Source organism: Pleurodeles waltl, chromosome 2_1, assembly GCF_031143425.1.
Source record: "Pleurodeles waltl isolate 20211129_DDA chromosome 2_1, aPleWal1.hap1.20221129, whole genome shotgun sequence".
NCBI lineage: Eukaryota > Metazoa > Chordata > Amphibia > Caudata > Salamandridae > Pleurodeles > Pleurodeles waltl.
The window spans coordinates 228,468,254-228,540,342 of record NC_090438.1 but is presented as its reverse complement, the minus strand read 5'-3'; positions in this window follow the sequence as shown (position 1 = coordinate 228,540,342).

Below are 72,089 nucleotides of genomic sequence, written 5' to 3'. Positions count from 1 at the left end.
CTTACCGCCAGCCTGTTTCTGGTGGTTTTCACCGCCAGGAATAGGCTGGCGGTAACGGGTGTTGTGGGGCCCCTGGGGGCCCCTGCACTGCCCATGCCACAGGCATGGGCAGTGCAGGGGCCCCCTAACAGGGCCCCACCATGATTTTCACTGTCTGCTGAGCAGACAGTGAAAATCGCGACGGGTGCCACTGCACCCGACGCACCCCTGCAACTCCGCCGGCTCCATTCGGAGCCGGCATCCTCGTTGCAGGGGCATTTCCGCTGGGCCGGCGGGCGCTCTTTTGGAGTGCGCCCGCCGGCCCAGCGGGAAATGTGAGAATGGCCGCCGCGGTCTTTTGACCGCAGTGCGGTCATTTGTCGGCGGGACTTTGGCGGGCGGCCTCGGCCGCCCGCCAATGTCTGAATTAGGCCCTATGTACTTGGCCTAAGATCCAGAATGGCTGAGAACATGAAAAAGGCCAGGCCAGCCAAGAGCTGCAAAAGCTATGGCATGACCAGAAGGCTGTCCTGACTCAGTACCACCCAGGACAGAAGGTGTGGGTATTGGAGCCTGTGGCCTCAAAAGCAATCCAGGACAAACGGAGTGGACCCCATCTAATTGTTTAAAAAAGGGTGAGGTTACCTATTTGGTAGACCTGGGCACTGCCAGGAGTCCCCTTAGGGTGATTCATGTCAACCGCCTGAAACCCTACTATGACAGGGCTGACTTAACCCTGCTCATGGCAACAGATGAGGGACAGGAATAAGAGAGTGGCCCTCTCCCTGATCTCTTCTCCACCACTGAAACTGATGCCTTAGTGGAGGGAGTAGTCTTAGCAGATTGTCTGACTGCAGAACAGAAAGACAACTGCATCAATCTCCTGAGCCAGTTTTCAGACCTCTTTTCACTTATACCAGGTACAACATCCTGGTGTGAACATACAATTGACACTGGAGACAACCTGCCTGTCAAAAGTAAATTTTATGGGCAGCCTGACCATGTCAGGGACTGCATTAAACAAGAGGTGCAGAAAATGTTGGACTTAGGGGTGATTGAACCTTCTGAAAGCCCCGGGGCTAGCCCAGTGGTGCTTGTACCAAAACCTCACACCAAAGATGGAAAGAGGGAGATGAGGTTTTGTGTAGATTACAGAGGGCTCAATCAGGTAACCACAACTGATGCTCACCCTATGCCCAGGGTAGATGAGCTCATTGATACACTGGCTTCTGCCAAGTATCTTAGCACTTTTGATCGAACTGCAGGGTATTGGCAGATTAAACTATCAGAAGATGCTAAACCCAAGACTGCATTTTCTACCATTGGAGGGCACTACCAATTCACAGTAATGCCCTTTGGTTTGAAAAATGCACCTGACACTTTTCAGAGGTTGGTGAACACAGTCCGACATGGGTTGGAAGCTTTCAGTGCAGCATATCTAGAAGATATTGCTGTCTTTAGCTCAATCTGGGATGATCACCTGGTCCACCTATGGGAAGTTTTGGAGGCCCTGCAAAAGTCAGGCCTCACTATCAAGGCCTCAAAGTGCCAGATAGGGCAGGGGAAAGTGGTTTATCTGGGCCACCTGGTTGGTGGAGAACAGATTGCACCACTACAGGGGAAAATCCAAACTATCATAGATTGGGTTTCCCCTACAACTGAGACCCAGGTGAGAGCCTTTTTAGGCCTCACAGGGTACTATAGGAGATTCATGAAGAATTATGGCCCCATAGCAGCCCCTCTTAATGATCTCACTAGAAAGAAAATGCCTAAGAAGGTATTGTGGACAGCCAGCTGTCAGAAAGCTTTTGAGGAGCTCAAACAGGCCATGTGCTCTGCACCTGTCCTAAAAAGCCCTTGTTTCTCCAATAAATTTATTGTTCAAACTGATGCATCTAAATTAGGGGTAGAGGCTGTACTATCACAACTGAATTCTGAGGACCAGGATCAACCAGTTGCTTTTATCAGCAGAAGGTTGACCCCTAGAGAAAAGCGTTGGTCTGCCATAGAGAGGGAGGCCTTTGCTGTGGTTTGGGCACTGAAAAAGTTGAGGCCATACCTGTTTGGTACTCACTTTATTGTTCAGACAGACCACAAACCTCTACTTTGGCTAAAACAAATGAAAGGTTAAAATCCTAAATTGTAGAGGTGGTCCATATCTCTACAGGGAATAGATTATACAGTGGAACATAGACCTGGGAGTACCCACTCCAATGCAGATGGACTCTCCAGATATCTCCAGTTAGACAATGAAGACTCATCTGGACAAGGCTAGTCTTATTGTCCTTTGTTTGGGGGGGGCGGGGTTATGTAGGAAAGTACCATCTTGCCTGGCATGTTACCCCAATTTTCACTGTATGTATGTTTGTTTTTGCCCTTGTATCACTGGGATCCTGCTAGGACGGACCCCAGTGCTCATAGTGTATGCCCTGTATGTGTTCCCTGTGTGGTGCCTAACCGTATCACTGAGGCTCTGCTAACCAGAACCTCAGTGTTTATGTTCTCTCTGCTTTCTAAAATTGTCACTGCAGGCTAGTGACTAATTTTACCAATTCTCATTGGCACACTGGTACTCACATATAATTTCCTTGTGTATGGTACTTAGGTACCCAGGGTATTGGGGTTCCAGGAGATCCCTATGGGCAGCAGCATTTCTTTTGACACCCATAGGGAGCTCAGACAATTCTTACACAGGCCTGCCACTTCAGCCTGAGTGAAATAACGTCCACGTTATTTCACAGCCATTTTGCACTGCACATAAGTAACTTATAAGTCACCTATATGTCTAACTCTCACTTGGTGAAGGTTGGGTGCCAAGTTACTTAGTGTGTGGGTACCCTGGCACTAGCCAAGGTGCCCCCACATTGTTCAGGGCAATTTACCCGGACTTTGGGAGTGTGGGGACACCATTACATGCGTGCACTGCACATAGGTCACTACCTATGTGTAGCTTCACAATGGTAACTCCGAACATGGCCATGTAACATGTCTAAGATCATGGAATTGTCCCCCCAATACCATTCTGGATCCCCCGGGTCTCTTGCACAGAACCCGGGTACTGCCAAACTGCCTTTCCGGGGTTTCCACTGCAGCTGCTGCTGCTGCCAACCCCTCAGACAGGATTCTGCTCTCTTGGGGTCTGGGCAGCCCCAGCCCAGGAAGGTAGGACAGAGGATTTCCTCTGAGAGAGGGTGTTACACCCTCTCCCTATGGAAATAGGTGTGAAGGGCTGTGGAGAAGTAGCCTCCCCCAGCATCTGGAAATGCTTTGATGGGCACAGATGGTGCCCATCTCTGCATAAGTCAGTCTACACCGGTTCAGGGATCCCCCAGCCCTGCTCTGGCATGAAACTGGACAAATGAAAGGGGAGTGACCACTCCCCTGACCAGTACCTCCTAGGGGAGGTGCCCAGAGCTCCTCCAGTGTGTCCCAGACCTCTGCGATCTTGGATTCAGAGGTGTTGGGGCACACTGGACTGCTCTGAATGGCCAGTGCCAGCAGGTGATGTCAGAGACCCCCTCTGATAGGCTCTTACCTCTCTTGGTAGCCAAACCTCCTTTCTTGGTAGCCAAACCTCCTTTTCTGGCTATTTAGGGTCTCTCCTCTGGGGTTTTCTTCAGATAATGAATGCAAGAGCTCACCAGAGTTCCTCTGCACTTCCCTCTTTGACTTATGCCCAGGATCGACCGCTGACTGCTCCAGGATGCCTGCAAAACTGCAACAAAGTAGCAAGACGACTACCAGCAACATTGTAGCCCCTCATCCTATCAGCTTTCTCGACTGTTTCCTGGTGGTGCATGCTCTGAGGGCTGTCTGCCTTCACCCTGCACTGGAAGCCAAGAAGAAATCTCCAGTGGGTCGACGGAATCTTCGCCCTGCTAACGCAGGCACCAAAAGACTGCATCACCCGTCCTCTGGGTCCCCTCTCATTCTGACAAGCCTGGTCCCTGGAACACAGGAGCTAGATCCAAGTGACCAGCACAGTCCAGTGATTCTTCAGTCCAAGTTTGGTGGAGGTAAGTCCTTGCCTCCCCACACCAGACAGCAAACCTGTGCACTGTGTGATTTGCAGCTGCTCCGGCTTCTGTACACTTCTCCAAGGATTCCTTTGTGCACAGCATAGCCTGGGTCCCCAGCACTCCGTCCTGCAGTGCTCAACCCTCTGAGTTGGACTCCGACCTCATGAGACCCTCCTTTTATGACTCCAGTTCACAAATCTTCCAAGTGCCTGCTCCGGTATTCCTGTGGGTGCTGCCTGCTTCTGCGGGGGCTCTCTGAGTTGCTGAGCACCCCCTCTGTCTCCTCCTCCAAGGGCCGACATCCTGGTCCTACCTGGTCCCCAGCAGCACCCAAAAACCTCTACTGCGACCCTTGCAGCTAGCAAGGCTTGTTTGAGGCATTTCTGTGTGGAAAAGACTTCTGCAACATCCAGCACGCTGTGGGACATCTTCCATCCAGAGGAGAAGTTCCTAGCCCTTTTCGTTGTTGCAGAATCTTCGGGTTCTTCCACCCAGAGGCAGCCCGTTTGCACCTTCATCCAGGCTTTCCTGGGCTCCTGCCCCCCCGGACACTATCGCAACTCTTGGACTTGGTCCCCTTTCCTTGCAGGTCCTCACGTCCAGGAATCCGTCTTCAGTGTTTTGCTGGTGCTTGTGGTTCTTGCAGAACCCCCTATCACGACTATTGTGTCTTTCTAGGGTAGTAGGGTAACTTTACTCCTACTTGTCAGGGTCTTCGGTTGGGGTATCCTGGACACCCTGACTGTTTTCTTACAGTTCCAGCGACCCTCTACAGGCTCCCATAGGTCTGGGGTCCATACGTGATTCACATTCCACTTTTGGAGTATATGGTTTGTGTTGCCCCCAGACCTATGTTCACCTATTGCATCGTATTGTGATTCTACATTGTTTGCACTACTTTTCTTACTGTTACTTACCTGTTTTGGGTTTGTGTATATATAACTTGTGTATATTACTTACCTCCTAAGTGAGGGTATTCTCTGAGATACTTTTGGCATATTGTCATAAAAATAAAGTACCTTTATTTTTAGTAACTCTGAGTATTGTGTTTTCTTATGATATTGTGCTATACGATATAAGTGGTCATATATATGGCATGTCTCCTAGTTCAGCCTAAGCTGCTTTGCCATAGCTACCTTCTATCAGCATAAGCTACTAGAAACACCTCTATTCTACTAATAAGGGATAACTGGACCTGGCACAGGGTGTAAGTACCACATATTACCCACTATAAGCCAGGCCAGCCTCCTACAATCACTTATTGATTGATTGATTGAGAGGACCCCGCCAACCTTAAATGACATCCATGACCATCCAGCATGCTTTGCCATCTATAATTGGAAAAATTACAACCTGTCTGCATCCCTCATAGATCCATTACAAGCTTTCTAATGCAAATGTGCAAACTCAGTACAATGGAGCTTGCCATCCTCCTAACCTAACATCAATGTTTACCTTTCCACTTCACAGCTGTGCCTTCAATCAAATGCAGGATACACAATTCTGATCTTGCCCACATTGGCTTGACAGCTCATTTTTATCAGTTAAGTCGCGGGTCAGGTACAGGGAGAGTCTTCTGCATTGGAAGTCACAGTTGTCCCCTGGTGACTTTTAAGTGCAACTTTGCATTGCCCTGTGTGGGTTTATAAATCTAGAGTAACACAAGGCAGTACAAATCCTTGCCTCACATTTCTCTGCAGCAGGGAGGTGTGCCATGTGTGGAGCCAGGGTCTTCCCAGGCATTCACCCATGGATTCTGGCACATTCCCAGATTTACAAACATTGGTAGACCTGGGAATTCATCAGAATTGTACACCTCCCCACCCGAGATGCAACAATGATAAACATAATTATTTCTCCTTGTTGTTTCCTCTTTCTAAGCATGCAGAATGCAGAAAATACATTTGGTGATTGTTTTTGTGTTGGAAGGGGGACCTTCCTGCAGAAAAACAATCCTGCCTTCAACGCAGGCACCCTGGTGCCAGGGTGCCTTCATTGCCACTAGGCAGCAGTTTGTGTGCCAGCGAAAGCAGAGAGCAAAAATGTGCCTATTAAATACAGCACATTTCTGGCTTTCACGCAGCTCAGAACAGCAAGATAACTTGCTGTGTTGCATGAAATATTGATAAATATGGGCCAACATCTTTAATGAAGGCCTCACTTTTATATTTCAGGGGGATGAGCATATTAAGGCTTCTATTATGTTGTCTGGAGCAATATCACCATGGGACGGAGTGTGGGCCATAATACTGCTCATAAAACTGATTGGTCTTGTGTTTCTGGGGTCGGAAACACCAGACTAGTTTCATCAGGTCTAAAGAAATTGTGGCTTGGAGAGACCATGAACTGTGGGAAAAGGTGCCTGATTACAGGGGGAGAAGACAACTCTCCTCTTATATACAGCCCAACCACCACACCTGTCAGATGCCCTTCTCCCCTTGTCCAACACCACAAACCTGCAAATGCCACTCAACAAATATTTACCACTTTGTTGCAATTGGTCCCACCCCTAACTCAGTGTGCCCAGGTTTTTTGCTTTGTGGATCCCCTGGTTCTGGACTTTTTACTGGGGGTGAGTTTCACTACTGGTGTCTCACCCACGGTAATCACATGACAAATAGACTGTGCAAGACTTTTAAGATAAGGCCATTGTGATGCAGCAAGGGTAAAGGGCAATTGTCTTGTTACAAATGAACATGTGTACACACACAGGTGAAAACGTGTGCTGGCTGCATGTGGGAGACTACTGTCATGTACAGTTCGGTAACTGCTCACAGGTAGCCTGGCGCAATGGGGGCTCTGCAGGATTAGATATTCACCTGGGATAGGCCTTATAATGTTAGTGTACTCTAATTTGTCTATAGTGACACTCCATTATACACCTAGCAAGAGAACGGCTTAGAGTGAAGTTTCCTCTCTTTTGGCCTACAGAGGCCATTGACATCTTAAATTGGAAGTATTCTGTGTGGAAAAATCATTTATGTAACTTACAAACTGATATCTGTACATCTCATAGGTCCTCCTGTGTTTTCATATTTCTCTGGCTCATCTCAGGTGTGCAAGGTCCTGGCAGAGATGTCAGTGAAGGGCAGGGCTAAGAATCCATGAGCTGATGTGACTAGTGACTCCAGGATTACACCATTGTGGACTGTCCCAGCATGTTATGAAGGAGGGTTGGTGCAGAGGTAGAGAGGTAATGTGTCACCCTAGCACTGGACAAGGGTGCCTGACTTCTGGAAACGTCCTTCTTTAAAAACCCTTGCACAAGGGGGAGACTCTCTCTTGCCTGGGAATATTTCTACATTCCACTGCTGTATCATCGGACCGCCATGGACAACGTAATGAAGGAACCATGTGATGCCCACCAAGGAATAAGGACTCTGCCCAGTTGAAACCAGGACCAGTGGCTTTCCCTAAGGGCCAGTGAGTCTAGACCCCTTTCATCCCCTGAGGAACAGTTGAGGGAAAGTACTGGAGTTTTCTCACCCAGAAACGAAGATCAGGAGGATGGCTGATGCAGGAAGCCAGGAGAACCAACCTCTTGAGGACTGCACTACTTTGCAGGTAAGGAGGGTTACTGCACCTGGTGTAGAGAAGTCACACCAGGAGTAAATGAGCCCAGGTTTGTCCAAATCAGCCCAATAAGTCCCAGGTTATGGCATTTTAAAGCTGGGCAGTGTTTGACCTTTCTTGCCTTGGAGTGCGTGTGGCTCTGCTGCTGTCTGGTAAATTACCATGGGGTGGGACAGAGTTCGGGGGTCAATGTAAGGGGGAAGTCTTCTAATTCTGTAGGGAAGGGGTGTGAGTGTGACCCTCCTCCCCTGTTCCATCCCTTCACCCAAGGACCCCATCCCCAGGACGTGGTTCTATTTTAGCGAGCCAGGACCCCATCCTGGAGCCCCGATGCCTCCTGAAACATGGGAGAGGGGACCTCATTGTGCTCCATCATGATGGAGGGAAGGGACCTGGACCGCATCCCTGGGTCCTGATAGCATGGAGAGAGAGGGGTAGTAGAGACACAGTCCCATGCATGGCCAGCCTGTCCTGCTACCTACACCCTGTAGTGGGGTAACAGGAAGCCAGCCACAATCATCATACCGGCCTGTAGAAGAGTGTTGCTGTCTCAAGCTGTAGCACACTGAGTGCTGCCCACATCGGGAGCTGGTGGGAACAGCCGAGGATGAGCTCCCTGTGCTGTCCCCCAACATGAGACCATGTGGGGTGCCTGGGTGAGACAAAGTATCCTGAGGACAAATGGCTCGACGTGAGGCTGCACCCAAAAAAACAAAAGAAATCAAGACATCGGTCTCCCTGGCATAGCTGGAGAGCCACTAATCTAATATTCATGGCTCCCCAATGGGCACCCCATAATGCCCTGTTGGGCCTGATTGTTTTGCCCTCAATTTCAGTTCTTTCCCCCCTAGTGGTGACTCCAGAAAGTATTAGGAAGATGCATCCTTTCCCCACAGAGGACTTGAGGATTCCCCAATCTAAATTGGGTTGGCCTCAAAAACACTAACCTCCCCAGAATTCTCCTCACATTTGCAAGTACTCGCAAGGATGGAGCTTTCGCTCTACAGCTGGCAGTGTTTTGTCCTCATTTATTTTAACGCAACGTGGGTGCTAAGTAGGCCACTCTCCTGCGCCATAATTACAAAGTGGCTCAGTGCATGCATTGCTCCACTTTGCAACTCCTTGCGCCACATTATGACTGTGCAAGAAATAATGTATGGAAGGGGGTCGTTCTCACACAGGGATGCCAGAAAAAACGGCACAGTGAAAATCACAAGATTTCACTGTGCCATTTTTCTGTCATTTTCAACTCCTGTCCAAGGCAGGCCTGAATGTGACATTCCTGTATTGGCCTATGGGCCTCCCTCTGCTTTGCTGCATTAGAGCCAACATTTTTGGCGCTAGTGTAGCAAAGCGTTACAATAGCGTCATAAATTTAGCCATTGTGTTAATGATTGCCACGGTGCATCATATTGTAAATACAGCACCATGGTGTCATTAGGGGGGCACCATGGGATGTAAGAAAAGCGGCACATTGGGACCGATGTATTACTTCCTTGTAAATATGCCCCTATGTGTACGGTTAGAGTCAAAGTGGGCTGCAAGGTCTGAAGTTAGTTAACAGAAATATATGTTTTGAAGATTCCTCTAGGGGCCAAGTGTATGGTTGCAACACAATGCCATTATAATATGACGCTCTCTAGGGCCTGTTTGTATAATTGCAGTTTGATGGTTAAAAATTTATACAAAAATACCAAACACATTTTGTTCATTATAAAAGTTGAATTGTTTCCCATAGGGATGACATTGATTTCTGTTCACAGGACACATATTTTATTACTTTTAATAAGTGCATTCATTCAGGATTATTTTTTTGATAATTGCATTTAAGTACAAGATGATTATTTTGACGTGTTTTGAATCTTGTCAAACACAATAGACTCATTTGATATGTTTCTGTGACTACTTTAGGGGGTCAAAGGTGATTATACAATGTCATATATAGTATTTTCCATCTGCCAATGCACATACTTGTGAAGTATTGCATAGTATTTAGTTGTATAATAGTATGTGTGTTGCAATTGTACTTCTCCTCTTTCTAAAGTAAAGAAAAAGTACTGACTTGGTGATCATTTACTGTGTTTTGTTATTGTTTACCCATGAACGATGATTACTAGCCCACACAGCTTGCCCTGAGTAGGCCTCAGACTTCTATGCCTTGCTACCCTGAGAGAGTCAAAAGCTACAATGGGGTGATTAGTACCCAGCATGGGAATTGTAGATCTAGTACTTGTGCATACCACACAACTAATAACCCGATTTCCTACATACTTGCTTAGAGCAAGTGACAAGTATATGAATGAAATCCACTGATTCAGGAAAGAGCTGCTCAAAAGATCAGAAATCCTATGTCCAGCGGATTTCAAGCCCATACAGCACCTTCTTCTCAAATACTAACATCACAAATACTAGAGTGGATTTAAATCAAACCAAAAATGCACAATTTCTAGATAAAGGGCCAGATGTATCATACAACCGATTTGTGATTCTCAAATAGCAATTTTTAAGAAATCACAATTTCAGAAATGCAAAAAGGTATGTATGATTTTTGTGATTCGGTAATAGCGATTTCTTAAAAATCGCAAATGCTATTACCGAATCGCAAATAGAGAATCTGTCCCCATTCACACCTATGGGCCTGTTGCCCATATCTGCGAATTTTTTGCATTTCCAAAATTGCGATTTCTTAACCAGAAATCGCAATTTTGGAAATGCAAAACCCCAGGGTGCTGGGGGCCTAAGGCCCCCTCTGCTGCACCCCCTAAACATTATTGGGGACATGTAAGGTGCACACATGCCAAAAGGGCATGTGTGCTTTACATGTACATTTTTTTAATTTTGCACATGGTTACCACCAGGTTCGACCTGGTGGTAAATAGCGATTCCTAAATGCCCAAATCGCATTTAGGAATGGCTTCATACATGTGCTATGAAATCGCAAATAGGAAATCCTTATTTGCGATTTCTTATTTAGAGAGTTGCAATTTGCTACTCTCTAAACAGGGTTTTGGTGTAGGTGTAAGAACAATTTCCAAAAGGAACTAGAGTGAGAAAACACATCTGTTGTTCTTGTGAGAGCTCTTTTCTTGGTTTCTCTACCATTGGCGGGTAACACAAGATATGCCATATGTTGTGTGTGTTGATAACCATAAATTATCAATTCATTGTCAGAGTCCTCCGTATTTCATCCAGAAGTATAACTCAGTTTTGACTGTGATTTTCAGTGAATTTCCTTGTTTTTCAGTGATATACTTCATGTCAATCCCCTGCTACTCAGGTCCAAAGTAAGTGTCCAGCAGGACTTCACCACAGGGTCTGGTCGGTGGCCCATCTCTGCATCTTACCTTTCACATGGTCCCAACCCCTGACATGCGATCTTTCCCCTCATCCTGAAATTACTGCTACAAGATTATTGTTTTTCTTGTGCTAGTCATCCAGATCTCTTGGGTCTGCAATTCCAGCTCTGGAATCCCAGATCTAAAAGTGCCTTAGGAGAAAAGGTTTTCTTGTTCATACAGATTCTTTTTTTAAGTATTCACAAATCCCTAATGGCACTGATATACATAAGTATGAACCCTTTATTTTTCATGGGTCAGCTATTTAAAACACTTTTTCCATACATATTGAATGGATTTACACCAAACTTACAGGTATGCTTTCTGAGGAAAGTTCTAAATTTGTGCTAAATGAGGTGTAAGTCGATTCAGCAGTTTAGGATTATAGCACAATCAAAATATTTTAGGAAACATAAAATGGGAAACACATTTTTTCACCACCACTTTTTCCCCTGAACAAATCTATATGAAAATTGGCAAGATGGACATTTGCTGACTATACCAATGCATTTCCAGACATCTTGCAAACCTTTGCCACTGTCACTGGGGAGTTGTAATTGGGAACACGTTTCCACTAGAAATATATTGTTTGGTTTGCAAATAACTTTGGTGCCGCTTGACAAATCTTAATGAAACCTACCTAAAAAAGTCTCATCCGCCTCTTCTCCCCCTTGAAAGCTGGGATCCATCAAGTGGGGGCTGAGAAGAAATGGGAGGGTCCCAAAACATGTTTTCCCCATTTATTTCCCAATGGGAAAATTGAACAGTGATAAAAACAAGATTGACAAATTCGATTTTGCTTATCTTATCTCAGAAGTGAAGAAGGCACAGTGTGCACTTCAGTCAAAAGACAAACTGTAAAGCCATGCAATGTTCAGTACACTCACAAATCAGAACACCTAAAAACCAAGTTCGTAGAGTTCGACAAAGAATGTGAAGAAAAATTATACTTTGCAAGTCCTTTCAATTTGCAATGTTTTCAGAGACATGACAAATTCAGCATTAATGGACCATCGTGAAACAGTCCCTCACCACAAACTTGCAAGAAAAAGAGGGAAGCATCTTATTAAACATGTTGACAGCCTTCTTCATTTCATGCAGCAGCGAGGAAACCCATGACTACACAACTTCATGACCGAACAATATGTGGATAGCGATGTCTACTATTTGTCCTAGAACATGGATCAAAACTATATGCAGAACTGAAGCAGGAGAGATTTGTATTGAAAGAGAAAAAGCTGGTTGACATAATCACTAAAGCTAAACTTCAACACTTGAATAGCCATAGTAAAGAAAAGTTAGAGTTTCGTCCAACCAGCCACTGCAAAACAGGTTACATGTAGCAAAAGAAAGGGGTGAATTTATCAAGGGCATTCTGTCGCATGACGTTCTTCCAACAAACACATTATTTGATGGAGATGCTGCAACCAAATCAGTGAAGCACAAACTCTTACAAGAGCTTGAAAAAAAAATTTCACCCAAGAATTTCAATTTGAAAATGTGTCCTCATTGAAAATTGCTTTTGTTGTGGATTATATGTCACAATTGCAAATTGTCAAGATTTCATCCAAGCAAAACTTCGGCGAGGTCGTTCAGACTGTTATATAAATATCAAAGTCATTATGCCCACTGCAAGAGCTGCACATTGTCTTTGACAGTTATCTTAAACTATCTGTCAATAAATGTGAGAGAATCAGAAGAATGTCTGGAAGTGGAACAATTGACCTTTCTTACTTCAAAAAGTCAACACCTATACCAGTGCAATTTGATAAATTCTGGTCATCAACTTCGAACAAGATGAACTTGAGGATGTTACCTCCCCACAGCATTGCTGATGCTTCAGTGAACACTGAATTTCCAGTTATTGCAAGTGGAAAGTTGTCAATGAGGAACTTGTACCTGCAGAGATATGTTCAAAAGGTACAGGCCATATTGTTCAAGAACGTAACAGCAAATTGGAGGAAGTTGACCTTTGTGTTGTGTTGCGTGTTGACTGGGCTGTCCGAAATGGTTCCAAATGAGTCATTGTACTGTCAAATCGAACAGATGGTATTATTGTGCTACATAGATTTGTTGCAATGCTCATAAGTCAAGGATTGTCTGAGTTATGGATGTGTGTTGGAACAGGTGAGTAAAGGCACTTAGGCCCTCATTACAACCGTGCTGCTCGGTGATAGAGTGGCAGTAATACCGCCAACAGGCTGGCTGTAACAAAAATGGAATTATCACTGAGGCAGACACCGCTGAAACAGACAGCCACTTTAACACACCGACTGCCACAGCGGTAGCAACAACCACCACTGCGGTAACTGCCAACAGCCAGGCTGAAGACAATGTTCTGCCCACTATATTAAGACAGGCCTATCCACCACCTTTTCTAGGACGGTACAAAAACATCAAAAGCATGGCAGAAACACTGCACAGAAGGTAAACAACTCACCTCTGGAGAATCAGGGAACAACCATGACGCCATGGAGACCGAGTTGCACATATTCCCCATGCTTGTATAAATTTTTCTGCATTACGAACATCAGCGCCGGTGAAGACGACCACTTTGAGTACTGCTGCCTAGCACACAAGGAGGGGGGAAGAGAGTGACACACACATGCAACACGCAACACCCCCACCCCCAACACCACACACACAACCAGATACAGCAACATAACTTATTTGCACCATACCCCTCAGGGGTAATGCAAGGATAAAAGGAATTGATTAAAGTGAATGTAATAAGACAAAATAGTTTAAATACGTGCATCCTAATAAAAAAGTATATACATATTTACAAATGGAGGGACACTGCCCAGTCCTCAATGTCCGTGGGCCACAGGGCCACATCACATAGGCCAAGGCCCCACCTTACTCCTGCAACAACACGGAGAGAACACTGCTGGGGCATCAGGTCAAAAATACACTGGCACCTCAGGGGGACGGAGAATGGGGGGCTACCTCAGCCAGAAGATAGCATAACACCACTCGTCTTCGAGGGGGCCACATGCCCTGTGCGATGTCCTGGGGAGTGCAAGGCCAAAGTTTCTCAAGTAGGTGGTTTTCACACTGCTTGGTCCTGGGAGTGCAAGGCCACAGTCTCTCAAGTGGGTGGTTTGCCCACTGCTTTGTCCTGGGGATTGCAAGGCCACATTCTCTCTAGTGGATGGCGTCTCCACTGGTTCTGGAGGGGGCCTTGTGCCCAGTGTGTTTCATCCTGGCAAGGAGTGGGTGAGTGGATGTCTTCTTCTACTGGTTCTAGATTAGGCCTTGTGCCCAGTGATGCAGTGCAAGATCACAGTCTCTCACCTGGGTGTTATACCCACAGGATTTTCATGGTCCAGGACACACTACAGTCCATGGAGGCAGAACTGCACACTGGCCGCCGGTGGTGACAGCGGCTCAGTGGTGGCATTGGCGGGGCCGGCGTCGGGGCTGGCAGTGGCGGGGGAGGCTCCAGCCCTTCCCCCGCAGCCTTGAACGGCTGCCCACTGGGACTGGTGCTGCTGGCAGTGGTGCTGGTGGCAGTGCTGGTGGCGGTGCTGGCAGTGGTGGGGGGAGGCTCCAGCCCTTACCCCTGCAGCCTCAGACGGCTGCCCACTGGGGCTGCTGCTGCTGGCAGTGATGCTCGTGGCGGTGCTGGTAGTGGTAGGGGAGGCTCAAGCCCTTCCCCTACAGCCTCAGGCAGCTGCCCACTGGGACTGCTGCTGCTGGAAATGGTGCTGGTGGCAGTGCTGGCAGTGGTGGGGGGAGGCTCCAGCCCATCCCCTACAGCCTTGGACAGCTGCCCACTGGGGCTGCAGCTGCTGCTGGCAGTGGTGCTGGTGGCGGTGCTGACAGTGGTGGGGGGAGGCTTCAGCCCATCCCCTGCAGCCTCCGATGGCTGACCCGCCATGGTGGGTGGTAGGGGCTCTGTATAAGTCCCTTCACCAGGCCTCCTGTCCTTCCTGCCTGCTGGTGCAAGCCCCTTGCCCCTTCCTTTGGCAGCTGGTGGTGCCTTCATGCCCTTCACTCGGGCAGGTTGTGGTGCCTCCTTGCCCTTCACTCTGGCAGCTGGTGGTGCATCCTATCCCTTCACTTTGGCAGCTGATGGTGCCTCCTTGCCCTTCACTCTGGCAGCTGGTGGTGCCTCCTTGCTCTTCACTTTGGCGGCTGGTGGTGCCTCCTTGCCCTTCCTCGACACACCTGGTGGAGGAACACTTCCAGTGCTGCTGCCTGGTTTCCTGGAGCCTCTACTACCTGCAGCAGCTGTGGACACTACTGTGACCGTGAACTGTGTGGCTGAGGTGCTCGTCTGGGTTCTGACCACCATGTCCCGACGTGAAGGATGGGGGGGAGGGGTAGGGAAGAGGTCAACAGTGGAGAGGAAAAGCTTCTTAGGGACACTGGGGTGGGAGGGGGGTGAAGGTTTGGGAGTGGAGGAAGAGGAAGTGGTTGTAGGAGGTGTCTGTCTGCTGAGTTTGGGTGCAGGTGCATGGGATGGATGCTGTTGTGAGGTGGATGGCTGTTGGGTGTCTGAGTGCTTGTGTTTGGGTACTTTGGGAGGAGGTGGCACAGACACAGTGGGAGAGGACACAGGGGATGTGTGCATGGATGTGGGGGTGGTGACTGCCAGTGAGGGGTGTGTACTGATAGGCTTGCTGGTGATGACGGAAGTGGATGAGGATGTAGTGCATGCAGGTGTGAGTGGAGAAACTACTGGGAGGGAGGTGGACGATGAGGAGGAGGGGGACACAGTGGAGGCAGTGTATGTTGATATGTCTGCATCTGGATGGTGTTTTTGTGAGTGCCTGTGGGATGATGTGTGGTGCTTGTGTTTGCCATGTCCACTCTTGTGTTTTGTCCTGGATGCCTGCTCATCTGCCTGTGTGCTTGGGATAGGTTGGGGTTGAGGGCAATGGGACTGGGTAGAGGAAGTTGGAGGGGGGAGGCTAGAAACATGGACAATGGCTGCCATCAGAGAGGAGCCTAGAGCCTGGATTGATCTCTGTTGGGCCACCATGCCAGAGTGAATGCCCTCCAGGAATGCATTTGTTTGTTGCAGATGGGCTGCCAGTCCGTGGATGGCACTCACTATGGTTGACTGCCCAACAGAGATGGATCGCAGGAGGTCAAAAGCCTCCTCACTCAGGGCAGCAGGGCTTAATGGGGCAGGACCTGAGGTGTCTGGGGCAAAGGAGATGCCCACCCTCCTGGGTAAGCGGGCATGGGAAACACGTTGAGGGGCTGCTGGGAGGGCGGTGCAGGTATGGGGGGGTGGCGGCTGTACCTGTAGTTGGGGTGGCCACAGAGGTGTCCGCCACCACCATAGAGCTTCCATCGAAGGAGGAATCACTCTGAGAACTGTCCCCTCCTATCTCTGCCGTGGTGCTCCCCTCGCCTTTCGTCCCACTGGTGCTGTCACCATTGGTGGATTCGGCCTTCTGGGCCACGTGGGATGCAGCTCCCTCCGTCGCCGGTGCCTCTGCTCCTCCCCCAGATGATGCTAATGCACATAAGGACAGGGTGACAAAACAAAAAGGGGGGGAGAGACAAAGGATACACTTAGTCAATGGCGACAACAACACACACAGGAAACAGCCCACGAACTAGTCAATGAACTAACAGTTACAATGCTAGTCACCAGGGCATGGAGAGGGATACCTAATGCCAAATGCAGCATACCTGTGATCCACAGACCCCTGCCAAGTAGTGGATGCCTACTAGCTTGGTAGGAGGTGGTGTACATCAGACCCTGCCCAATATGGGACCCACACTGCAATATCTGGCCTGGCCTAAGGTACCCACAGGCCCACAACCCCCACCCAGAGACCACCCCACCATGCGCAAGTAGTATATTGTGAAACTGTACTCACCCCCTTTTGACTGCTGTGATGCCCTCAAGTGCCCATCCAGCTCCGGATAGGCCACCGCCAGTATGTGGGCTATCGGGGGGTCATCCCGAGCTGGGCCTCCGCCGTCTTCCTTGCCCAGCATCTCAGGTCCTCCCACTGTTTGCAACAGTAGATGATCTGCCTGCCGTAGACCCCAGGGTCCGCACGTCCTTGGCAATGGCACGCCATACCCTTTTTCTAATGGGCGCTGACGTTCAGAAAAATACACATAGACAAAGGTATCAGTCAGACCGTCCGACATGTTACACTCATGTCCCACCATAGCCCTCACTTCCACATTAGCAAAGACATTGTCCCCAATACATGCAGCACGCTGCCCAGGTCCCCTCTACCAACCCTCCTACTACACGAGGCCATCACACACAGCATTGCATGCATTCATGCCCCATGCATCATGTTCACAGTGTACTCACCTGTTGGTCAGGAGGCCTATACAGCATTCGTTACTGGGGTAGGACCCCATCCATTAGTCTCTCCAACTCCGCAGTGGTGAAGGCAGGGGCCCTTTCTCCATTGGTTCGAGCCATGGTCGGTTCCAGACACAGGTCAGAGCAGCACTCGCCGGGTAGGTCCTTTCTTGTTGAAGGCCAGGGAGCAATTGAGTGAACAGATAGAAAATGGTGGTCATGTCCACGGCAGTGCGTACCATCACCGCCGGCATACATCACCATTGGCAACTGTAACCCATAGGGCCCAATGACAACCAATGAGGAGTTACACGGCGGTACTCCTCCCACAACGGCGCACAACGTCAGCACAACGTCAGCGGAATTATCTCATTTCCACATGTCCATCCACACAGGACAGGCGGACGCCATTTCAAGGGGGGCAGGGGATGGCACCAAAGTTTTTACTGCTCCCACTGGGTGGGTGGGCAAAGTTGAGTTCTCTGTACCTGGGAGAGTGCGTTGGTGGTTTGATCACACTCACCAGGGCAGAGAACCACAATGTCCAAAGGGTAGGCACCCCTCAATACTGTAAAGTATTGAGCCCAAGAGATTGGGTTTCCTGTAAGAAATACCAGCATGGGAAGGAGTATGCTTTGCCCCCTCACCTTCTTGATGATATTTGGGCCTGGGGCATGGAGTCCTCAGGGCCAAACATCAGTTTAGTGAGGAGGCCCACATGCACTCTCCCCTTATTTATACAAATTAGGCCCCAGGGAATGTGGTGCTAAGAGTTGATTTTTATGCCAGGGAGGGGGATCACATGCCCCTCCCTTCTATTTAGTATTCAGCTCCAGTGGATGGAATTCCCGGAGCCCAATAGTGGCTCAGTAGGGGTCAGATACCACCCTCACATTAAATTGCCATTTGGCGTAGGGGATGAGGTCCCCAGAGCCCAAGATTGGCTTGAGGAGGGAGGGTGCACTTATGTCCCACCCCTTTTTTTTATAATGATGAACCCCGGGCCCTGTCCCACCCTGGGGGTCAAAATAATGGCATAAAAAACACAGGTCAGGGTTTTTTTTCTGTGATCCCATGAGAATGTTGCTGGAGTCAGCATCAAATAAACATGTTAAGCAAAGTCAGGACAACAGACTAAGGGCCTGATTACAACTTTGGCGGAGGGGGTTAATCCATCCCAAATGTGACGGATATCCCGCCCGCCGTATTACGAGTCCATTATATCCTATGGAACTCATAATACAGCGGACGGGATATCTGCCACATTTGGGACGGATTAACCCCTTTCGCCAAAGTTGTGATCAGGCCCTAAATCTCTAAGTCCTGACATGACTGCCAGAAAATCTTTTTTCATGTTGTGGCCAGCCAATGAGAGTGCTCACTCCTCTGGGAGTGCACACCCGCAGGAGCAAGGAGCCCAAAAAGAAATAAAGGCCCTCTAGGCCAATCACAATGCTCTTTTTATGAATTTGGGTTTGAGGGATTCTTCCAAGAGTCCCTCAAACCTCCCCGTCCAGATATACAAATATTGTTGATCCTCAATGTTTCTGAATGGATTTACACCAAATCATGAACAGCACACATTCAAGACCAAGATCTAGATTCCTACCAAATTTGGTGTCATCACATATACATATTACCTACTAGTAGGTATTTATAGTTTGGACCTAGTTTCTATTGAAAAGGTGTTTCTGACTTGCCTATATTTTTGTCACTGTTTGATAAATCGTGACAAAATTTTGCACAAAAAAACTATGCATGGAAAGTTTCACGATGATCCATTAAGCTGGGGCAAAGAAAAAGAGTGGTGGCTTTAGGGGCAAAACAAATGTGTTTCCCATGTTAATTCCCATAGACTGTGTAGAGAGCCCAAACCACTGGACGGTATTAAACCAAATTTGTAATAAAGATAACTTTTCATCTGCAGATCACTGTTTTTTTTTGGTGTAAACCCATTCAATGGTTTTGAGATATTAACTGGAAAATATATTTGTGTATCTAGGGTCACGGATCCACGGGGTCTGCTGCTGAGACCTGATTGCCTGACAGCACTGGTAGCCATTTTGGGACTCAGTTTCAGAAAAGAAAAGGGGGCAGGGTATGTTTAAGAGCCCTCACCATGTATTGCTAATTGCTCCACATATTACAGCACTCATGACATCTTTTATAACATCATTGATAATATTACTGTACCATTTGTTGTAAAATTATTCATAAAAAACTGGACATGGTGGGGGCATGAGTTATAGCTATGTTAAGACACAAGATATAGTTGCTTGAAATAACTCTATGACAGGTGAATTTCTATAGTTTTGTACGTTTAAAATGTGAAATATATATATATGTGTGTATGTGTATATATATATATATATATATATATATATGTATATATATATATATATATATATACATGATATGTATATAAGATGTATATGTTGTGACAGCATAAGCACTGCATTTGCTATTTTAGTTATGGATTGTGGTTCTAACCATACCTTCTGATTTTCAGTGGGTTTTCAGTTGCATCAATGTAACGGTGTTCATCCATGTGCAGATGCCTCTTACATTTTGCTCTCCAGAGAAGATGACCTTTTTGCATTTCCTCAAATATACAGTAAATATGGTCAGTCTTGGATTAGACTCCTTATGTGCCTGAAAAACTTCAGTTGAAACATTTTCTTCTTCTTCTTGCTTCTGACTCTGGGGTTTCATCTCTCCATGATAATACTTACCTGTAAGTTTGTGATCATACTATAGTCCCAATCAAGTATGGCCCAGCACTTGGTCACATAATGGGCACATTAGCTTTTACTTTTTTTCACTCATTAGGTGGGTGAGGAACATCCAGGCGATTAACTCTCTGGCAGGGTTTTCCAGTTTTAAGTTGAAGGAATTTAAAAACATCTTCTCTCCCAACCAAAGATGGAATTTTTGTGCTGCAATATGCTCCCTTTTTTATCTGAGTTTTGAGTTCCTTGGACATCTTCCTTCTTAAAGGAAAATATATGGATGTACTAAAATTGTCCACCAAATTGGAGTTACCTTGCAGATAGTTCAACAATATGGTGGCAAAGGATCAGGCAATATGTGTTAGACCTGGCATCCTTGGCATGGTCTCCCATAACTTTTTGCCTCTACTTCCCAGGTTGTTGCTGTATGCTGGACTCTGTTGTTGCTGTTTTTGTGACTTCGGGCACTTTACCACTGCTGATCAGTGTTAAAGTCCAAGTGCTCCCTATGTGAAATTGTATGTGTAATTGGCTTTTCCATGATTGGCATATTTGATTTACTAGTAAGTCCCTAGTAGGGTGCACTAGGGGTGACTCTGCCTGTTTGTGCATTCTTGTCTGGGTCAGACTGACAGTTGCCATGTTTGTGCATCTCCACTAGACAGTGGCACAAAGGGAGCTGGGGTATAGCCTGCATATCCTGATGGGCCATCTGGGCTAGAGTGGAGGGAGGAGTGGTCACTTCCACCCGAAAGGGCTGTGCCTGCCCTCACAACCCCCTTATGTGTGCCTGGAGCCTGGCGGGGCAAAGCAGGATCCTATAAACAACAGAGCCTTTTCTTTGAAGTTGGGCAACTTCTAAGTCAGAAAGGGGCATAAGTATTGGACCCAAAACCCCAGACTTTAGATTACTTCTGGAACCAAGAGGAACTTCTGCCAACGAGAAAAGCTGAAGTGCTGGAGGAGTCCTGACCCTTTGCCTGTGACTGTGCTTTGCTGGGTTGGCCAGTTGCTGGTTCTGCCTGAAATAGGACAACAACTGGATTTTGTGGTATATTCCTGCTTGTGAAGTGTCTCCAAGGGCTAAGAATAAGCTTGCCTCCTGTTTTGAAGTCTCAGGGCCATCAAAGATTTCCTCTGCCAGCACTTGGACTCTTTGCTGACACTCCTGCCCTGCCAAGTGGTACCCTATCCAGTCCCTGGGACCTTGAAAGGAGAAGCTGGTAGAACCAAGGTGGAAATCCATGCACAGGAGCCATGCGGGGGAAATGTTGATGCACCACCTGCAATGCGGCTGTAAAAAACAACATGCCACCTGCCTTGTGGCTGATTTTGATGCACCACCTGTATCGTGGCTGGAAAATCAACGCATCACCTGCATCACAGCTTGACAAACGACACAACACCCACTTGCAGCTGCTGAAATCAATGCAAACCCCACATAGTGCAGTTTTCCCACGCATTATCGCTATGTGTCAAAATCAAAGTGAACCTGCACGGATCCAAGGTGCCAAGTCCAGAAAATGATGCACAGCCTCACTTGTGAGTGAGAAAACAATGCATCATTGACTTTTTCGACACACACTCGCCTGTGCAGCTTTTTTTTTACGCAAACCAGGTACTTTGTGCAATATCAACATTTCCATTGTTTTCTATGGAGTAAGATTCTATTATTTGGAAAATTCATAACTGTACTTTTGTATGTTGGATTTTTGTTGTGTTGGTCTTGTTTGATTTAGATAAATATTAACTATTTTTCTAAACTGGTGTGGTGTCCATTTTGCAGTGTTTTCACTGCCTGTGTGTTTTGGTACAAATATTTTACACATTGCCTTTGGGATAAGTCCGACTGCTTGTGACAAGCTACCAAGGAGGTGAGCAGGGGTTATCCAAATATGTATAACCTTTGCCCTGACTAGAGGAAGGGTCTCTGCATGGACAGAGTGCAAACTGACTGGCAACCGGAGACCCCATTTCTAACATTGGTGATCAGTGGTGGGGATAGAATTTGTATTTGTACTTTACATACAGTGATTAAGTGTACACTACTGTTTCCAGTGCAGACCATTACGTGACCACATACTATTTGTTTTTGGTTTTTCTCTTCTTGGATTTCATCTACTTCCATTTTTTTACCCTTTGAACTTCTCATGGGGAACTCTTTGTTCTGCCTTGGAACTTCGCACCTTTGACTTGCCATAATGTCTCAATCTGGAGATGCACCAGTTGGAGCTGTTTTTTTCAATATGGAGAAGCTGGGAGTTATTCAGTTCTGTAAGGATCTTGCTTGTCCCATTATGAGCTCCACCAGGAAGGAGGAGCTGCAAAACACTCTGAGGGCCTGGGTGACAGCCAAGGAGGCTGGGGGCACACAGAGGAGGAGGTTGAGGGTGAAAAGGTGCAAAGCAATCATGGTGGTGCACTGGGGATACCTGTATTGCCTGGGGAGAGGTTCTCCAGGGCAGGTATCAGTGTGTCGTCTGAGGGTCTGACTCCTGAGGAGTTGCAGGACAGACAGGCAAAGAGGGTGCACCAATTTGAGTTTGAGAAACTTAAAAAGGAGATGGAGGAGAGGATGCTGGCCATTGAAGAGAAGAAGATGCTCCTGGCTCATAAGCTTAGTTTAGGGGGACTAGATCAGAGGGGCCAGTCCAGCATAGATGGTGGCAACAGTGCCTCAGTGCAGCCTGAGAGGAGGGTGCACATCCCTAAAGACCTGGTGAAGGATTATAAAAGGGAGCATGATATCTACTTGTGGTTTAAGGTGTATGAGTCTGCTCTCCACATGAACATAGTCCCTGGAGCACATTGGGGGGTGGGTCTGTGGCAGCACTTCTGGGTAGAGGGGAGGGACACTCTGACATTCTTAGGGGATCTTCAGGGACTGATTTACACCATTATGAAGGATGTCCTACTCACAAGATAAGGTCTCACTCCTGAGCAGTAATAGGACATGTTTAGGTCCTACAAAACGAAGGAATCCCAAACCTGGTTAGAATGTGTTGACTCTCTGTAGGTCATTGGATGGTTGGGTGAAGGGCAGTAAGGTAACAACTTATGAGGGGCTTTCCAACTTGATTGCTTGGGAGCACTAGTACAGTCTTTGTTTTCCAGAGATGCGCCAGCACCTTATTGATAGCAAGCTGACTGACCCCAGGAAGATTGCGCAGGAAGCGGACCACTGGGAGAGCACCAGGGTCCAAAAGAGGTGTGAGGAGACCACGCCAAGGATGGGCAGAGTCTCTCTCAGAAGATGTGGGGGGGTAAGCTAAACAGGGGGAGTTCTCTAAAGTACCCAACCTAGTTTCTAGGGTAAGGATTCCCAGCTTTCCAGTGAAAAGAAGCCATGTATCTCTACAGGGAAACCAGCAGAGAAGGGGCCCCGCAAATGTTATGCATGTGACCAGATAGGTCATGTGAGAGGGGATCCCAAATGTCCCAAGTGGACACCAGCATCCACTGGTGCTCAGTCACAGGGTTTGGCCAGTATAGCACTTGGGGAGGACTTGGTACCAGGTGGGTGGGAGCCAGCTGAGATGGCCCTTGTCTCACTAGGGGACAGTGAGATGGTCCGGAACACCTTTGTGCCTGAGAACACTAAGAAATATAGGCAGTGGGTGACCATCAATGAACCAAGGGTGGAGGCTTGAGAGACACAGGAGCCAGTGTGACTACTGTGAGGAGTCATCTGGTGTCTGAGGAGCAGGTAGTTTCCCATGCAATTCACCACACAGTTGCGGTACACAACTCAGAATGCCTGTGAAGTGTGGCACAGGTTCCCTTTGAAAGGGGGATCTCAGATGCCTTGAGAGTAGCTGTGAGTCCAACCGTGCCTGTGGATTGTCTGCTTGGCAATGACCTGGAGGATTCCCCATGGAAGGAGGTGGAACACAGGTCTCACTTGGAGATGTTGGGTTTGCCTGAGTGGGTGTGCGTGTCCACCTGTTCAATTGCAGCCCGTCAGGGTGATAAGGAGGCCCTGGAACCTGAAAGAGTTGCCCAGGTGCCTGCCAGAAGGAGGAATGGCAAGGTGTGCAGGAAACCCGCCCCAGAAGTTCTCACAGTTTGGGAGGAGGCAAACCTGAAGAGGATGCCCCGGAGCCTACAGGTGAACAGGTGGCAGAACTGGGTGAGGTGCCTGAGCTGACTCAGTACCAGCAGGAAGGGGGTCCCACCAGGGAAGTATTCTGTGAGGCACAGAAAATATGGCCTAATCTGGAAGGGTTTGTGGCAGCAGGCTGCAGACCAGGTGTTTTATTGGGAGGATGGCCTCCTATATAGTGAGCCTAAGGTTGCTGAGCCTGAGGCAGCCTGTGTGCTGGTGGCACCCCAGTGCTTTAGAGCCTTCCTACTGGGTGTGGCTCATGATGTGCATTTGCCTGGACATTTGGAGCAGGACAAGACCTTTGAAAGGCTTGTAACCCAGTTTTACTGCCCCAAATGCACAGGCACTCTGCCAAACTTGTCAGGCAAATGTAAGGCTCCCATCCAACCTTTTCCTGTTCGGTTGGTATTGACATTGTTGGGCCTCTGGATCCCAACACAGCCATGGACATCAGGTTCATCTTAGTCTTGGTGGACCATGCCACCCGGACCCGGAAGCCTTTCCTTTGAGATCAATTACTGCCCCTATATTGGGACATGCTTTGATGGGGCTTTTTACACGCATGAGGTTCCCGAAGGAGGTGGTATTTGATAGGGGTGCCAACTTCATATCTACTTATATAAAGTCTCTGTGGCAAGAGTGTGGGGTAACCTACACATTTACCACTCATTGCTATCCCCAAGGAAACTGTCTGGTTGAGCGATTCAACCGCACCTTGAAGGGCATGATTATGGGCCTGTCAGAGCCCTTGAGGCATAAGTGGGACATCCTCTTGCCATGCCTTCTGTTCGCCAACAGGAAGGTGCCACAAAAGGGCTTTGGATTCAGCTCTTTTGAGTTGTTGTATGGCCACCCTGTTAGGGGACCTACATGTCTGGTTAGGGAAGGTTTGGAGTAGGCCTCCAGTAAGTCCCCCCCTTGATGTATTCAGTTACATGCTGGCTTTTAGCAACCAGACTTCCTGCTTCAGGAAGCTCGCTCAAGAGAACCTGGAAGGAAGCCAGGAAGATATGAAACGGTGGTATGACCAGAATGCCACTCTGGTTAAGTTCCATCCTGGACAAAAAGTGTAGGTGATGGCCCCACTGGAGCCTCGCACTCTCCAAGGTAAGTGGATTGGGCCTTTTGAGGTGGTGAGGCACAAAAGTGATGTCACCTATCTGGTGAACTTGCGCACTCGTAGGAACCCTTTGAGTGTCCATATACCACTAAAGGTGTGGGGTGATAAGTAAGGTGAACTGGATTAGTGAACCCTAGTCTAGAGGCGCTAGCTCAGCGTGTAATTGCTGGGTAAAGGGCTGAGTATGGAATGTCTATGGTTGTGGCTGTATCTACAAGAGGGAGTTCCTTTTACGGACTAGGTGGTCTCACACACATAATAGTGTCATGCTTCATCATTTGACCACCTAGCCCCACCCAGGTAATACGGTACTACCTGGGCAGACTCAACCTCGTTGTTAAAAGAACTACAGAGGGAGTGCTGAAATGAATCTAACTGGATGTTTTACAGGGATTCAGATGGGATGTGAATAAAATTACCTTACATGTCACCTGTCACGGTTAGTAAGATACTTTAATAGAGGTGTATGTAGGTAAGGTTAAAACTTATGTTCGGGACTCAGTTGAGATTAATGACGCACAGAGGCTAAAAAACAAGGACCAACATGTTTCTGCCCTCTCTATGTGCTGGAAGGTCAGGGGCATTTGTCAGGGTCATGGATTCCCTAGGGATGAATGCTTTGTAGCATGCTTGGTGGGTGGAATAGAATAATAGGCCTACCTGAACTGTTTGTTCATATTATGGTAGGTCTGTAGAAAAAATAAAATGGTAATTATAATAAAAAAAGGTGAATAAGTGTCACTACACACAGCACGCAACACAGCACACAGGGTGATAAGATGCAGTGTAAAAAAGTAACACACACGCAAACATGCATTGCCGGGTAGGAGAACTTACCCCGAAGGATAAGGTGATTTGCCTCTGGTCTGGGAGTTGCCGGAGGGAGGGTATCCCTTGTAGTCACACTCTGTTGGGAGAGCGAACAGTAGCAATGAGGAAGCAAAAACTACAAGATGCAGTAGAGGTGGAAGGCATTTGAGGACCACCCCCCGGTAATAGTGAGGTCACTAACACAACTAAAATAGCTGGGAAGGATATGAAATGGGATCAAAAAATGGCTGTAGGGAATCAGGGGAGAGAAGAAAAGAGAGGAATAGCCTCCGTTTAAGGAATAATTATCAAAATAAAAAGGCAGTAATAATACTAAAAAAGCTTGTTTCAAACTTACCACACCAAAGGGAATACCAATGGGTGTACCTACTGTCCGTATCCCAGCCGCTCGTGTGCTGGCAGGAATGAGCGCTGGGTTTTTAAAGGTATCTGGGAAACCAATTAGGTAGGCAGAGCAGTGTAAGACAACGCCGGTGTAAAACGTAAGTAAAACGTAAAAATGCTGCCTCGACTCGTGCAGTGGTGCACTGTTGGGCGCATAAAGATGATGCGGCGCGTTGCGAAAAGCCGCAGCGTGTCACACGACACCCATGGAGGACGGGGAATGTAGTCTCCCTAGGTGAAGTTGAAAGTGGCGGCGCGGCGCGTTACATCGTAGTTGTCAGGGTCAACCCAGGGGAGACGGGAGTTGGAGTCTCCAAGGCGGTTGGTTGCTAGGTGACTGTAGTCACAAGCAAATCGGAGCACTGGCTCATAGTGAAGCCAAAAGAAACCCTTCATAGAAAAGGATATTTATGTAACACTCCGGGGGAGGGGGGAGGGGAAGTGGGGGGAAGGGGGGAGGGAAGGGGGAGGGAGGGGGGAGGGAAGGGGGAGGGAGGGGGGAAGGAGGAGTCAAGGGGAAGAAAGAGGGAGGGGAAGGGAAGGGAAGAAAAAAGGGGGGAAGGAAGAGAAGGAGGAGGGTGGAAGGGGGAAAAGAGAAGGAAGAGGGGAAGAGGAAAGGGGAGAGAGGAAGGGAGGAGAGACGAAGGGAGGGAAGGAAATGAAAAAGGGGAAAAAGAGAGGGCGGGGAAAAGGAAGAGGGAGAGTGAATGGAAGGGTGTAAAGGGGAAATAGAAGAATAAGAACACACAGAAGAAAAGAGGAGAAAAGGGAGATCCCAAAATTGGATTGGCCCACAATAGGCCAGAATCTGTCATGCCCCGTCGCCGGGGGTGGACAGTTATGGTGTGCAGTAAACACAACGCACATATTCCAAACCCATCAGGTGTTGTTCCTACCATGGGTTAGGATGTGATGTAGACCTAGAGCCCTCAAAGAGAAAGTATAAAGATTAACGATGGGTAGAGAGAGGGTGTTAGCCTAGTGTAGACCATTGAATGTTATTGTTTAGTCCACTTGTGTCAGTATTTAGCCTCCATACCCATCTCTGTTCGTAAAACAGTAGCTTCTGTTTCAAGTTTGTGGTGGGGAAATTGAGTTGATCTATGACCAACCATTCCATGTCATTGGAATAGTGGTTATTGGTGACATAATGTTCAGTCAGTCTGGTAGCATCTCTTTTGCAACGGATTGTGCTCCTGTGCTCGCAAATTCGCGTGCCTACTCTTCTAGTGGTCATCCCAATATACTTAAGACCGCATGGACATGTTATCATATAAATAACATTCTTACTATTACAATTGGTAAAATGCTTCAGCTCCCAGGGTGTCTGTAGGCCCAACTCTACCTTGAGAGTCTTCTTGGTGAACTGGCAGATGCTGCAGTTCCCGCAGGGGAAATGTTCTCTTCGCGGTGGTAGGTGCCATAGGGTTCCTTGTCTGTTTTTGATGGGGTTGCCTCGTGGTCAGGTATGGACAATCATGTCCCGGATACTCTTCGCTTTTTTAAAGGCATTCAAGGGTGGTTGGAAAGGAAGTCCTCCTGAGGTTAGAATTTTCCAGTCCTCGTTTATTATCTTTCTTATTGTGTTGGATGCAAGATTGAAGGTGGTAACACAAATCAAGGTGTCTTCCTTGTTGGTTCTGATGGTGGGTTGTAATAGTGTTTCTCTGTTGCTAAAACAAGCTCGATTTTCGGCTCTACTTCTGAGGTATGTGGGGTATCCTCTGGCCTGTAGTTTGTCGGTGAGTTTTTTGGCATGTTTCTTACAATCAGTGAGTTCTGTGCAGCTACGTCGCAGACGTAAGCACTGACCCAATGGTAGATTGTCTTTTAGGGAACATGGGTGGAAGCTACGGAATTGCAACAGATTGTTCCTGTCAGTTGGCTTATAGTATACCTCAGTTTTTAGGAAGCCATTTTTCTCTTTTATGAGAAGGTCAACAAGAAAAGAGATATCCGGGTTCCTCATAGTGGACGTGAATCTTAAAAAAGTAGTCAGAGCGTTGAGCCATGTAACAAACGTGTCTGCTTCCTCCTTTGTGCCTTTCCAGATGAGAAAGATGTCATCAATGTATATTTTTCATATCTTGATGTTATCAAAGAATGGATTATCATCTGTCAGTACTGTTTCTCTCTCAAAATGGTCCACGTATAGGCAGGCTAGACTCGGTGCAAAGGTGTTCCCCATTGAGGTACCTTGTATCTGAAGATAGAAGTTTTTGTTGAACTCAAAGAAATTTCTAGTTAGTGCTAGATGAGCAAGGCCTAAGACAAATTCTCGAGGAGTTATAGAATTCCAAACACTATAGTTCAGCAGATTGCTGATGACTTCTAGGGTTGCTTCCTGTGGAATGTTACTGTAGAGAGATTCCACGTCCAGGGTTATCAGTTGTTCGTGATCTTTATCAAACTCTAAGATGTCTAGTAGTATCAAGACATATTTACTGTCTTTAAGATATGTTGGGATCCTTCTCACGTATGGTTGAAGAAACCAATCGCAGAACTGAGAAAGGGGTTCCAGGATAGATCCGATTCCGGATACTATTGGTCTCCCTGGCGGAGGATGCTTGTTTTTATGAATCTTTGGCAAGATGTAAAAATAAGGAGTTTTGGGGTTCACTTGATTTAGGAAAGCTGCCTCATGTTTTGTTATCCAAGCATTCTCTAGGCCCTTCCTGGTTACAAAGGTTATCTCTTCTTTTATTTCTAATGTAGGGTCCTTGGACACTTTTTTGTAATGGTGGTTATTTCCTAGTAAGTGTAAGCATTCCTCCTCATACATGACCTTTGGCATTATTACTATGGCACCTCCCTTGTCGGCTGGTTTCACAACAATCGAGGAGTCATTACTCAGGTCATTGAGGGCTGCTATTTCATGCGCACTGATGTTATGGAAAATCTCACTCTGGTCTGCTCGTAAATTGTCTATTTTCCAGCTTACCGATTTCTCAAAAGCCAACACTTCTGGTGGCATTTGTTGACAGGGAGGAGTGAACCTTGATTTGGGGCGTAGACCTGTATTCCTATCCTGCCCTGTATTGGGTTCGGGATGGTTCAGGAAAAAGGTTTTTAGTCTTATCTTTCGGAAGAACTCAGCCATCTCAATTTTTTAATTTGAAGATATCAAGCTTAGGTGTACGGACAAAATGCAGGCCCTTCTCCAGTGCTTTGAGCTTATTGTCTTTTAGGGTCCTTCATCTGAACTGCTTCAAGCATCACTTTGAGAAGACAGAAGTGACTATGTTCTTGGTAACAAATGATGGGGTGGAGGAAGAGAGTGAGACTCTTCCTGACCTCCGTGATGCTTTATTTTTTACACAAAACAGGTACTTTGTGTAACAACAACATTTCCATTGTTTTCTATGGAGTAAGATTCTATTATTTTGAAAATTCATACCTTTACTTGTGTATGTTGAAATGTTTTTGTTTTTGTCTTGTTTGATTCATGTGAATATTGGCCATTTTTCTAACCTGGTGTGGGGTCCATTTTGTAGTGTTTTTACTGTGTTACTGTGTGTTTTGGTACAAATACTTTACACAAGCCCGGCCACTTGTGACAAGCTACCAGTGGGTGAGCATGGGTTATCCAAGTGTGCATCTCTTTTTCCCTGACTAGAGTGAGCGTCCCTGCTTGGACAGAGTGCAAACTGACTGCCAACCAGAGACCCCATTTCTAACAATATGGATGAAACACATCTTGACTGCCAGATATGTTTTTATCAACAAGATTGTAGACAACAGTTGAGAAGATTGTCTACAACAGTGGTGAAAATAAAGAAAACATTGAAAATGAATGGGCTTGTTCTTTGGAACTATGTAAACAACTAAAAGAGCTATAAGGAGCACACAGAATATTGATGTGCCAGGTTTTGCCCAAGGCAATCTGTTTAAAAAGATTGGACAATAAATCTGTGATAGTTCATGTGTGTTTAAGGTGTACCTCCACCCACTAATGAATAGGCTGTCAATTACATTTATTTTATTGGCTATAGGCTGGGTGTACAGATTGAAACTTTGTTTCAAAGTTTTAATTGATACAACACACAGGTTCTCTATCTTTTTCCTAAGAGAGAATGGGTTAGGTGCTTATTACAGTAGGTGTGAGGACAACTGTTTTCCACCTTTGCTAAATGTGGTATTTATACTGTGTTCTTCAGCTTTGGAAACACAATACTGCTAATAAATAAGGCCAATATAGAAAGCCTAATATAGGCCATGATATGAACTAGGAACCAGGATAGTTAATACTGGGGAAATTACTGAGATGGTGGCATCACTAATTGCAGTCTCTCCTGTAGCACTGACTTCTCTAAATGATATTTTGGGAGCTAACCCAAATACCTAGTAATGTGGGTAATAATTGTTAGAAACACTGTCTCTGTCAGTAATTCTTAAATCTATCTATGGTGGCATAAACTATGAAAGATATATCTAGTAATTGTTATAAATTGCCAGAAGATGTGGCATTTTTCAGTAACTCTTTGATACTACTGGACTTTTTCACCTCTGCACATTTACCATTCAATTCTGAATCACTGGGGATGTGTGTAACAGGATACACTCAAGTGAATAGCCTTATTTACAATGTGCCTTCCTTCAAAATACATCTTCAGTCCACTATGTTTTTACATCTCATAAGGTAAAATGTTGAAATGACATTCATTTTATATCATGAATTTTAAGAGTTAAGGTTGTTTACTTGTAGATCTCTGCTCATGCATTCTGAACATGCATTGCATAAGATACGGTGACTGTGACTCCCATTACCCTAAGACACCCCTTGCACCATGGACAGATTCAGTTATATGGCAACCAATGCACCATCATTCATCTGATTGTAAACAACCTCAAAACTCAATTTCTGAATAAAGATTGTGAATGAGGAGCCAATAAGAGCACAGCTAGCTCCTGATTGATCAGAAATCAAGATTGCTGGGAGACTACTAAACATACTATAGGGACGACCATCAAGTAGAACAGGACACCTAATCACTCCCTGACTCTATGTCAAAGAGGTGTTTCCATGGGTGTTGTGTTGATGTTCCCCTGCAACATCTGTAGAGTTTGATTCATTCCGAGATTTACAAGTTCTTGTAAACCTGGGAACGCACCAAAAATATATGTCTCCCCAGGAGAGGCGGAACGAGGTAAAATACGTTCCTTTCTCCTCAATTTTTCTTCTTTCAGTGTATGTTGCATTCTGCAACACACATAGAAAGAAGAAAACACCTCTCAGGATTGTTTTTGTGCAGAAAGGAGTCCCTTTCTGCACAAAAACAATCATGCATGCAACACAGGTACACTTGCACAGTGGTGCAAGGGTGCCTGGATTGGCGCTAGGTAGCCCGTAGTGCATTAGCACAGGGGGAAAAGTTAGAAATGTGCTTTATGCTTTATATATGGCACATTCCAAAGTGACTGGCTCCACTGCCCTGCACTACAAACACCATAAATATGGGCCTTAGTGTTTGTGTATGTGTACCTCATATACTTACCTCCAAGGACGGTCCTGCTGTTTGTGCCAATATAGCAACTGTAGGCACAGCATTCATCACAGATATGCGCGTTTTCTTTAAAGAGATAGATAGTTTTGGCTGTCAGTCAGTCAGTCATAAATGCTTTATTCGGTCTCCGAGGACCATACAAGCCAAACATACATTTTTCATTACATTTAATATAAAATCATCGCATAGTCGTTTGTATGTACAGAGCGCAGTTATAATCCCCAATTGTGTCGTCATTTAATCAATAAAAGTTTATAAAGTGCAATTTTAACCATAATTAAAACAAAGAGATCCATCTAAAAGATACTTATAAATAAATACATGTCATTTCGCATAAATATTACTTTAAAAGGAAAACTCCCCACCGTTTCTACACTGATGATGCTTGTTTATCTTTTGAATGTGCCCTGCTATAAATTGTACATTGCGGGCATATTAATCAATCACAATGAATTTAGCTACCCAAATGTTCATGTTATTTGCCAGACCAAAGACTTTCTCACAGAAATTATGGAACTTAAAAGATTTACGAGGATGCCACATATTTCGATAGAGGGTAGCAACTGAAGGTATAGGTACGCAGGACGACATTGTCATATGTGGGAAGATCTTAAAAAGGGAATTCCCTGTTTTTTATAAAATTAGCAAAAGAAAACCACATGTATTGTACTTTGTACTGATATTGAGTCACAAGAGTAAGCCCCTAGTATTGGACTCCAATCATTCATGGTAGGAAAGGTTCCCAGGTGGTGGAACATATCTATTCTTAGCTGGGTAAGAACAAAATGATCATGCATGAAGTAAGGCTATGACCCCAGCAGTTGGCGGTAGTATGGCGGTATATCCACCAGTCGTATTATGACCATGGCGCATTCGCCACGGTCATACCGCCGGTCCCGTCAGGCTTCTGCCATGCGACAGCCTGGTGGTCGTAATCCGCCAGCCTGTCCATGGCGATAAACACTGCCATGGAAAGGCTAGCGGTAAGGGTGACTCGGGGTGCCCCTGTGGGCCCCTGCACTGCCATGCACTTGGTATGGGCAGTGCAGGTGCTCCCAGGCACAGCCCCATCGCACATTTCACTGCCCGGATTCTGGGTAGTGAAATGCGCGACGTGTGCTGCTGCACATTAACATTGCTGCTGGCTCTATTACGAGCCGGCTTCAATGTTGTTCTGACTTTTCCACTCGGCCAGCTGAAAAGTCATAATAGGGCACCAATTTTACCGCCAGCACAGGTGGTATGTTGGTGCCCGCGGCTTCTGCGGTCTTTCTACTGTCCACCTCAAGCCTTCTAGATACTTCAAGGACAGAGACCTCAGATTTTTTCTACTTAATGTCTCCAGGAGTTCTGGATTTACATAATATTCTTTATGACCCATATTTTAAAAATTCCTAATATACCTCAACTATGGCACTCTTAAAAAAAATGCAGATACCATGAAATCCCGTAGGCATATTCTGCAGTCCAGATTTTCTGACATAACAATATTGGCTGTATCCTTATAAGGTCCACTAAGTAGGAGACCCCTTATTCTGTATGGCTAACAAATGATGAAGTGCCATTTGGTACCATTAATAAATGTTTCAAAAAATCATTTTTCACGGTTTGAATTGAATTACAGTTAATTTGCCCCCATACACTTGCTCCATGCGTGGCGGTCGGGATGCATTTAGCTCTATATACTTTTAACATATTCTGTGGAGTGATCGTCCTTAGCCGCTTAGAAAAATTCTTCAGAGCCGTAGTTGTCTTAGTGGTCTGTAATATCTTAATTTTTACACACCGAACCCAAGAAGCTTCTTTATCAAACGTTATTCCCAAATAGGAAAATGTTGAGGTAATGTCAATCTTTCCACCTTGCATGATAATATCACAAGTCTTATTTGATTTTCTACCACATTTCATTATAAAAGTTTTGGAGCAATTGACATTGGAGCCCAAATCTGCCAAATATGTTATACAAGTTGTTAGAAGTCTTTGAGGGGCTAGCGGGGTCCGGGCCATAAGAACAGTGTCCTCTGCATAGACTAAGGCCAGGATTGGGCGATGACCTATTTGGGGGAGATCTTTACATTTACTTGTTAGTTCTTGTTCCAGCTTGTTTATATATATTGAAAATAGAAAAGATGCTAATACGCAACCTTGGCGTACACCTCTATGTATGCCGAAAGGTCTAGTGCATTCCCCTCCTATCCCGTATTTCACCCTCGCCCTACTTCCTGAAGCCTGAACTAAGGTGTTATAATCACATGTAAATTCTTTTGAATAGGGTCACTAGTTGAAAAATCAGATAAATCTGATTTAGGGACCGGGCCGTATATCTCGGAGAAGTGACCAATCCAATCCTCCTCCGCTATTGCGATCTCCATTCTGGGGTCTTGTCTGACCCCTGGCATTGGAGAATGTATTATCTTCCAGAAAAGGATATTATCTTTCGGAAGACTAGCTTTATGAAGGGATTCCCAGGCTTTTTCTCTCAAGCTAGTTTTCCTTTTCTTGATGGCTGCCTTATATTCCTGCCTCCAGATGCGTACCTAGGTCAGACATCTTGTTGGAGTACTTAATCCCTATTTCAATCTCTTATGTGATTTAGTTCAATCTGAGCCAAACCAGCCCTTTTTGTCCCACTGCCCCAACTTTCCCCTTCTGTTAATGAGAGCTTTTTTCATGCATCGCGATATCGAGGAAAAGGCAATGATGCAATTTAGTGGATCTATGTCACCAGTGAGGAAGTCCCCAAAATCTGACGTGTGTTCGCAAATTAACTGATTCAGAAGGCTGTGTGGCTCTATTTGGGACCATCAGAATAAATACGCATTACGCGAGGCTAATTCGATATCATTTACCAACGCATTATTATCCTTCTGGGCCTGTGTAATAGATGTTAATGAAATCTGTAGGCTCTGCAGAAAATGATCACTTATTGCTATATCATGTAGTAAATATTTGGAAAGATAGTGTGCAAAATGGATTGACATTAATACATAATCAATCACTGTATCTGCTCCCCTGCCATTAAAAGTTGTCTTAAACTGCGGGTCATCAAAATAGATTTCATTTATGAAGGACAAATTAAATCTATGAGCCAGTTCATTAATAGCATCGTCTTGAAGATTATGTGTAAAATGAGCCCACGGGCTGATATCTTCCTTGTGCAATCCACATATCTTATTAGAAAGTTCCTTACAGAGATGAATAATAAAATCACAGCCCCATATAATAAGGTTTTCTCTCCTAGATGTTGTACAGACTTTCTCTAGGTCCTCTCCTAATAGTGTTAAAACAATAGAAACCTCGCCCATTGGTATATTGTTGTAAAAGTTAGTGACTACTAATTGAGTCGTCTGATCTAAATTGCTCACGATCACTTGATAATACAAGTTGGAAATATATATGTACATAGGCCGCCTCTTGGCCGTCCATGACCCAGGATACTGCTGGGGTATGGTAGGTTTTATACCCATTTATATGAATAGGATTTATAAGCCAAGTTTCCTGCAGACATAAAAAGGGGAAGTCTTTGATAAAGTTCATCTATTCATCATTAATAAGCTTATTACTGAAGCCTACCACGTTCCAAAAAAGTAAAACTATCTCTGTCTTCTGTTGAATCTGATCCTGTAAGTTGTTTATAATCGGGGGGCTTATACCACTATAGGCAATAGAGGTTGGTATCCTAGATGGCTCTTCCTGCCTTATCTGCCCCCCTTCTAAATGTTTTACTGGTGCCATCTCTTTAGATGTTTCTGTCTTCGCCCTGCTGAGTCAGTCTAAATCATCAAGGGTTGATAGAACTTGAAACCTGTTATGGGTAAGGATGGGATCATGATTAGTTAAATCTGTATAGTGAGCTAATTGGACTCTGCTAAAGTTTTGCCCCACAGACCTTTGGTAAAAGTAACCCAGAGGAAATAATGAGATACCATGATGGGTAACATGCCTTTCCACAAGTTTGTAAATAACTCTCTCTACTAATTCTGGAGATTTGAATGAAAGGACCACACAATCTCCATCCAGCGATTTCCGTATGGTACCTATCCATTTCATTCTCCTCACCATTTCTATGTCATCATAGAGGAGCCCCACCACGCCAGGATCCAAACGAGTTCCTTTCCAATTGAGGGACTTATTTCTCAAAGCTATCCATGTTTCCCGGTGCTGGTTAGCCAGAATGGGGACATTGGCCAGGATCACTACATATGGTGTTGCTTCTGGGGGAGATGTAGGAAGTGACTTGGTATATAGGAGGACTCCGATGTTATCCGTCTTGTATGCTCCTCCCCGATAGAATTTATAACAGGCCGAGTCACCCTGTCTGAAGACAACGCTCTGTTTGGAATCTTTAACTGTGAATGTCTAATGGTTACCGCTTGTGTTGGAGGTTGTGAATTACTCATAAAGTTTGGAGTTGAATTTTATGCTGTAGGAACTTCTCTATTATGAATTAGAGGTTGTAAATTACTCATAGGGTTTGAAGTTAAATCTGGTGAATAGGAGCATTTTTAGGGGGATATGATTTTCCAGGCTGTAAGGCCTTCGTAAGTGCTAAACCTGCCACAAGGTAACTCTCTACTGCTCTTAGTCGTTCTGAAAGAAAGTCCAGTAAAACCCGGTCCGATGATTTCAAAAGGTTTATTGATCCATGAATACTGGCGAGGAGGTTTAAGGTTGCTTCGGCTGATTTATTTGGGGTTTTCCTCTGGGTTACTTTTTTTAACAACTGATTTCCTCACGTAATTACTGGCTCTTTCTTCTTTAAGTTATTAATGGGGGGATTGTCCACCCTTCCTATCAAAGGTTTCTTTGGACACCCCGGTAAAGGCGGGGAGTCATCTGGGATTGATATTATATACGAAATGTTTTGAACACATCTGTTTTTATCGTTCCTACTTTCCTGGTTCCCAATTGCCTCTACACTAATGCCCCTGTCAATATTGCTGTATTCAGCTTGTATTTCAAGATTCCTTGACGGGAGTGAGATACAATTGCCGGATGTCAGCAGTTTTTCTTCAATATACTTTAATATAGATGAACTGTCTTTTACATTGAAAGGAGGATTCAACATTGAGGCGGTCATTCCAACCGCGGCGGGCGGCAGTCGCCGCCCGCCATGCGGTTACCGCCGAATGACCGCTCCGCGGTCAAAAGACCGCAGCGGCCATTCCGGCTGTCCCGCTGGGCCGGCGGGCGACCGCCAAAAGGCCGCCCGCCGGCCCAGCGGGAAAACCCCTGCAACAATGAAGCCGGCTCCGAATGGAGCCGGCGGAGTTGTAGGGGTGCGACGGGTGCAGTGGCACCCGTCGCGATTTTCACTGTCTGCATAGCAGACAGTGAAAATCTTTGTGGGGCCCTGTTAGGGGGCCCCTGCACTGCCCATGCCAGTGGCATGGGCAGTGCAGGGGCCCCCAGGGGCCCCACGGCACCCGTTCCCGCCATCCTGTTCCTGGCGTTAAACACCACCAGAAACAGGGTAGCGGGAAGGGGGTCGGAATCCTCATGGCGGCGCTGCAAGCAGCGCCGCCATGGAGGATTCCCTGGGCCAGGGGAAAACCGCCAGTTCCCCTTTTCTGACCGCGGCTTTTCCGCCGCGGTCAGAATCGCCCGGGAAGCACCGCCAGCCTGTTGGCGGTGCTTCCGCTGCCCTCCGCCCTGGCGGTCATGGACCGCCAAGGTCGGAATGACCCCCTGAATGCTTTCTTTTACCCAAGGTTATAATACCTAAGAATGATTCTTTTTTAAGGGAAAAAGATAGCGTCTGCAAATCTATACTATTTTACTTTTATACTAGCCAGCAAAATATATGGTAAATGGTTCCCCAGCTAACAAGTCCCCCACAGAAAATATTGCGCAGGGCCCATCCACCGATTTCTGCCTGGTTGCTCAAACTATAAGTATGCAGTTTTCGGTGGAAGACCATCGCTAATAGTCAACCTTATCCATATAATTAGATCATGTGAGAAAAAAGAAAAAGAAAAACACTCTCACGTTTGGATCATGAACCTCCCTTCAGAGTCCCATTATCACGTATATTTGTTGTTAGGGGGGTGGTCCTGCCCGGCCTCCTTCGGGCTACGACGGGCTTGGATGGGCCTGCCCTTTACCCAAATGCTTACTGCGTTGCGGGGGTGTCTGACGTGCTTTCTAGCACTCGCGGATCAGGCTCCGCCCCCTCATCCTTAGCGGCAGGATCCTGGTACACGGAGTCCCCAACGATACAGCAGGACAGTTCAACAAGAATTTTGCCTGTCAAAAAACTCTGTCACAACTCACATTAAGACTTGTTGCCACTCTCTCCCATAGTCCATCTTTCCTGTTTCCTACCAGTGTTGTGGTTAGGACATTGAGCTTCCAGCATCTATATTACAAGTGGGTATAATACCACATAATGTATAAGTATGAGATTAAATAGTGTAAGGAACATCAACACAGTATGCATTGCTTGTGGATACTGTTTTCACATATTTCACATTGAATGCAGATTTTAGTAAGCGTTCTGTAATTCTGTAAGATGGAAGCCAACATGGGAAGAGCTTGGTGTATTTGACCCACGCCAAGATGCCCCCCAAATTGTGAGAATAAGATTCCAAAACGCAAACAAACTTTAAGTAGAATTTGGTTGTCATCTTCGAGCTCTAGTATATCAGGGTGCTCACCCTGGAGAACCTTGAATCTCAGTGGCTGTTTTTTTCCTGCTCCAGTCTCACTCAGTTTGGATACTGAATATTGTTGCAATCTTCTGTGGAATATCCTCTTCAAGGAAATGATTCTTGTTTGAGAGACAATTTTTTCTATGCACTTGGACCTTTCGTTGAAGACAGTATCGTTTTTTGTTGGATTGTATTGAACTAAGGTTATGTTTTCCTCTGGATAGGTACAATATCCCAATTCCTTCTAAAGACTTTGAATGATGTACTTGATGCAGGTTTCCGAATGTATTATAAGCTGTTTTGGATATTAGCCAAGGAAGTTAAGAGACTAGGGGGGTCATTCCAACCCTGGCGGTCGGTGTTAAAGCGGCGGCAAAACCGCCAACAGGCTGGCGGTAAAAAAAATGCAATTCCGACCCTGGCGGAAACCGCCAACAGAGACCGCCACTTTAACACACCGCCCGCCACGGCGGGACAAACAAACAGTGCAGCGGTCACCGCCAACAGACAGGGGGGAGACAATGTACCGCCCACCCTATCACAACCCACCAATCCGCCACCTTTACCGGGGTGGTAGCCCCGCTGATAAAAACACGGCGGAAACAGACATTTCAAACGGAAAACGCTCACCTCCATACACCCCACGAGGAATCTGGACAGCATGGATCCACATCCTCCCAGCTATTGTCTTCCTGCTCCTCTACCAGGAGCACGAACGCCGACGCAGAAGACAACGGTGAGTACTGCACCTACGACACAGGGGTGGGGGGAGGCAAAAAAATTTGGGGACACACATATGCAACACACCCACCCTCTCCCTCACCCACTACAACACACACATCAATGCATAGCAACACATCACAGTTACCCCCCAGACCCCCCAGAAGAATGCAAAGACAAAAGGAAATGATTATAAACTTAGAAATATATTGTATGACTGAGTATAAAATATATCACACATCTATAACTTTATATACATAAATTGTCCAGTCCGATATGTGTATCAGCCATTGTTCGTGGGCCACTGGGCCAAAATCACATGGGCAAAGCCCACACAGGATACCTGACTCCAACGGAGAGAACACTGCAGGGGCATCAGATAGCAAAACTACAGGCACCTCAGGGGGAAGGGAAGGGGGGGCACCTCAGCCAGATGAGTCCACGACGCCAGATCCACGAGGGGCCTCCATGGCCACTGTGCCATCCTGGGGAGTGCAAAGCCACAGTCTCTCAAGTCTCTACAGTGGGTGGCTTGCCCACTGGACCATCCTGGGGAGTGCAAAGCCACAGTCTCTCAAGTCTCTACAGTGGGTGGGTTGCCCACTGTGCCATCCTGGGGAGTGCAAAGCCACAGTCTCTCAAGTCTCTACAGTGGGTGGCTTGCCCACTGTGCCATCCTGGGGAGTGCAAAGCCACAGTCTCTCAAGTCTTTACAGTGGGTGGCTTGCCCACTGTGCCATCCTGGGGAGTGCAAAGCCACAGTCTCTCAAGTCTCTACAGTGGGTGGCTTGCCCACTGTGCCATCCTGGGGAGTGCAATGCCACAGTCTCTCAAGTCTCTACAGTGGGTGGCTTGCCCACTGTGCCATCCTGGGGAGTGCAAAGCCACAGTCTCTCAAGTCTCTACAGTGGGTGGTTTGCCCACAGTTCAATCCTGGGGAGTGCAAAGCCACAGTCTCTCAAGTCAATATCAGTCTCCACTGGTACTGGAGGGGGACTAGTGCCCAGAGTGCTTCGTGCAGCCCTGCCCGACACAGATGCGGGCCTGCCCCTTCCGCCAATGGGCCAATGGTGCTTGAGATTAAGGGCCCAGCGGAGCGGTGCTTGAGATGAAGGGCCCAGTTCAGCGGTGCTTGAGACGGCGGTGCCCAGCGGAGCGGTGCTTGAGACGGCGGTGCCCAGCGGAGCAGTGCTTGAGATGAAGGGCCCAGTTCAGCGGTTCTTGAGACGGCGGTGCCCAGCAGAGCGGTGCTTGAGATGAAGGGCCCAGTTCAGCGGTGCTTGAGATGAAGGGCCCAGTTCAGCGGTTCTTGAGACGGCGGTGCCCAGCGGAGCGGTGCTTGAGACGGCGGTGCCCAGCGGAGCAGTGCTTGAGATGAAGGGCCCAGTTCAGCGGTGCTTGAGACGGCGGTGCCCAGCGGAGCGGTGCTTGAGATGAAGGGCACAGTTCAGCGGTGCTTGAGACGGCGGTGCCCAGCGGAGCGGTGCTTGAGATGAAGGGCCCAGTTCAGCGGTTCTTGAGATGGCGGTGCCCAGCGGAGCGGTGCTTGAGATGAAGGGCCCAGTTCAGCGGTGCTTGAGATGGTGGTGCCCAGCGGAGCGGTGCTTGAGACGGCGGTGCCCAGCGGAGCAGTGCTTGAGATGAAGGGCCCAGCGGAGCGGTGCTTGAGATGAAGGGCCCAGTTCAGCGGTTCTTGAGACGGCGGTGCCCAGCGGAGCGGTGCTTGAGATGAAGGGCCCAGTTCAGCGGTGCTTGAGATGAAGGGCCCAGTTCAGCGGTTCTTGAGACGGCGGTGCCCAGCGTAGCGGTGCTTGAGACGGCGGTGCCCAGCGGAGCAGTGCTTGAGATGAAGGGCCCAGTTCAGCGGTGCTTGAGACGGCGGTGCCCAGCGGAGCGGTGCTTGAGATGAAGGGCCCAGTTCAGCGGTGCTTGAGACGGCGGTGCCCAGCGGAGCGGTGCTTGAGATGAAGGGCCCAGTTCAGCGGTTCTTGAGACTGCGGTGCCCAGCGGAGCGGTGCTTGAGATGAAGGGCCCAGTTCAGCGGTGCTTGAGATGGCGGTGCCCAGCGGAGCGGTGCTTGAGACGGCGGTGCCCAGCGGAGCAGTGCTTGAGATGAAGGGCCCAGCGGAGCGGTGCTTGAGATGAAGGGCCCAGTTCAATGGTTCTTGAGACGGCGGTGCCCAGCGGAGCGGTGCTTGAGATGAAGGGCCCAGTTCAGCGGTGCTTGAGATAAAGGGCCCAGTTCAGCGGTTCTTGAGACGGCGGTGCCCAGCGGAGCGGTGCTTGAGATGAAGGGCCCAGTTCAGCGGTGCTTGAGATGAAGGGCCCAGTTCAGTGGTGCTTGAGATGGCGGTGCCCAGCGGAGCGGTGCTTGAGACGGCGGTGCCCAGCGGAGCAGTGCTTGAGATGAAGGTCCCAGTTCAGCAGTTCTTGAGACGGCGGTGCCCAGCGGAGCGGTGCTTGAGATGAAGGGCCCAGTTCAGTGGTGCTTGAAATGAAGGGCCCAGTTCAGCGGTGCTTGAGATGGCGGTGCCCAGCGGAGCGGTGCTTGAGACGGCGGTGCCCAGCGGAGCGGTGCTTGAGATGAAGGTCCCAGCGGAGCGGTGCTTCGAATGAGTGCCCAGTTCAGCGGATCAGCCCATGGCGTGGAGGTCATTCGCCACCTGACCTGTGGCTGGCTGCGCCTTCCTGCCCACCTGGGATCGGCCTGGTGGGGCCCTCCTGGGCTGCAGTCCCGGCCCTGTTGGTCTCCTCCTGCCCACCTGGGATGGGGCATGCGGGGCCCTCCTGCTCAGCTGGGCTGCTGGCGGTCTTGTCGGGCGTGCTGCCCTTCCGAGCCTTCCCTGGTCGCCTGTGGCCCTTCCCCACCTTTGGCGGTGTGCCAGGTGGCACCACACTCCCTGCCGGAGCCATGGTAGGAATTTTTGTCCCAGGTGTTTTAGGCCTCTTGCGGCGGGCACTGACAATTTTGGCATGTTTTTGCGGCGGTGGGCTGCCCATGCTTTGGCTCCCTACTGAGCTGCCTGCCCTTGATGGTGGGGGACTCCACAGTCCATGGCAGACTGTCTTCTGAGGGCCCGCTGTTGTGGTGGCTGAGGTGCTGACTGGAGTCTTTTTAGATGGACGGGGTGGGGGAGTTGTTGGGAAGAGGTCAAGTTTGGAAAGGAAAATAAGTTTAGGAAGAGAGGGATGGGTAGGTGTAGTAGGTATGGGAGTGGAGGAGGAGGTTGTGGTTGTAGGAGTTTGATGTCTGGTGTCTTTGGGTGCAGGTGCTTGTGCTGGAGTCTGTCGTGAGGTGGATGGCTGTTGGGTGGGTGGCTGCCTGCGTTTGTGTAGCTTGGAAGAGGGGGTGACAGACACACTGGGAGAGGACACAGGGGACTTGTGAATGGTAGTGGGGGTGGTGACTGCACGTGTGCGGGGGGTTCTGGTGGGTGTGCTGGTGATGGACGTAGTGGCTGAAGATGTTGTGCATGCAGGTGTGAGTGTAGACGTGACAGGGAGGGAGGAGGGAGACGAGGAGGAGGGGGACACAGGGGAGGCAGTGGGTGTTGGTATGTCTGCATGTGGATGTTCCTTGTGTGAATGCTTGTATGATGTGTGGTGCTTATGTCTGGATGAGCTTCCCTTGGGTGTTGAGGTGTGTGCAGGCTGGTCTGATGGTGTGTCTGGGATAGGCAGAGGTACAGGGGATTGGGTCTGGGTGGAGGAAGTTGGAGGGGGGAGGCTAGAGACAGGGACAATTGCTGCCATCAGTGCTGAGGCCAGAGTGTTGAACGATCGCTGATGGGCAGCCTGACCCGAATGAATGCCCTCCAGGTATGCATTACTCTGGTGCACCTCCCTTTCTACACCCTGGATGGCATTCAAAAGGGTAGACTGCCCAACAATGAGCATCCGCAGGAGGTCAATGACCTCCTCACTGAGGGCAGCAGGGGTGACTGGGGCAGGGCCTGAGGTGCCTGGGGCGAAGGAGATGCCCACCTTCCTGGGTGAGCGGGCACGGGGCAAACGCTGAGGGGCTGCTGGGAGGGCGGTGCTGGTGCGCTGGGTGGCGGATGTACCTGTTGTAGCGGGGGGCACGGATGTTGCCGCCACCACAAGGGAGCTCCCTTCAGAGGACGAGTCGCTGTCACTGACATCCGCACGAGTCCCCGCTGTGGAGCTCCCCTCGCCCTCCATCTCACTGGTGAAATCCGAGTCAGTTGCATGGCCTGCCATGGCCATGTGAGATGCAGCTCCCTCGTGCTCCGATGCCACTTCTCCTCTGCCTGATGATGCTAATGCACAAATGAACAGGAAGACAACAAAAAAGGGGGTGGGGAAAAATAAAGAAATGTTGAGTGCATGCATTGGCGACACCGTTGGTGGACAGGACAGACACAGAAGCCCCCTGCACTACGCCGCGCACTTAGGGTCGACTACGCAATCCGTGGGACATGGCCTACAAGCCTATGGGCGACCTCTGCTCACATACATGACACAGGGCAATGAATAGCTGTACTTGCTACCGTACAGAGGTGGGGGGCGGGGGCACAGGGCCATGCCTTACAGAGGGGCCTAGCCTACAGATATTGCACTGGCCTAGGGATACCCACAGCCCTCCTCCCCCACCCAGACACCTCCACTGCACGCAAAGTAACCAGGATTTGAGTGTATTCACCCCCTTATGTCTGCTGTGATGTCCTCACCCACCCATCCAACTCGGGGTAGGCCACCGCCTGGATCCGGGACATCAGGGGAGTCAAAGTACGACGTGCACTCCTCCCACGTTGGGAGGCCATCCCCAGCTGAGCCTCTGCCGTCTTCCTGCTACAGCGTCGGATGTCCTCCCATCTCTTCCTGCAGTGGGTGCCCCGTCTCTGGTGGACCCCCAGGGTCCGGACGTCCTTGGCGATGGCACGCCAAATACTGATTTTCTGGTGGGCGCTGACCTATGTGACATGTACAGGGAGAGAAGAATAATCATCACCTTCTGCATGCTCGATGTGAGTGGCCCCCCCATCCCCACCCTTGCCATGTGGCATATGCTCTCATCTGTCGTTTGATGCATGCCTCAATCGCTCCCCTTCCAACCATCTTTCATCCACCCGACTCAACACAGGCATTGCCCACAAAGCATGGTCCCAGTGTACTTACCTGTTGGTCTGGAGGACCGCAGAGTTGCGCATACTGGGGGAGGACCCCATCCACGAGTTTCTCCAACTCCTGAGCAGTGAAGGCAGGGGCCCTTTCCCCAGTCGCATGAGCCATTGACTCTTCCAGACCGTGGTCACAGCAGCACTTGCAGTGTAGGTCCTCTCCTGTGGAAGATCAGGTATCGAGTGATTAAGCTGAGAGAAAATGGCGGTCACGGCCGCGGCGGTGCGTACCGCGACTGCCGGCGCACATCGTCATTGGCTCCTGAGACCCATAGGGTTCAATGTTAACCAATGCAGCTTTGCGCCGCGGTCTTCGACCGCCTACCGCCACAGTGTCCCACGCCAGCGCATTGACCTCACATCCCATTGTCGCACTTCACAGGTCAGGCAGCCGCCATTTCAAGGGCCCACATGCCTTATTTTCTACTGCGTCACACATACCTAGGCCTTGCATCGACACTCATACAAGCCATTCAATGCATTGGGAATCGTGTTATGTGCAAGCTGTGGTTACGTACCTGTTGGTTGATTGACTCTGTGCTCGCTGTTGTCCTTCATAGGCACCGTCCACTGGGACTTGCGAGGAGATGGAGAAATCTTACTGTGTACAGACCGCTGGTGGACCTGTCGACAATGGAGGAAAAACATGTCATACTGACATACAGGCTTGACCGAGCCACTATACAGGAACTGTGTACCCAGTTGGAGCCAGACCTGATGTCACCAATCCGCCAACCCACAGGGATCCCCTCTCTAGTGCAGGTGCTGTCAGTACTCCATTTCCTTGCAAGTGGGTCTTTTCAAACAACAGTGGCCATATCATCAGGGATATCCCAGCCCATTTTTTCCAAGGTGTTGTCCAGAGTGTTGCCTGCCCTGCTGAAACACATGCAGAGCTACATTGTCTTCCCTGAGGTGGGGGATTTGGCTACAGTGAAGGCTGATTTCTATGCCCTTGGACATATCCCCAACATCATTGGTGCCATTGATGGGACACATGTTGCTTTGGTCCCCCCCAGCAGGAGTGAACAGGTGTACAGGAACAGGAAGAGTTATCATTCCATGAATGTCCAGATGGTGTGTTTGGCGGACCAGTACATCTCCCATGTTAATGCCAAGTTCCCTGGGTCAGTGCATGACGCGTACATCATGCGGAATAGCAGCATCCCTTATGTAATAGGTCAACTCCAGAGGCACCGTATGTGGCTATTAGGAGACTCTGGTTACCCCAACCTGTCATGGCTACTGACCCCAGTGAGGAATCCCAGGACAAGGGCAGAGGAACGGTACAATGAGGCCCATGGGAGAACTAGGATGGTGATCGAGCGGACCTTCGGCCTCCTGAAGGCCAGGTTCCGCTGCCTACATATGACAGGTGGATCCCTATTGTACTCACCAAAGAAGGTGTGCCAGATCATCGTGGCCTGCTGTATGCTTCACAACCTGGCTTTGCGACGCCAGGTGCCTTTTCTGCAGGAGGATGGTCCAGATGGTGGTGTTGTAGCAGCTGTGGAGCCTGTGGAGAGTGAAGAGGAGGAAGGCGAAGAGGACGACATAGAGAACAGCAACACAGTAATACAGCAGTATTATCAATGACACACAGGTAAGAATCCACACCGGCATATTACATATACTTAACCCCTACTACCTCTCTACTGTCTGTCCTTTTCCCCCAGTGTATGGTAACTGAGTTGTGACTTTCCCTTCCAATTTCAGAGATGTGGGCCCCACTGCGTGACATCTGCTTTATTTCCCCATGGACTACAGCTGTGTGACATTGGTATGTTGGCATCACAATGTCAATATGCCATTTGGCATGGTAATGTCTAATACATTTGTACATAATCACAGCCAGACTCCAGATTGTTTTATGCAATAAGTGTGTTTATTACAGTGCTCTAAATTGGTGGGTGGTTGCAAATGGTTGAGGTGTGATGGTGGAGGATTGTCCATGGCAGAGTCCAGACTATCAGTATCACAGGTGCATTGTCCAGATGCCTGTGGAAAGTGGAGCAGGGGCAGTGTAAGAATGGACAGGGTGTCAATGTGGGACATTTGGATGACAATCAGGGAGGTATCCTTTGCTGGCGGGGGTCTTGGCATATTACTCTGTCTTCTTCCTGGATCTCAGGGCCCGCTTGCGGGGTGGTTCACCTTCTGCAGGGGGTGGGGTTCTGGTGTCCTGTTGGTCTTGTGTCGGGCCTCCTGTCCACTAGCGCCAGCAGAGGTGGTAGGCAGTTCTTTGTCCATGCTAGTGTCAGGGGCCCTTTGTGGTGCAACAGTGTCCCGCAATGTGGTGACTAGCTCATTCAGAGCCACTACGATGGTGTCCATGGTGGTACTGATGTTTCTCAGTTCTTCCCTGAACCCCATATACTGTTGCTCCTGCAGAAGCTGGATCTCCTGAAACCTGGCCAGGACCGTCGCCATCGTCTCCTGGGAGTGGTGGCATGCTCCCATGATGGAGGAGAGGGCCTCGTGGAGGGTGGGTTCCCTGGGCCTGTCCCCCCCTGTCGCACAGCAGCCCTCACAGCTTCCCTGTTTCCCTGTGCCTCTGTCCCCTGGACCGTGTGCCCACTACCACTGCCCCCAGGTCCCTGTTGTTGTTGGGGTGGTGGGTTAACCTGGGTGCCCTGTAGTGGTGGACACACCGCTGATTGTTGTGTCCTGGGGACAGAGGTATGGGCCCGCTGGGTGGGTGCTGTGCTGGTGTTCCCAGAGGGGGGAAGATCTGCTGTGGCCTGTGGCTGTCTGAGGGGAACCGACTGTCCAGAGGTCCCCGATGGGCCGGGCTGGTCATCTAGATCCAGGGAGACAGAGGTGCTGTCATCACTGTGGGCCTCTTCTGGGGGTGGAGTGGACATTTGTGGACCCTCCTGCGCGGTGACGTGGCGTTCAGGTCCTGCAGGGGTATAATAGTATGATTATTGCTTCTGTGTGTGCCATAGAGTGCAATGGGTGGGTGCCCGTGTACCCCTGTGCTTGCATTCCTGTGTGGGGGCTTTTGTGAGGGTGGTTTGGGGGGGGATGGGTATGTGCAGTGGGCATGCTTAGGTGATGGGTGTCCATGCTTAGTGGTCGCATGCAGGGCTTGGTGTTGGGATGGGTGGGTTGTGAGGGTGAGACATTTGCAAGGAGTAGGTGTGATGGGGTGGGGGTGAGGGTGGGGGTATGAATTGGCATGTTGGTGGGGTTGGGGGGATGTAGTAATTAAGATATGACTTACCAGAGTCCATTCCTTCGCCTACTCCTGCGAGGCCCTCAGGATGCAGGCTCGCCAAGACCTGCTCCTCCCATGTTGTAAATTCTGGGGTAGGAGGTGGGGGTCCGCCGCCAGTCCGCTGCACCGCGATGTTGTGCCTGGATACCATGGAACGCACCTTCCCCCGTAGGTCGTTCCACCTCTTCCTGATGTCATCCCGATTTCTTGGGTGCTGTCCCACAGCGTTGACCCTGTCCACTATTCTGCTCCATAGCTCCATCTTCCTGGCAATGGTGGTGTGCTGCACCTGTGTCCCGAAGAGCTGTGGCTCTACCCGTACAATTTCCTCCACCATGACCCTGAGTTCAGCGTCAGAAAACCTGGGGTGTCTTTGCGGTGCCATGGGGTGGTTTGGGTGATGTGTGGGGTGGATTGTGTGGTGCTAAGTGTAGTGATGTGTATTGGTGTGTATTTTGACGTGTGTGGTAGTATAGCTGGGTGACAGTGAATTGCGCGTCTGTGTGCTCGGGTCTCTTTTCTCTGTGCGTGTTCACCAATCTCTAGGAGTAGGAGTTTGTGGGTGATGTGGGTGTGTGTTTTATATTGTATTGGGTGTGTGGGAGTGGTGTGTGTATGTGTATCAGGTGTGTGTATTTCGAATTGTCCAATGTGGCTGTGTTTTGTAAATGTGTGTGTATTTTGAGCGCAGCGGTGTTTACCGCCAATGGAATACCGCGGTTGAAAGACCCCCGCGTGGATTCGTGTGTCGTGATAGTGTGGGCGTATTTCTGTTGGCGTGACGGTGGAGGTTTGGTCATCGCCAGTTTCTCGCTGGCCTTTGGTGTGGCGGACTTTTGTGGATGTCTGTATTTTGGCGGTTTGCCTGTTGTGGGTCAGAATGACCGTGGCGGTTTACCGCGGCCGCAGCGGTGTTATGGCAGTCTTCTGCACGGCGGTAATCGCCTTTTACCGCCGAGGTTGGAATGACCACCTAGAAGTGTTAAACTACGTTGCATATGATATGTTGCTTCAAACTATAAATAAACACATGTAGGTGCAGAATATTACCCAGTTCCGAAAGGAATAATATAAACAGTATTTTAGAGAAAAGGAGATAGTTCCGTTCAGAAGACAGTATAGTAAATGTTGTTGTTCATTCTCTTCACGACTCAAATGCTAGAGATAACTCCACAACACGTTCAAGAGATGGCGCCATGCAGTGACATGTCTTTCCCTATTTACGTTTCCCAGTGTTCTCGGGAGTGGCTTTTAGCCTCTTTAGAGTACAAGGTGAGTGAACCATATCTCAGACATGTAGTGGACAGTCACTAGTATTTTAATATAATTCACGGTGAACAAGTATTGTTTAGAAAGCTTTTGTATTCTTTTTTTTTGGTTTCTTGTAGTGTATATTTAATGTAGCACAAAAACACATTTGCCCCATGAAGGCATTCAAGGGTGTAGCCTGTTCCAGGCTGTAAAATTAATATACACTGCGAATCTAAATATTTGTGAATTCATTCAAATCCATTGAAACTATTTATAGATCCATACTCTAAAGCTAATATCATGAAAACCTAATGGGATGGCATAGTACAAAAAGTGTTAAAGTAGTGAATTTTCCTTATTACAGAGATTACTAACTGACATGATGAGTGGCACAAATAAGGATAAATGGTCTGCTAAAAGGGTAGGAATAAGGCCTTAAAGAATACGCGAATGTATCCAGAAAGTATTTGCATATAGTCAAATTATCTTGCATCTTGTTGCATGCACTTTGGTCACGGTAGGGTAAATTGGCGGTATTTGGGACCAGTGGACAAAGGTAGCAGTACGATTATTGTAACAGGTTGTCGCTTTGCTCTAAAATATGTAGAGAGGGCCTAAAGGAAAGAGTGATCCAGGCTTACTGGTAATAATGATGAAAATGCACCAAAATACACTCGGTGTCAGGCATTGTGACAGCTCCGGAACAGTCTTACTTGCGGTCTAGTTATTGGATTGTGTTCATGGTATGTGTTATGAATGGAAATGGCATTCCTACACCAACTAAAGTTGTCTTTGTGTTGGACCGAGTGTGGTCAGGTTTGCATATATTTTTTGTGTAAGACCAATTCTGTCCCCATCTTTGGTGGTGATAGTGCTTATCACTTAAAGGTATACTGTACAGGGAGTATAAAGCATCCTATTAAGACAGCTATGAATGAAACAAGGAATACAAAATCATAGAATGCACAAGTTATGATGTATGGTAGATTTGTATTAAACAAGGAGTACAATATCACAAAATACATTAGCTCTTCGAGGTACGTATTAGGGTGTAAGCTACATTTATATTAAATAACGACAGTCGCTGGCATGTAATTCTTTCATTGACAAATATAGTTGTATTGTTTTCTCAAGCACTAATATAATAGAATGAAACCACTTCTAAACTTGCAGGATTCCTTAATCAGAAAATATTAGCCTCAAGATTCCCCACAGAATGTACTATGACAATATCGACTTATTTTTTGCTGGAAGAAATAGTATTCAATTTGGGTACGTTCATATTTAACTTTATTAGGTAGGTCACATAGAATGTGCTTGTGCAGTTTGTGGATAATAGTACATATCAGGATATGTTAAGATGAAATTGTAAAAAGGAGGGGGCTATTTCTGTGCCCCTTGCATTGCTATTGCCTCACTTTTTGTGCGGCACATTCTTTGTGACCATAGCTATGAGACATGCAAATCCGCTTTGCGTGGCTTTGAATGACCTCATAGATATGGAGTAAGGCAAGGCAGTGCAAATTGCTGTGTTGCCTTACTCTGCACAAGGGAGGTGTTCATTGGGCATTGCAGTGGGTGTACCCACGCAATGCCTATGGATTTTGATGCATCCCCTGATTTACCAATCCTAGTAAACCTGAGTCTGATTCAAAACCTTAAGTCTCCCGAGGTGAAGTGCAACGAGGAGAAATATCTTTATTTCTCCTCATTTTACCTCTTTCTATGTGTGCTTCATTCTGCAGCATACATCGAAAAAGCTGCCCAGGATTGTTTTTGTGCAGGAAGGTGTTCTTTCCTGCACAAAAACAATCCGATATGCAACACAGACACCTTTGCAATATGGTGCAATGGTGCCTGCATTGAGGCTATGCAGACATTTTGCAGTAGGGCAGGAAAAACAACAAGAATTGTCACTAATCAAATATCTGCTCAGAAAGTGACCTATCTACTTATTACTGACCCTGTCAAGGACGAAGGCACTGATGAAAGGGCAGCTGACAAAAAAGAACCCTGCCTTTTGATGTAGCAACTAGAAAACAAAAGGAGCGAGAAGCGAGATGCTCTGTGGAATGACTCAATATTAGACGTCTTAATCCCTGGGAGGTAGAAATTGCCTAGAAGGGTCTGTTTTGCCTTGAGAAGAGAGATTCCAGAAGAGGCTGGTTTGGGGTGGAGCTAGAGCAAATGAAGAGATAGACATGGACAGTGATCAATTCTGCCATCTTGTTGAATTGGGGAACATGGCATTTAGGGATTTATGTTACTTTAACTCACACTCACAGGAACGGGGTGTCAGAATTCCTACACTAATCACACATTCAATTATTCACAGGGCTGGCAAGCCTTGAAACAGTGGAAGTTAGGACATTGGTGATTGGGCTCATGCAGATACTCACATACCCTTAACACTAGCATCTCTAGGTGGAAGCTCTGGTCTCAGCACTTAAGGCATTTTCCAGGACGGAGCATGTTGCTGGCAATGTGTTGCTTAGTTGCTGTTGTGTTCTGCTTCATACCAGTTTTCGCCAAACATTTCGTTCCTTCACCTTTGGTACTGTCTCCCATTTCCAACCCACATGTCTCCCATTTGCAACCTGATAGAAATTGGGTTGTTGATTCACCAAACTGCAAGCCCTGGTTAACCAGCAACCACAGTCCTTGTCTGGGCAAGGTACAAGCAAACCATTACTAAACCTGTGCTCACCCTCTGGCAGGTAAGCACAGAGCAATCAGGTGTAACTTATAGGCAATGTGTAAAGCATTGGTACAACACTTCAAACAGTGAAACAGTGAAAACACCACACAAAATTATTCCACACCAGGTTACAAAAATAGATCTGGATCTCATAACTATTGCAAGACCAGAATAACAAAACTCCAATATGTAGAACTGGAAAATGTAATTTCAAAGTTTTAAGTAAAAATAGCTCCAAAAAGCAAGAAGTGCTATTAGGGATATCTGGTTGCCCTGGACTGGGACAAAGTTAAAAGCTCAGGCCGACCACAATGGAGCACAGCTTGGCTACGGGACTCATTTAGACTAGCTGGACCAAAGTACATTAAATCCTGGTTGCAGAACATTGCATGGATCTGTATCAAAGATGTGTCTTGCAGCTGAGTTAATGTATTGATTCATAGATGTGTTGAATCTGTGGTTCAAGGTCCTTCTTTGTTGACTTTGAGGATCTTGTTGACATGGCTTCTGATGTGTAGGCTGGCATTGAGGTTGCGTTGTGCATTCAAGATGATGTTTCGATTCTGATCATTGGTGAGGCTGTGATGTGGAGGTTTAGCATCATAATCAAGCCTGCTGTCAATGGGAGATTCAAGGAGCGTGTGCCGGGAAAAGGGTTGTGCTGTGGCAGTTGCGAAGGCAATGCGTCAAACCCAAGATGTGGGGTGTCGTTATTCAAGTCTTTTGTCATGGGTTTAATCACAAAACAGCGGCAGTGTATCTGCTCTGCCTAAAGATGTGCTGCTTGGTGAAGGAGATGCATTGGTGCTGCTTGTGGATGTGTCACTCAGTGCAGAATGTGTTGGTTCCACTGAGAAAATAACTTATGCCCACTTCCAAGGGACCAGGAGTAGGGTAGCACCACTTGGCAGGGTAGACTCACAGAGGCAAAGTCCATGGGCAGAGGCAGGATGGTTAGAAGTCATTTATGTCCCATAGACCCCACATCAGGAGGCCAGCCAACTTGCCCTTGGAGTCCCTCTGGGTTCTGGGTTCAAGTGATGCAGGTACATCCTTTCTCACACAGTCAGAGGGCAGCAGGTCGGCACAACAAGCAGGAATCAAGCAGAGTGCAGTCCAGCAGTCTAGCAGTCCTTCATCAGCACAGTAGACATTCGTCCAGGCAGATTATTCACAAGTCCAGATGTGTACTGAAGTGGTTGTGTCAGAGATCCAGTACTTAAACCTGGTTGGACCTTTGAAGCGAGGAAGACTTCAAAGACAGGCATTTGAAGTGCACAGAGGTCCTGCACTTCTTGCCCTGGCGCCAGACTCACTAGAGGTGAGTATGGGTCCTTTGAGTGGGGTGGGGTCAGGAAACAGCCTATTCAGGTGTAAGTGAGGTGGCATCCAGCTCCTTTCTCCCATCCTGTAAGGATGTCCCATCAAATCACACCTAAACTTCCATTATGTGTGGCTATGTAGGGTATTATTAAAAGCCCAGCTTTAACCTACCCCAGGCATGTGATCAGAGGCAGGTAGAAGGCACCAAATAGATAAAGTAAGAAAACGTGAATTTTCAGAATTGCAGTTTAAAATCCATCTGTACCCTAATTTGTGATTTTAAATAGTGATTCCAGAGACACCAAACTTGAAAAGTTTATCTCTTCCAAATTGTAAATTACACTTATAAGACGTAATAAGTTAATCCCAATGTTTTCCGATGGTAACCTAGATCCGATGGATCCTAGTATCCTGCTATTGATTACTCAGCTTGAGCCCTGTAGGTATTCTGTCTTCCTGGGGATCCCACTTGGTATCCTGGTCTAACAGGAGAATAATACCATACCTCCCACCATTATGACCAGCAAGTCTCATCCGATCTTTTCGTATGTACTTCCTAGCTCATCGTAGTCCTGTATTCTAAACTGTTCTTTGGCACTTAGAGTAAAGCTGGTGTGGCTCCCTTATACTCCATGGTGCTCCTAGAGAAGTTCCCAAAAGCCTCTTCCTATTAAGACAAATCCATTCAAGTGGCGAATCTAGTCATATATTTATCTTTCACCCCTTTCCATTTTTTCCCTGATTCCTCTGTCAAGCATATATTAGCACAACCATGCCAAGATGCAGTTGCCTAATGGTGACTCTTAGGAAAAGGGCATACCTTACTGATTGATCTATCAATAGAAAGACAAAAAGTTATATTGAAGCCCCTTACCTTCAGAAACATAGCTAAAAGCCAATACAAACTTAATAAACCATTGTGAAAGTCAGGTGAGTACAAAGTGGGAGCACTTCTATCATTTTTAAGAATAGGAGTTCAAAATAGGAATTCCTCATCAAGGTATTAAGGCCCTGATTTATACTTTTTGGGGCAAACTGCACTAACACAGTTTTGCATCAAAAGGTTTAGCACCGGCTTGCACCATTTCTGTGCACCAGCTGGGCACCATATTTATGGCAGGGTGCTAGCCAGTGCAAAGGGTAGACTAGTGTAAAAAAACAAATTATGTCATACGGGTGGGGCTGGCGGTATGGAAGAAGGGGGTTTTGCACCAAAAAATATGACGTTAGGCAGGTTAGAGTAAAAGAAAATGACTCTAACCTGCCTAGAGTAATTTTCTGACGCAAACCCATATCACATGACTCCTGTCTTAGAAAAGACTAGAGTCATGCCCACCACCCCAATGGCCAGCACAGGGGACCAGGGGACCAGGGTCCCCTGGCCATGGCCATTGCACCCTGTGCCATGTATGGGAGCCCATTTCAGGGCCCCCTGTGGCACAATAAAAAATAAAATAAAATACCTACCTGTACTTACCAGGGATGGGGTCCCCCATCCTCTGCTGTCCCTCTGGTGTGGGTGGGGGTGTCCCTGGGGCCTGGGAAGAGCCCCTCTGGGCTTATTCCATGGTTTTCCACCATGGAAATAGGCCCACAGGTTCCCTAAGGCCTGCCCTGACCCAGGCGTTAAAAAATGGGGTAAAGCAAGCTTTGCACTATTTTGAAACCCCTCCTCCCTCCTGTGCATCATTTTTGCACTGGAGTATAAATATGGCGCTAAGGCCATAGAGTAATTTTTTGCACTGGAACACCTACCTTGCTTCTCATTAAGGCAAGGTAGGTTGCCACGTCCATCAAATGACTTTAACTTCATAAATTTAGCGCTAGACGGGTCTAGCGCCAAAGTATAAATATGGAGTTAGTTTTGCACCAAATTAGAGTACAAAAAAAAGGACGCTAATTCAGTGTAAACAGAGTATAAACATGCCCCTGAGTGACTATGGCCTATCTCTTTCAGGGCTTGTGTCTGTCTTCTGTAAAAATTAAGCCTCAGTTGTATGGTCCATAGATCAGTCACTTAGACAATTGCTTCTACTGTTTTTTGATGATATTATACAGTTTGTAGTAGGACTGAGTATTATGTCAACTTCACAATAATGGTGTTGTATATTTCTTTTGAAGTGGTGTTTGTTGTTATTTTTTGTCTTCTGACTACTTCGATTTCTCAGCATACCAAATTCCATTTTAAAATGTTTCATGAAGTTTTCAGTTTAATATTATGTCCACATTAAAGTGCATTTCTAACTGCACTCCTGTATGTTATCCTGGGTTGTATTTTAATTGAGGGCAACAGTTGTATTTGTAAACCACTTTGGCCAATAGGCTTGCTTTCAGTGATCTTTCATGTCATTATATGTGTAAACCAATTAAGTCTATGTCCTTCTTCTATGGCTTTCTAGTATGCTATCAGTCTCTTGTATGCCCTGCTTATTCAGTACTTAACTCTTATGTTGCTCATTTTTAACTCTGGCAGTTATCCCAGTATCTATCTATCTATCTATCTATCTATCTATCTATCTATCTATCTATCTATCTATCTATCTATCTATCTATCTATCTATCCAAATTGTCTGTCTGTCCATCTACCTTTGCAACTCTGTCTGTATGTCCATCTTCGTTTGCAAGCTTTTTTCTCTATCTACCTTTGCAAATCTACTCTTGCAATTTTGTCTGTCTATGCAAGTTGTCTCTGACTGTGAAAGATCTGACTTTCAACTCTCTATCCTCTCTGTGCAAGCCTCTGTTTGTCTATACAAGCCTTTGTCTGTTCAAGCCCCTGTCTCTCTGTCTGTGCAAACCGCTGTCTGTCTATCTGTGAAATCTTGTATATCTCTGCAAATATTTATCTTGCTATAACCCTTTCTGCCTGCCTGCCTGCCTGTCTGTCTGTCTGTGCAAGTCTGCCTGTCTGTCTGAGCAAGCTCTCTGTCTGTCTATCAGTGCAAGGATGTTTGTTTGTGCTAGCCTTCTTGTCTGTCTGTGCTAGCCTGTCTATCTGTGTAAACCTCTCTGTATCTCTCCGCAAGCCTCTGTCTATCTGCCTAGCCTCTCTGCCTGTCTGTGCAAGCCTCTCTTTCTGTCTGTTTGTGCAGGTTTGGCTTTCAGTCTGTGCAAGACAGTTTTTTGAAGCCTCTCTGTCTGTCTCTCTGTGCAAGCCTCAGTCTGGCTGCTAAGTTTCTCTTTCTGTCTGTTTGTCTGCCCGTCCGTGCAAGCCTCTCTTTCTGTCTGTCTGTGCAAGTCTCTGTCTATCTGCTTTGCAAGCCTCTCTATCTGTTTGTTAAAAAGGTTTACAAAAAAGCATTAGCAAAGGCAAGAGGCTGTCAAGCAATGGCAAACCAACTGGCTTTTTAGGTCTGGTTTTAGCATACAAAACATGATGAGTGGAATGATTGAATTAGTCCCAGCTACTGATAATTACCTGGGCCACACCTCAGCCCATTGTTTTTCTGTATAACATGCCACCTCCTTTTAGGGCCCAGCCGTATGCAAATTAGTCTTGACTCTGCTCAAATGGGAACAGCCCAATCCAAACTAGAAACCCTGGTTCTCTCTCAAATGAAACACAAGCAACCCAGGACCAGTTTCACCCTCATTAGGGCTGATCATCACAGGGAGTGCCTCCACACACAAAATAGTGCTGTTCTGGGGCTACTATGGTAATATGTGCTCTTAACACCAAAAAATATGTTTGGCTTTAGCAATGTTTTTAGATTGGTGGATTGGGTACTTCCCCAACAATAAGGATTTTCACAAACTGTGACAGAAACAGGAATTGCCAAAGCCAAAAGTCTGATGGTCAACACCAGACTTATTGACTTTGCCAAGCACAAATCTTTGCATTGTTTTGACTTAATGCATCAAAATAGTACTGCCTACTAAGGAGGCATACCAGTTATAAGGTGAACTTGCAAATTAATACATTGCTTTGGTAACTGATCTTTTAAGTAGTAGTTTTATGTTTATGACAGCAGAACTTTATCTATCTATCTATCTATCTATCTATCTATCTATCTATATATATATATATACATAGATAGCATAACCTAATTATATGTTGAGACCGGTAACATTAACAAGCTAAGCACAAAGATCAGTGTACTAAAAATCAGATAACTTTATTTCGGCTAAAAGCCATAAAAGTAAACAATAAAACACCATATCATATAGTTGAGCAGCATATCGATTATAAGCGAGAAAATAATGGACAAGAAACCCCACAGTTGTACTTTAAGAGCGCTAAATAAGTTAAGATCAAATAACTGTAAAGGACAGTGCAAAACAACCATTATTCTTAAAATCTTAAAATCCTAAAATATAAAATATAAAAAATGTAGGCCATTATATCTTAACTCCAAACAGTTAAAACCTGTTATGTTAAATAAATAAAAATCTAAGACCAATATGTTAAAACACACTATTATAGCAATTCTCTGGTTCTTATAGCCCATGCACTTTGCAGGTATCTTGCAACTGGGAAAACTATTTTATCATTTGTGTCAGTTGTCAAAAGGCGTAATGCTGTGTTCCATTCCCTTATCCCCACTGCCCTACATGACGGTGCAATCCACTTCTTCCTAGGAACCAAATATCTAGGACAAAAAAACAGAAAGTGTGCAAGTGACTCTGTTGTCTTTTGACAAAAATGACAGAATATTAAGTTACTATCCTCCATTCTCCATCTCGCTGTAAATGTCTTAAGCGGGAGAATCCCTAGTCTGAATTTGATGAATAGTGCTTTTGTATAGGGAGGATTTACATTGTCCATATAGGTCTCAAATTTGGGGCTACATTTATGATCTAGGAACTGTAGGGTCCGACTTCCTTGCTTCTTAGACCAGATTTGAACCAAGATATTCTCCCAGTAGCACCTTTTTACACGTTCTTTTACTTCCTTGGTCAAATTATGAGGTGCACTCCACACCTCCTCCATCTTGAGAAGTTTACACATGTCTCTGATGTGTCTAAACCAAGGGATCTTTAGTGCACAGTCGCCTACGAGAAACTCGTCTAATACTACGTGGAGAGTGGACAAATCCTCCGAAGTCCAAAGACGGACCCCGTACATAAGTGGTCTTAGTGCAATTTCGTTATGGATCTCATTTAAGGCTAGGTCAAATCTAAGGGGGGTGAGAGGGGTGCTCATCGGTAGCCGCAAAAAATTACATAAGAAACGGTTTTCTACCGTAGTCAAACACCTAGAATTAGTGTATCCCCAAAGCTCAGCGCCATAGATTGATGCTGCAACTGCCGCTGCTTTATAAACAGTGATGGCGGGTGATATCTCCCCTTCTAAGGTATTGGTAATTTTCCTCCCTATAGCTGCTGACCTCTGCCTGAGTACTGTCAGACTCTTCCCAATCTGCGCCGACCAATGTTGGTCATCACTTAACCTAATCCCCAGGTAATCAAATTGTCTGACTCTCTCCACTGATTGACCTGCTATGGTCATTTTCCCCCTAAACAATTTATGTGGGTTAAAAGCCATAAACTTTGATTTTGTTGGATTTACTTCAAGTCCTCTAGTAAGACAAAAATTATAAAAAGCATCCAGTTCATTTTGTAAGCCCATGGGTGTTCTCGAAATTAACAAAGTGTCGTCAGCGAACATTAAAATGGGGACAGGGGATCCAGCTAGCCTTGAGGCATCATGGTTGCAGTGTAACAGTTGGTCCGACGCACCATTAATGTAAAGATTGAACAATGTTGGTTCCAAAATGCACCCCTGCTTAACCCCCCTGTTGACAGGTATGGCTGCCGTTAGATCGCCACTTTGTGACCAACGTACCTGTGCATAAGTCCCTTCATGTAAGTACCTAATCAATCTTAATAGTTCTCCATCAAGTTGATAACTCTCCATAACATTCCATAATAGGTCCCGAGGTACCATGTCCAAGGCAGCTTTTAAATCAATAAAGGCTACAAATAAATATTATTGAGTGACAAGTATTTCCAGCAGAGGAGGTTAAACCTAAATACCTGATCTATTGTACTCATTCCTTTTCTAAAGCCTGCCTGGAAATCAGAGAGAATATGAGAATCCTCTATCCATGCCTGTAGTCTATTCAGTACCTGCTTGATGAATATCTTTTGACTAACATCAATTAGGCTAATAGGCTTATAGTTGGAAGGTTGTTCCCTTGGCCTTTTTTTGTAGATATGGACTATGATTGCTCCTTGCCACGTGGTAGGAAGTCCTCCCCCCCTCAGTATCTCATTAGTGAGCGCATTTAGATACAGAGACCAAGTTGTCGGTCGAGACAAATGTAAATCCCCTGGGATGCCATCAAGACCAGGGGCCTTCCCTTTCCTTATTGATTGAAGAACCATAGTTGTTTCTTTTAGGGAGAAAAAAAACAGGTCGAATTTGAGTGGTGTAACTCTCCCGTCCATTAAAGTATTGGAAAAAAGTTCAGTGGGTTTTAAGGAGGGAATAGTAGTGCTACTAGTTTGAGGTTTTCTGTATACATTTTTAAAATGCGTCACCCAAGTTTCTGACTGAATTACGGGGAAGTTCTCCACACCTTGAGAACTACTTTTGTCTGCCACTAATTTCCAGAATAATTTCTCGTGAAGTGCATCGACCATCCTATTCCAATATTTAGTTACCCACTCTTTTCTTGCGTTTTTATGTACAACTTTGTATGCAGCCCTGGATTTTCTAATCTCTCGGCCGTTCCCTGCCTTAATTGCTCCCAATAGCTGTTTTTTAGCCAAACGGCAAGAGTTTGAGAACCACCTCAATGTTCTAGTTCCAGTCTCTGTTCACCTCCTTGTTATCTGAAAATGTGGTTTTAGTCGGGTGATCAAGATACTATGCAGATTGATCAAATCCACCAATATCATATTTATGTGCTTCAGTGGGGAAAGCGTTGTTACAACTATTCTATAAATTGATAGCTGGAAATTTATGTCGTCTTCCACCCATTCCCATTTCACATTTTTATAATCTTTGGTCATAACTAAGACATTACTGTGGGCCCATGTTGTCAATGATTTACAACTAAATAGGGTAGTAGAAAAAGAGGTACTCAGAGCTTGATGGTCACTATCATTACGAGGGAGAACAGCCATGTCAATAAGAGATTTCCAGAGAGAGTCATCGACTAAGACATAGTCCAGGTGGCTAGAATATAGACCTCTCCTATATGTAGGCGACGCCGGGGTGTCTGATCTGGTATTTCCATTTACTATTCTTAGTCCCTTTGTTTTTATTAGATCTTCAAGTAGGTCTAGTGCTCCTCCTTCTTTCTTTGATATAATTTGGACCGACCCAGATCTATCCCATGGATCTGCAAACTAGATTCCTCTTTGCTGGTTGTCGTCTCTACAATTCAATTGCATATTGAAATCTCCTGCGACAATTAATCCCCGCGCACCGGGAAGACAATTAAGGAAGTCTGTTAGCATACTCATCAGACCAGTCTGCGTCCTTTGGGTACCAAGTCTAACATATATATTTACAATTATTATACTAGCAGGACCCCTAGTAGTACTAATTTCAACCTCAACAGCTAATAGATCCCTTATAGGGGTTGCTAGTTCCTTCACCTTTGGAAACAAATCATGTTTTAGCCAGATTATCAGACCCCCTGAGGCCTTGCCAGATGGTGATGGAAGCGCGGTATTCTGGAAGGTCCAGTAACCTTCTCTATTAACTGCAGATGAAGCCCATGTCTCCTGCAATAGAATAATATGGTGTTGATCTATAAAGCTGCACCAATCAGGGTTAGATGTTTTGTGAAGCAGCCCTGCCACATTCCAAGATAAAAACCTGATCGGTAGATCTAAACCATCCCCCATTTCTGATGGCTTCTCTCCAGTCTCATTTAGACGAGGCGTTGCTCCCAGGTCCTTCTCCTTTGGTAATTCACTGCAATGTACTTTTGACTCCGCTCCCAGAATTTATGGTATCTGGTTACTTGACATAAGGGGATCACGACTGGCTACACCGTCTCTCCCAACCTTCACCATAGGGGCTTCGCGTTAATCAATGGCTGAAGTTGGGCTATTCTTTTGATCTCTTCTGTGAGTACATATATGCTGGGCCATTGGGGTGTTATTTCTCTCTTGCGATCAGTGTACTAATCTTATAAACCATCAAACCTAGCCTTACTCAAAATCTAATTCTTAATCAAATTATAAACCTGAACCTTACCCTAATCCTACCCCCAACATTAAGTTTAATACTAAATCCTGCCATAGCCTTTAAGCTCGGCCTAACCATAAACCTAAAGCTAAAATTTCCCCAGAGCCTAATAATAAAAATTCCAACTCTAGTCCTAACTCTTAACCTAACAATAGCCATTACCCTAAGTCTAAACCTAAGGCTAAGCCTAAGACCTACCATAGTCTCAAACCTTTACCCGAACCCTAAGTACCAACATTACTGCTCACCCCAAATTTAAGACTAACATTAATAATCTCCCTTCTCTATTTCTTTCCCTTGCATTTACCCTTCTACTTAACTCACCAAATGTACTATTACTGTCACTAGTAGCAATTTCAATGTATATAATTTAGATGGGGCACGTTGCCTAAAATCCATCTATTAGGCTTTACCTCTTGAAGTATTAAGGAAGAGATGATATAGCATGGATGTTGGATGAAATACCACTAGGTTTGCCATAATCCCCAGACACACTGGGCCCTGTTTATGTGGAATCCACACACCAAATTCAATAGAAAATGAAGGAATTGTTAACATGTGTTCCTTTATTTTAAAAGAATAAGCAGTCTTCAACTGTTTCATTCTAACTGGAGAATAAAACAAACCACTTCTCTCACCAAAGGGTGAAAAGAATGTCAAAGGATTGGCCAAAAACATTGTGCTTAGTATTAATAACGTGTTAATTGAAGCACTAGATGTTCTATACACTCTATGAAAACAGGACAATATTAGATCTGTATTTATTAGTACTGCAATAAAAGACTGAAATTATACTTTACTATCCGTAATTTGTAAACTTTTAATTCATGTTGATGGGCATGTGAAGTCAATATAAGTCACAGTACAGAGCCAGATAAATTCAAAATAAAAAGAGAGTGCTGTAACATAGGAGAAGTAGCACAATGCTGACGTGTCTAGAAAACAGTGTCATTAATTAACTTGAATATGTGTGTGGTCATAGAATATGTAGAATCAAATTGAAATGAAGTAGAACAGAATATAGGTAGATGACAGCGGTAGTGGATAAATAATTTTGAAGTGCCATAGAAGTTCATGGTGTACTTCGTTTAGAAAGCCATCTTTATTAGAACAAGGAGTCCTAAAGCACATGCTGGTTTCAGTGTGTCTACTGAAGCAATGGATAAGAGTGATGAAGGGGGGGGTCTGAGCTTGCAAAGATTAAGGGGGTCATTATGACCCCGGCGGATGGCGGTAAAATGGAGAAAAGTACTGCCAACAGGCTGGTGGTACTTTTTCCCATATTATGACATTGGCGGGTTGGCCCAAGCCAAACCGCCAATGTACCACACCGTCCACCACGGCGGTAACGACCGCCGGGCTGGAGACTTCAGGCTCCAGCCAGGCGGCCTTGACTAGCCCGCCCCTGGGATTATGACCCCACCTACCGCCATGGTTTTTGGGGCATCCTTACCCCCACCAAAAACATGGCTGTAGGCCCCATCAGTGTCAGGGAATTCCTTCCCTGTCACTGATGGGGGACTTCCACTCCTCCCTCTCCCCAGGTTTCCCCCCAAACTCCCTCTCCCTCTCCAGACCTCCCCACAACATACACGCACCTTCACTCAGCAGCGTGCACACGCATACCCACATTCATCCACGCATGCATACATCCATTCACACACACATCCACACACACTGATATACATTCATGCACACATGCATGCACACATCACAACATACACACACTCACACATCCATACATGCACATACAAACAACACACATGACACACCCGCATTTACGCATGCATAGACATACACCCCCACACACAAACAACACCCCCAACCCCCTCGTCAGAGCACCCAACTTACCTTTTGTTAGGGGGTCCTCCAGCAGGAGATAGGACGGGGCGCAGCTGCCAGGATCAGCATCCACCAGCAGAACACCGCCAGGTTGTATCATGGGTTATGATATGGTCTGCGGCGGTCTACTGGCGTGGCGCTGCTGCTGGCAGCAGTGCCACCTTACCGCCATCCACCAGCATGACCACAGCCAGATTTCCACCATCTTTATGGCGGAAATCTGGCTATGGTCATAATCCGGCTGCGGCTGGTAGCCACGGCGCCGGTCTTTTGGCGGCCTTCGCCGTGGCGATAGGCGATTATTACCGCCAATGTCATAATGAGGGCCTAACTGTGTACGTGAAAGATGATATTAGGACAAAATAGGCAGTTCTGGGAAATGTCTGATTATTATAGGTACAGGGGCACATTAAAATTATGGGAAGAAGTGATGTGAGCTTCACATCCTTTGTTTACGGTCCATTTTTGCGTTATTGACTGAAACTGATCATCTGGAGCCCTTTTTTCTTGTGTATGTAAGCCATACTCCCTGCAGATGAAGGCAGCACTTTTGATGCACCACTACCTGAGGGTAGTCTTGCTAATAAGAATATAATTACCAGGCCTACTGTCCACAGACACTTGCTCTACTTTCACATCTTTAAAATCAATAGACAGTTGTTATACCATACTCAAATATGAATTGTCTATGTAAAAAAGAGCAAATATATTTACAAATTCATGGGTAAATCAAATAGTTGAATCTGTTTAGAAAAAATAAGTTGGATAAATACTCAGAATGGAGTTCTAATAAGGAACAAGGTAAAAACATAAACAAATTTTGACACAGCTTACAATTAACAATTTAAGTTAATTTACAGTAAGAAAGGCATCGACCGTGGTGTACACCAAAGTGGACCATAATATGACAGATTTATCAATATTTTATCAATGCAACTCAGCATGTCACCTTGCTCTCTGAAAGGGAGAGGGCAGGATTGAACCATATCTAACAAGATATGGCGTGTTACTGCTCTCTGACTGCACAGACACAATAACTTATGCCTAGTGCCAAAGCAGGCACCCATAGGTTATGGTTCAAGTGTGACTGTGTTACAGACAGCACTGGTTTGTGCAGGAAGGGACTGCAAATGGAGTTATGACCTAAGGCTAAAGACAATATCCTTGGTCAGCTGAAAAGAAAGGAAATCAAAAATCTGTAAATATTCATGATGTTTAATGGACCCACATTGAAGCACATGTCTGTTATCTCTACGGAATGACCAGTATGGGATCTATGCTGACATTGGTTGGCATACATGCTCTTTTTTTTCATATAACTAACACTGTACTACACATACACAGTGTTGGACCTGGCCCTTTTTGCAGGGTCATCAACAAACTCTTTGCCTCCTTCCTCCTATTTTTTCTGACCTCTTGTTGTTGGCTCTATGACTCTGAGGGCTTTAGGTGTGGTGGCCTTTGAGCACGTGAAGAGCACTGTATGCTTTAGTACTGCTGATCAGTGCTAAAGTACAGGTGCTCTCCCTTCCAAATTTGGTATGATTGGCTTAAACATAATTGGCACATTTAATTTACCTTTAAATCCCTTGTACAGTGGTATCTCTATACCCAGAGCCTGTTATTTAAATGCTATTAGTGGGCCTGCGGCGCTGCTTGCACCACACACAGAAGTAGCCTTTCAATCCTGTCTTAAGCCTGCTGGTGCAGGGTCTACATGCACAGTTTACTGCCACAGGGACCTGGCATCTAAAGTTACTTGCCTGTCCTGTAACTCCCCTTTTACTACATGTAAATCACACCTAAAGGTAGACCCTAGCTAGCCCTATGGGCAAGGTGCTATATATGTGGAAGGAAGAGCATGTGCCCGGTTGTGCGGCCTGTCCTGGTAATGACAAACAGCCTATTTGGTTTCTCATTGCTGTGAGTGCTGTCTTGCTCAGAGGACTCCATTGGAATTGCCCTGACTTATGTCTAGGGGGTATTGTCTGATCTATGAGGAGTAGCATAGACATGTTTGGTATGGTTGTTATGGTAGTGAGAAATGCTGCTTACTGGTATAGATGGATGTAGGAGGCTGGCCTGGCTTATAGTGGGTACCTAGTGGTACTTACACCTTGTGGCAGGTCAGTTATCCCTTATTAGTAGATTAGTAGCAGCTTAGGCTGATAGAGGTAGCTATAGTAGAGCAGCTTAGGCTGAAATAGGAGACATGCAAAGCTCCTACTGTACCACTTATATCATATAGCACTATATTATAAGAAACACAATACTCAGATTTACTAAAAATAAAGATACTTTATTTAATGACAATATGCCAAAGGCATCTCAGAGGATATACTCCCTTAGGAGGTAAGTAAAATACACAAAATATACACACAAACCAAAATCAGGTAAGTAAACAGTTAGAAAAATAGTGCAAACACTATAGAAAACAATAGGATGCAATAGGCCTAGGGGCAACAAAAACCATATACTCCAAACGTGGAATGCGAACCACGAATGGACCCCTGGCCTATTGTAGTGTGTAGAGGGTCGCTGGGAGTATAAGAAAACACTAAGGATGTCCAAGATATCCAACCCCAAGACCCTGAAAAGTAGGAGTAAAGTTACTCTACTACCCCAGAAAGACAGTAAAGTCGATATGGGTGATTCTGCAAAGACAACAACTGACTGCAAAGAACTGAAGATAGATTCCTGGACCTGAGGACCTGTAAAGGAAGGGGGCCAAGTCCAAGAGTCACGCAAGTCTCCCCCGGATGAAGGTGCAAAAGGGCTGCCTCTGGGTGGAAGAAGCTGAAGATTATGCAACAACGGAAGGTGCCTGGAACTTCTCCTTTGGTCAGAAGATGTCCCATGGCATGCTGGGGGATGCAGAGTTATTTTCTTGCAGAAAGACTGCAAACAAGCCTTGCTAGCTGCAAGAGTTGCAGTTAAAGATAATGGGTGCTGTCCGGGCCCAGGAAGGACCAGGAGGTCGCCCCTTGGCAGAGGAGACAGAGGAGGCCCTCAGCAACAGAGAGAGCCCATGCAGAAGCAGACAGCACCCGCAGAAGCCCTTGAACAGGCGTTCAAGAAATCTGAGCATGGCAGTCGTCTCAACACACCAAAAGAGGGTCCCATGAAGCCGGTGGTCAACTCATTGAGTTGAGCAATGCAGGATGGAGTGCTGGGGACTTGGGCTAGGCTGGGCACGAAGGAATCCATGCAAGAGTGCACAAAAGCCCTAGCAGCTGCAGATCACGCAGTACACAGGATTACTTTCTGACGTGGGGAGACAAAGACTTACCTCCACCAAATTTGGACAGAAGGACCACTGGACTGTCAGGTCACATGGATCCAGCTCCTGTGTTCCAGGGACCACGCTCGTCAAGATGAGAGGGGACCCTGAAGACCGGTGATGAAGAAGTTTGGTGCCTGCATTAGCAGGGGGAAAATTCAGTTGACCCATGGGAGATTTTTTCTTGGCTTCCAGTGCAGGGTGAAGGCAGACAGCCCTCAGAACATGCACCACCAGGAAACATTTGAGAAAGCCGGCAGGATTAGGTGCTACAATGTCGCTGGTAGTCTTCTTGCAACTTTGTTGCAGTTTTACAGGCGTCCTGGAGCAGTCAGCGGTCGATCCTTGGCAGAAGTCGAAGAGGGAGATGCAGAGGAACTCTGGTGAGCTCTTGCATTTGTTATCTGATGAGAAACCCACAGGAGAGATCCTAAATAGCCCTTGGAGGAGGATTGGCTACCTAACCAGGTAAGAACCTATCAGGAGGGGTCTCTGATGGCACCTGATGGCACTGGCCACTCAGAGGTCTCCATTTTGCCCTCACACCTCTGCATTCAAGATGGCAGAGGTCTGGGACACACTGGAGGATCTCTGGGTGGTGATGGACAGGGAAATGGTCACTCCCCATTCCTTTGTCCAGTTTCATGCCAGAGCAGGGGCTGGGGGATCCCTGAACCGGTGTAGAATGGTTTATGCAAGGAGGGCACCATCTGTGCCCTTCAAAGCATTCTCAGAGGCCAGTAGAGGATACTTCTCTCAGGCCCTTAACACCTATTTACAAAGGGAGAGGGTGTAACACCCTCTCTCAGAGGAAATCCTTTCTTCTGCCTTCCTGGGACTGGGCTGCCCAGACCTCAGGAGGGAAGAAACCTGTCTGAGGGTTGGCAGCAGCGGTAGCTGCAGAGAAAATCCCAGAGAGCTAGTTTGGCAGTACCTGGGGTCCATGCTGGAGCCCCGGGGATGCATGGGATTGGCACCCCAATACCAGATTTGGCATGGGGGGACAATTCCATGATCTTAGACATGTTACATGGCCATATTCGAAGTTACCATTGTGAAGCTACATATAGGAATTGACCTATATGTAGTGCACACGTGTAATGATGTCCCAGCACTCACAAAGTCTGGGGAAATTGCCCTGAACAATGTGGGAGCACCTTGGCTAGTGCCAAGGTCCCCTCACAAGTAGTAACTTTGCACTTAACCTTCATCAGGTGAGGGTTAGACATATAGGTGACTTATAAGTTACTTAAGTGCAGTGTAAAATGGCTGAGAAATAACGTGGACGTTATTTCACTCAGGCTTCAGTGGCAGTCCTGTGTAAGAATTGTCTGAGCTCCCTATGGGTGGCAAAAGAAATGCTGCAGCCCATAGGGATCTCCTGGAACTCCAATACCCTGGGCACGTAGGTACCATATACTAGGGAATTATAAGGGTGTTCCAGTGTGCAATCAGAACTGGTGAAAATGGTCCCTAGCCTGCAGTGACAATTTAAAAAGCAGAGAGAGCACAAACACTGAGGTTCTAGTTAGTGGAGCCTCAGTGATACAGTTAGGCACCACACAGGGAACACATATAGGCTACAAACTATGAGGACTGGGGTGCTGGCTAGCAGGATCCCAGTGACACAGGCAAAAACAAACTGACAAACAAGTAAAAATGGGGGTAACATGCCAGGCAAGATGTTACTTTCCTACAGTGGATTGTTTATTAGCATTATCAAAATTTCACTTCTAGAAAGTGAGCATTTCTCTGTGCTTATGACTGGTGTTTTGCAGCTTGACTCCAATCCACATCTGGGGCAGAGTTACAGCTGGGCTTTGTGCATACTTTTAAGACAGCCTGTACACCAGGAGGGTGGAAGTGTCACAGAGGTGCATCTGCATATTGAATGTTCTTCTTGGGCTGATAAAAGGGGAAGCGGGCACTCTGATCCTTACAATCCACGTCGGGATGGGTTTAGTTGACAGCTCTTGCGCATTCACTCAGACACACCCCAAACACAGGATACTCAGCCTCACTTGCATTTTGAATGGGTCTTCCTGGGCTGGGAGGGTGGAGGGCCTGCTCTCACACAAAGGACTGTCACACCCCATACTGGGATCCTGGCAGACAGGATTGAACTGAAAGGGGACCTGGTGCACTTCTAAGTCAATCTTTGAAATCTCCCCCACTTCAAAGGGACATTTGGATATATAAACAGGGCCTCTGCCTCTTCCAACCCAGACACTTCCTAGAGAAGAAACTTGTAACCAGAACCTGCAGCCTGCCAAGAAGAACTGCCTGGCTGCCTAAAGGACTCACCTGCCTGCTTTCTGTGAAGGACTGCTGCCTTACTGTTGCCCTGCTGCCATGCAAGGGCTTGGATAGAGCTTGCCTCCTGTTCCCTGAAGTCTCAGGACCAAAAAGACTTCTCTCTTGCAACTGGACTCCTTTTGCAGCGAAAATCTGACGCACAGCTTGCTCCGTGGTGAGAAATTCACTGCACGCCGAACCGGAACGACACAGCCCGACTTCGCAAAAAGAAGATCAACGCAGCGTCTGCGTTGCGACCAGAACTTTGACGCATGGCACACCGGATCAACGCACAGCCAACCTGAGACGATGCAGCCTGACTTCCAGAGGGGAAATTGATGCAGCATCTTCCATGCGTAAGAAATGTCCACGCATTGCCCACCAGAACGACACAGCACTTGTGACTCCGCTCCACAAGCCCAGGATCCATGCAAAGACCCTGGGGTGTCTGAAAACCCCGCAACCCAAAGAGGATACACACCCGAGCTCCGGAAAGCGATGCACAGCCATCCCTGCATGCAAACTAAACGATGCATCAACGTGTGCGGCTGAGAAATCGACGCCCACCCCCTTTGTTTCCACACTTTTCCTCCTCTGCGGCCCATTGTGGAGATTTTTCATGTGAACCAGGTTATTTGTGCTAAAAAGAGACTTTGTTTACTTCTAAATACTTAAGACAATTTACATCACTTTTCAGTGATATCTCTACATTTACTTATTGCATCTTTGATCGTTTTGACCTGCAAATATCCTGATAAGTATTAGATATTTTTCTAAACACTGTGTGGTGTATTTTTGTGGTGCTATATTGTGTTATTGTATGATTTATTGCACAAATACTTTACACATTGCCTTCTAAGTTAAGCCAACTGCTCAGTGCCAAGCTACCAGAAGGCGGGCACAGGATAATTTGGATTGTGTGTGACTTACCCTGACTAGAGTGAGGGTCCTTGCTTGGGCAGGGGGTAACCTGACTGCCAACCACAGACCCCATTTCTAACAAATGGGATATCACAATTTAAAAATATAGATTTTGGTAGAGTTGGTTTTTAGATTGTCTCTTTACAAATGCCACTTTTAGAAAGTGGGTATTTTCTTGCTTAACCATTCTGTGCCTCTGCCTGCTGTGGAATCCACATCTGGTAAGACTGAAAGTTGGGCAGTTTGTGAATTCCCACTATACTTTGACACAAATGGAGCTGGGGGGTGTCCTACGCTGATGAGTCTCCTGGGCTAGAGTGGGGTGGGAGGAGCTGACACTTACACCTGAAAAGGCTGTGCTTGTCCTCTCACTGTACAGACTCCAACCCCCTTGAGTGTGTCTGGGGCCTGGCCTGGGCAAGGCAGGATCTTGTGAACATCAGAGACTTTCCTTTGAAGCTTGCCTACTTCAAAGGCAGAAATGAGTATAAGTAGTAGACCTAGCACCCTAGATTTTCAGAATACTTTTGGATCAAGAGGAACTTCTGCCAAGGAGATGAACTTGATGCTTCAGGAGGACCTGCTACTCTGCCTGTTACTTTGCTGTGCTGGCCTGCTGTTTCTGCCTGAAGAGGGAAAGAACTGGACATTGCTTTCTGACATCCTGCGCGTGAGGTTTCTCCAAGGGCTAGGACTTAGCTTACCCCCTGTTCTGATGTCCCAGGGACATCAAAGTAATCATCTGCCAGTGCCTGGACTCTTGCTGAGAGCCCTTACTTGCTAAGTGGTGCCAAATTCAGTCCCTGGAATAAGTAAGTGGAAGCTGGTAACATGTGGGGGAAAATACACACACAGCTGTGTGTGCATCAGAAAAAGCGATGCACAGTCCGTCCTGTGGCTGAAAATTCGATGCAGGCACTGACTCTTGCTGGAGAAGCGACACAGCGTCTGACCTCACTGTGGACTCTTCGCACAGTGTGTCGGAAATTTCCACGCACGGATCCTAGGCGTCAAAGTCTTCAACATCCCTGCACGGAGCTGAGGCTGCTCACCTGGAATTGACACACAGCCTCCCTTACGAGACAATAATCGATGCATGGCCTCCAGTGCAAGTAAAGAATCAATGCACAACTTCACTTGCAAGTAAAAAACCAACGCATCGCTGCAGGTTCATTTTTGATGCATAGTAGGTACTTTGTGCTATAACAGCGCATCCATTGACTTCTATGAATTAGGGCCCATATTTATACTTTCTTAGCGCTGCATTTGCGTCATTTTTTGATGCAAAAGCAGCGCAAACTTACAAAATACAATTGCATTTTGTAAGTTTGCGCCGCTTTTGTGTCCAAAAACGACGTAAATGCGGCGCTAAAAAAGTATAAATATGGGCCTAAGACTCTTTATTTTAAAAATTCATATCTGTGCTTGTGTGTGTTGGATTTTTGCTGTTTTGGATTTTTTCTGTTTAATTTAGATAAGTAGTGGACATTTTTCTAAACTGGTGTGGAGTACTTTTGTTGTGTTTTCACAGTGTAACTGTGTGTGTTTTGTAAATACTTTGGACATTGCCTCTAAGATAAGCCTGACTGCTTGTGCCAAGCTACCAAGGGGACGACCAGGGGTTATCTGATCTATGTATCTCCCATACCATGACTAGAGTGAGGGTCCCTGCTTGGACCGAGTGCAAACTGACTGCCAACCAGAGACCCCATTTTTAACAGCCACGCAAAGTGGCTTTCAGTGGCCTTCTTCATATGGCCCTGAAGCCGCCTGTAAATGAGGCACATGGTGTTGTTGCTATATCTGCTAGTTTCTCTGTTCTTTTGTTGTTGAGGAAGGGTCTTGTAAACTATTTTGCAAGTTTCTTTTTCTTTGTCTAATGTACCACTCGAAAATCGACTTTCGAAATACTAAATACAACACATTTTAGTTTTTTTTTTTTTTTTTCAATTAACATAGCTTCCCCTGAACATTTTCTCTTTAGCCTCATTATTTTCCTCTTGGGAATGTAACAAATTTGATGTGCAGAATGAACACTTGCTGAATGTAAAATTGCATTGGTCACAGTATCATTTTCTAAAAAGTCTTTGTGGTACTTGTCATTAAGTGTTGTGATGAAATCAAGCAATTCCAGTTTCCGCCCTTGACAAAACAGGATGATGCGGTGAATATATCTTCTCTATAAATTATATAGGACAGATATGTAGATATTCCATCATTTCAACTCCAGTTTCAGTCCAGCGTTTATGTAATTATATATTGTGGGGTACAAAGATAGGGTATTATCGTTGCCAATAACGGCAGTCAACTGGAGCAGCATCTCTGGTCGTGGGAACACACTGTAAAACCAATTTTGTTTCCGCCCATTTTCATGCTGCTGGAACCAGTAGGAAACGTACAAGGAAACAAACCGAGTGTAAGGAACTCCCTGAAGTAATTGTCCCAGTAAATCCACATACCATTTGACAGTCCCTATTCTGCGGCCAAAAACTTGTGATGCCTGGGAAGGGTGATGGAGTGGGGTGAAGAAACTAGTCGAATTTATTATTTCCAGCCCTGGTTTCTCTCATCTTTTTACTTGGCAGATTGTAATGAGGTCCCCATATGTTTACTATTTCTCCAGGTGTAGCCACGTGAGACATATATTTATTAAATGCTCTTAGCCTGAACATCTAAACATGAAAGAAATCTGTATATAGGGGAATTTATTGACCTATTTGGCTATCTGAATGAT